The sequence below is a fragment of the Chenopodium quinoa genome, unplaced genomic scaffold (genome assembly GCF_001683475.1).
Source record: "Chenopodium quinoa cultivar QQ74 unplaced genomic scaffold, ASM168347v1, whole genome shotgun sequence".
NCBI classification, from domain to species: domain Eukaryota; kingdom Viridiplantae; phylum Streptophyta; class Magnoliopsida; order Caryophyllales; family Amaranthaceae; genus Chenopodium; species Chenopodium quinoa.
The window spans coordinates 830614-902702 of NW_018743204.1; the positions used below are offsets into that span (position 1 = coordinate 830614).

General features: G+C 36.4%; 5 protein-coding genes and 1 pseudogene across 5 annotated transcripts; 4 read left to right on the forward strand and 2 right to left on the reverse strand.

Annotated features, from left to right (window-relative positions):
- The first annotated feature begins 5360 nt into the window (after nucleotides 1-5360).
- Nucleotides 5361-11215, forward strand: LOC110733829 (syntaxin-121-like). Its single transcript, XM_021913899.1, has 2 exons — nucleotides 5361-6306; nucleotides 10506-11215. The coding sequence occupies exons 1-2, from the start codon at nucleotides 5728-5730 to the stop codon at nucleotides 10821-10823; spliced, it is 897 nt and encodes a 298-aa protein (XP_021769591.1). The 5' UTR covers nucleotides 5361-5727; the 3' UTR covers nucleotides 10824-11215.
- Nucleotides 11216-16144: 4929 nt separating this feature from the next.
- LOC110733830 (syntaxin-121-like) lies at nucleotides 16145-18186 on the forward strand. Its single transcript, XM_021913900.1, has 2 exons — nucleotides 16145-17011; nucleotides 17632-18186. Exons 1-2 carry the CDS (start codon nucleotides 16445-16447, stop codon nucleotides 17947-17949), a joined length of 885 nt encoding a protein of 294 aa, XP_021769592.1. The 5' UTR covers nucleotides 16145-16444; the 3' UTR covers nucleotides 17950-18186.
- Nucleotides 18187-18365: 179 nt separating this feature from the next.
- On the reverse strand, nucleotides 18366-19609 carry LOC110733831 (multifunctional methyltransferase subunit TRM112-like protein At1g22270). The gene is made up of 2 exons (XM_021913902.1): nucleotides 19395-19609; nucleotides 18366-18943 (listed from the first exon to the last, which is right to left on the reverse strand). Exon 2 carries the CDS (start codon nucleotides 18899-18901, stop codon nucleotides 18533-18535), a length of 369 nt encoding a protein of 122 aa, XP_021769594.1. The 5' UTR covers nucleotides 18902-18943; nucleotides 19395-19609; the 3' UTR covers nucleotides 18366-18532.
- A 1179-nt stretch (nucleotides 19610-20788) lies between these two features.
- On the forward strand, nucleotides 20789-34505 carry LOC110733832 (annotated as a pseudogene).
- A 28393-nt stretch (nucleotides 34506-62898) lies between these two features.
- LOC110733953 lies at nucleotides 62899-63594 on the reverse strand. Its single transcript, XM_021914020.1, has one exon. It carries the CDS (start codon nucleotides 63592-63594, stop codon nucleotides 62899-62901), a length of 696 nt encoding a protein of 231 aa, XP_021769712.1.
- A 2155-nt stretch (nucleotides 63595-65749) lies between these two features.
- LOC110733833 lies at nucleotides 65750-71317 on the forward strand. Its single transcript, XM_021913903.1, has 3 exons — nucleotides 65750-66076; nucleotides 67308-71007; nucleotides 71085-71317. The coding sequence occupies exons 2-3, from the start codon at nucleotides 70515-70517 to the stop codon at nucleotides 71087-71089; spliced, it is 498 nt and encodes a 165-aa protein (XP_021769595.1). The 5' UTR covers nucleotides 65750-66076; nucleotides 67308-70514; the 3' UTR covers nucleotides 71090-71317.
- Nucleotides 71318-72089: the final 772 nt, after the last annotated feature.

Here is a 72089-nt window from a genome sequence, read left to right on the forward strand (position 1 = left end):
AATAACCACCCCTACTTGGGGGAGGTATCATATACTTCTTTTTTTTTTTGGGTAGGAATCATATACTCCATATTCATATGAGATTAATGTTTGTTTCCATCATTTATTTTTGTAACATTCTCTATATACGGGTAAGTAACTAGATAATTCCTTTTTTTTTTAATTAAAACACTTTCTAGTATATTTTCTTTTTTAATTGATACGTTTATTCCCAAACTATACTGAATAGCTTTTACAATAATATATAGTCATGTAAGGGTCTTGTTTGAATCGTCTTAATGTATATTTTATTAATATTCAATTTTTATTATTTTACTTATCAATTATTCGAGATATTAATCATTAAATTTGTGTGTTGACAATCGTTATAAAATAAATGTGTTAACTTTACTTATATTCTGAGATATTAATTATCAAGTTTGTGCGTTGACAAACATGATAAAAGAAGCGTGTTAACTAAAAAAAGATCGGAGGAAGTATCCTTTTCTCATATCTCTTCTTATTAAATAACTTATTAGCCCACACAATCAACTGTTTTTTTTAAAAAAAAAAATCTATTCTTTAACGAACCCTACTTGCATACTTCCTTTGCTCCAAATTTATGAGTAACGTTTTTCATAACGTTTGGTAATGCAAAATTTCAATCGAAAATATCTTCTATGAAGTATTACATCATTGTAAAAAAATACTAAAAATTGAATTTTAATTAAATACACATGAGAACAAATCTATATGATTATATTTTTTCATATCTATATCACAAACGCTGTTGAAAAAAAAAATCACTAACGTTAGTCAAAGTAAAGTTTATGAATCCCGACCTTATAAAAAGTTTAAGAAAACTCTTATGAATGTGACATTTATATCCCTAAAAATGTTCTTTTATATACTTACCTCCATTTGATTTCAAAAGCATTAAAATTGCCTCTTGAATTCCCTAAATTGATTTAAAAAGTTATGTTTATTTAAAAACCTAGTTTTATCTTTTAATATCTCCAATAAATTATTATTATTAGATATTTATATTTCTAGATTGAACTCAATATCCTTTTACCGTTCAGTCACTAAATCAAAGTAGCACAACTAAAGTTTTGAACATTGTACAACTACACAACATCGATCCAACACATTTATCGTCTACATGCAAATAGTTTTAATAAAATATTATGCAAATAGGTATAGGGCATAGAGGATATCGGTAATAATTCTTCTTAAAGAGTTAGCCATATCGCGAGCACCTCGCGCGTTAGAATCCCTAGTAATATCAAAAGTAAAAAAGTGTCAACTAATTTGAAACGACGTAAGTAATAATATTTTAACAAATTCAACACAATCACATAATATTCCATGTTGGGAAAAATGTTATTCCCCCTATTCCTTTTTTATTTGACTTTTCACGGTTTCCAAGACGTGTCTTATATCGTATATAACTCCATTTCTATATGCGAAACAATTATAAAAACTTGATATTGAATAAATAAACAATGAGCCAAATCCAACAAGACCTCACTTGACAATATTATCTCTTATAAATTAATGAGAATTTAGGGTCAAAATTTTAAAAGTTTGAGTCAAATTTGCAATGGGGCAAAAAAACAGGGACAGAGGGAGTACATATAAAGAAGAGAGTGTCATATGTCAATGTAAAAACCTTGTCTAGTTCAACTTATTTAAGTTGATTACAAATTATTTCAAAATTAATCAGATCAGATCTTATCTTTTGATTTGCATTTATATCTTTGAATTTCTTCATTTTCATAATTTAAAAAAATTATGTAAAAATTTCGTATTTGGAAATTTTATATTAATATGAATTTAATTACTCCCTCCGTTTTTTAATTTTTTTGCTCCATTTCTCCTAGATATGTATGCCAATGCTAATATTTGATCAATAATATTTTGAATTATTAATAAGTATAAATTCTAACAATTGAAAATTAATAATCTATTCATTGAGACGATTCCAACAAGTACCCACAAGACTATATTTTTTTTCTTATGTATAAATCACAAACATTATTCAAAGTAGGTTAAATAGATAGTGCAAAAAGTAAAAATGGAGCAAGTATTTAAAAACGGAGGGAGTACATCTCATTTAAAATTTTGTAAAATTGAAAAACTTAAATATTAAGTCGAAGTTTGGTCAAATTAAAAATCAAAGTACTATGGAGTATTAAAGTAAGATCAGATTAACTGAACATACATGGTATGTACTCGCTCCGTGTTTAAATAAATGAAACGTTTTTCTATTGCGCCTGTATTTAAATAATGAAATGTTTCCTTTTTAGTAACATGTCTCTATTTTTTAATAATATATTCTCTTTATTTATAATAATATTCTATTAACTGATAGTCCCTGCAAAATCCCTTACTTCCTTTTATCTCCTCAAACTTATACCCCACTATCTTAATAAATTCAAGGGAAATTCCTAACCGTAAACCCCAATTTATTTATTTTTTTAGTTTCTTAATGGTGACTCCTAATTTTTCAAATTAACAAAAATAACCCCTAATTTCTAATTAATAATAACATAATACTAAAATAGACATTAGGAATGACACGTGTCACTTCCTGGTGCTATTTTTTCTCTCCAAAACTTCCCTCTCTCTTTTTAGAAAAAATCTCTTATTTTTGGAATATTTGGATAATATAACTATAATAATATATTATTCCTAATATTATATATTAACTTTATAATAATTGTATTCCTTTTTATTTTGTATTCTATTTACTTAAAATAGTTACACAATATTTTGAGACCTTTTAATTAAAAAAGAATAAGCTATAATTTAGAAGGTTGAAATATGATGGAGATTGTAAAATAATGGGGCCAAAAATACAATATTAACATTTAAATTATCATTACATAACCCTACAATAGTAGGGTTCAATGGAAAAAAAAAACATTTGTATTCATGGTGTTGATTTGAAATCTTATGAAATAATAATAATTGAGTGAGTTTTCTGTTAAATATTTCTGTTATAATTTTACCAACTTATAACATTTTTTTCCCTTCAAAAAATCTATTAACTATTACTAAAACAGGTCATGCTTACATCGATCATTTTGGACATATGTCAAGCTACCATTAAAATTTTCTCACCAATAAAATGATGTCAGCTTTAAGTTTTTTTAACAAAATTATTCTACTTAGTTTATTTTTTAGAAGTACATTGTATAGTTTTTTTTTGGACTAATTTAATTCATTTATAAAAATCCATACAACATCTACATTGTATAGTTTTATTGAGAATACCATGTATCATTAATATAATATAATGTACACTATTTTAAAATATTTTCAGCACAACTAATCAAAAATAATTTTTTTTTTCTCAAGTGTAGGTTTAATAATTTTTGCCTTATTATTTCATCCTTCTTATATGCATTGCAATTGTTTATTCCACATGAGTTGCCTCATTTTTATATTATATCACAATTAATTATGGGAAAAAAAATTATTACGATGCACGGGCGCTAGTCAATCATGAAACATGATATTACTAAGTAAAAAAGCAATTGGTGGTTCGTATACCCGGGTGTTCCATGCGCATGGTACACCCGGATTAAAGCGGAAAGAACAAAGTATATAATTATAAAGAACATCATGAATTTATAAAAGAACATATCACTCAAATATAAAGAACACAATATTTTACGAGAAACAGTTTTTTAAAAAGGTAAATGATAATTATTACTTCGTAATTGAATTTTACCAATAATTTAATGTCAAATCATTTCAAAATATTCAGACATCAAAAATTTCTATATCTAAAATTATTTTCACACAAATATAATTCAAAATTTCATTCTCAAAATTCAAAAATTCAAAATTCAAAATATAAGAACATATTATATAAGTAAAAAAAACATAAATTGTATTATATACCCAAAAAACATGATTAATTTATATACTTTAAAGAACATTGTTTGTGATATAAAAAACATATAGTTTAGGCTCAAAGAACATATTGATCAGACTCACAAAAACATATTTCATTGCAATTATAAAATGATAAAAGATCATTCATCAGAATATGAAAAACATCATCTTCAACCTTAGAATATAACACCAAAAAAGAAAAAATAGATAATTAAAAAAAAATTAAAAATAACTTTTCTCTCAACAACAAATTTGTCAATTACATCTTTCAATTAAATGATTTATCGAAACGATAAAATCAACTCCGCAATAACATTAAATCACTTCAAAATTTAAAATTTACCATGATTTCTCTCTCTCTATAAACTTAATTCCTCTCTCTTAACAAAATCAAATAAAATTTTGTTTATCAAAAGTAATATAGAATGTAAATAATAAATCAATTCCATAAATAAAGGAGTACAAATAACAAATCAATCCCTAACTCAAGGAGAGAATCGTTTTGATTTTTTTTGCTCGTGTACTCTGTATTTGTACACAATGTTCTTTCCGCATTTTTATAACTCTTGTATTTTGACCGGGTGTATGATGAAATTTTCAGTAAAAAAAAAAAGAGGTTAGATGCAAGTCAAATGGGTATTTCAGTTAAAAGCTCCTAACCTAAATTAACTAGCTGAGTGCAATTAAGCTAATTCTCTGTAAAAGATAATTCTTCTATTTCAGGGGGAAAAAAGGAAGTTTACCTGCATAGTAAAATTTAGGACTTTTTGTGAAGAACTATCTTATACATTTCAGTTTTTGTGAAAAACTACCTTATAAACACTAGATGTTGTAAGAAACTACCTTATAAAACACTTGATGTTGTAAGAAGTTACCTTTTATCGGATTATTGCATTGAATAAGGGACGTTTAATGACCCATTTTCAATCATTTTTTCTCCTTTTCCCTCACAATTTCTCCATAGCCCCCTTATAAGTTATAACCACTAATTCCCCTCCTCTTTCATTGTTAAATCAAGCACATGGTAACAACTTACAACATTTAGTTTTTATAAAGTAGTTTCTTACTACAATTTTTTTATAAGGTAGTTTTTCACAAAATTTGATGTATATAAGGTAGTTTTTCACAAAAAAAAATCCTAAAATTTACAAGAGGATTATAAGTAAATTCTCTTGTATTTTAGAGGAAATACAAAGATATATAAAAGAATTGTGTATAGGTAGTTTCTTTTACTTAGTAATGTCATGGTTAATAACTGAGTAGAAATTAGGGATTATTTTTGATAATATGAAAACATTAGGAGTTATCAAAAACTTAAAAAATTGGGGTTTATCATTGGAAATCTCCCTAAATTCAACTAACCTTTCTAAAACTCCTTAAAACTTAAAAACATTTCAGAATATTGGTTCAATATCGCACGGCTGCACGTTATGTACCAAATTAGTAAATTACCAATACTCAACGGTGGCCTACGATATTACCCACCCCAACCTTTACGGCTAGACGTCACTTTCCTAGATACTTCATGGGTTCTTCCCTTTTCGATGTTTTAGTACTAAAACTAGCAAATAACTCCAATTCACAGCCAAAATCATAATTCAATCATCTCAGCTTGTATTACTATAATCCAAACTCTCCATTTTAGTCAAAGTCTTCTCCTTTCCATTGACTTCATCCTCTTGAATTAGTACGAGTATTACATACTCTTTCATCGATCTTTTTTTCTGTACCTCCAACTTTGACAATTCAACTACTCAACCAAATCCAACTCCACTTTTACATTTAAAATCCTCTCCATTTACAAAACAAACTCCACAAAAAACCCAAAACCATCAAACAAAAATGAACAATCTCATTACAAGCTCATTCTCCCGGTTCAGAGAAAACCCGGGTGATTTAGAGATGGGTTCTCCCACCCCTAACCCAGGCGTAAACCTCGACAAGTTTTTTGACGACGTCGAGACAATCAAAGATGACTTAAAGGAGATTGAAGAAGTCCATAAAAAACTAAGAACATCCCATGAAGAAACCAAAACGGCCCACACTGCCGGTTCAGTTAAAGATCTCCGGTCTAGAATGGACCGCGATGTCGGCGTTGCACTAAAAAAGGCTAAGATGATCAAAGTACGGTTGGAAGCGTTAGACCGGTCTAATGCTGCGAACCGGAATTTGACCGGGTGTGGACCGGGAAGTTCAGCGGACCGGACGAGAACTTCGGTTGTTAATGGGTTAAGGAAGAAGTTGAAGGAGAAAATGGATGAATTTCAAGAGTTAAGGGAAAAGATTAGTTGTGAATATAGGGAGACTGTTGAAAGAAGGTTTTTTACTGTTACTGGTGAAAATCCTGATGAAAAGACTGTTGATTTGTTGATTAGTACTGGTGAAAGTGAGAACTTTCTGCAAAAGGCTATTCAACAACAGGTTTGTGTTTCTGATTTTTAATTTTGTTTTTTGTTTATATTTTGTTATTTAAATTAATTTAGTGGTCAAATTTTGTGATTGAGGGAGCCCCACTTCCTCATTATGAGAAATACTTTTGTTTTTCATAATAACATTTTGAAAAATAATGTAACGTTTTTCACTGGTGGGGACCGTGTATGTGTCATGAGTGGAAGTCCCAAATCTTGACATATTGACATATACCCCATAAGAAACAGAGAATTATCCTTTGTGATTGATGAAAAATATGAATGGGGAGATTTGATAATTGGGATGAATGATTGATCATGTGGTAGATATGAATATTTAATGTAGAATAATGTATTACTGGATCAATGTGGATGGACATGTGAATTACTTTGACTAGTAGTTGTAGTTGTTAATCACTTTCTCTAATTATTAAATTATTAAGGTATCTCTATGTGATTTATTTTGTTTGAAAATTGTGTAATTATTGATATTTGAATTTATATAAACTTATTTTTATTGTGGGTGTGAGAAAAGTAAGTCGAGTAGGGCTGCTTGAGTGTGTGTTAGGATTGAAAATGAATGAGTTAATATAGAGAACGTAGTATTCTTTCGTTACTTATTAATTGTCCTTTAAGATTATGCACAAGCTTTCAAAAGAAACTTGATAAAAGAAAGTATAATGTTTGGTTAAATGACTAGATATTATGGAATGGAGAGAGTGGTATAGTTAACCAATTGATCATAATATTAAATGGCGCCTATTAGTTTGTTAATGAATGCTATATACAAGTGGAATGGATTTTTTCTCATCTATACTGATATATTAAAAGGCGTTTCAAAGAACGTCTATGCGCCACGTCTCCTCATTTTGCCACGTCACTTACTCAACTCCTCAATATGCCACGTTATCCACACAACCAACAATACTCCATGTTGTCTCAACTTTATTGAAAAAAATATATGGATGAGAAGGTTTGATCGAACACTTGACCTCTTAGAAAAAAAAGTTATTGTATAACCATCTAGACTAATTGTTAATTATGCTTTAACATTGCACAATAAATAATATTTTACTACAAAATATTGAAGACACATACTACATACAAACTATTAGACGCTCTCATAAATTAGCAGTTGCACAACTATAAAAGTAGTAACCCGGGGCAACGCCCAGGCTACTCACTAGTTAGATAATAATATCCAAACTTTCATCCACCTATCGTCTTAATTGTAAGTGTTTTATAATCTACCATCCTCCCTCAAATTATTGAGCTCTTAGGTTTTGGCACACATATTAAGTGTAAACTAGTCTTTTGGCCCGTTTGATGTACGAGTTGTTACTTGCGTTATTTTTTCTTGAAATGTGTTGCATGTTTGTGTTATATGCGTCGGCGTTGTTTTGGAATTTAATTAGGTATATATACATGGGTACTGTGGGGGTATGAAATGACATATTAGTTTAAGTTATATTTCAAGTTTAGGAGATGAAAAGACTAGTTTATTGTTTATGTAATGTGTACTAATTAGTTTAACTTTAATTTATTATGTTGGATGAAACACTTAATTTTCTTAATCAATAATAACTACATATTAAAAGACACACCAACAATGACACTTGTCATCTTATGGTGTTTCCTTAATATATATATATATATATATATATATATTAAAAAATTGATAAAGAATAAGCGCAAAATACTTTATTCCAAAATTTAGAAAAAAAAATTCGTAAAATAATATATTTACCAACTTAGATATCTAATTATATCTTTATATAAATTCTTATATATAAGTAATTACTATTTTATATATAAGTAATTACTATTTAATGTATAAATTATTTATAGTAAAAAATCATGAATATATATCTTTCAACCTAACGTAATTGGTGAATGATAAATTATCAAATGTGAAATAAAAAAATTCAAAAATAAATATGCCATCAGGGTTCAAAATTGAAGAAAACTTGAATAAAAATATAATATGTAATTAAAAAATAAATAAATAAAAATAAAATTAAGTTGCACAATTTGGGATAAAATAAGAAATAGATTTTAGACCAATTATAGTTTTAAATTGAACTTTGTAACAAAGAGTGGAAAACCGTGCATAGCACGGGATCTACTCTACTTACTTTGCAAGTTTCGGAATGCATAAAGTTAAATATTATTTATTTATTTTATTTTTTTTTATATTAAAAATGTGGAATATCAAAAGGAAAAGTTAAGGGAGGTTACATGTAACATACGAGTGATTATGGTAACATGTGACTTAGTATAGATTTGTAATTTGTGTTTTTAAATACTAGGTATAAATATAGATAGTTAGATAGTATATCTTCTTTGTAAACTTTTGGAAGATTAAGAATACACGGAGTAAAATCTAATTAATGGGGGAAGAGATTAGTAAAGGACTCCACATCACATAAAATATGAAGAAAGAGAATGATGACTGAGAGTGGGATAGTTAGTAGTGGGGCCGTCATCATATGGGTTGGATTGGTTGGGTAAGTGAAATATTCTGTTTAAAGTGATTGGGCAATTATTTGAGGATGGAGGACAGAGGAGTATGTTTATTACGAGTTTGGTAATGAAACACTTGTATTTGGTTGATGTTCATTACTCTGTACAAAGTTTAGTTCAAGTTCTGTTTGCTCAATGTAGCATCCGTTCGATTCACTCTCATGGAGTCATGGGGCCATTTACCCTCAAGCATTTATTTTACTTTTTGATGTTTTGCAGACTTAGTTATAATCCTTTTCTCTTGAATTTTCCGTATTGAACATATTGACCTTTATCTGAATTTGTGTTTATCTGTGACATGAACTTGGTAGCACTTATCTGAAAGTCTGAAACCATAGAGGTTTATTATTACAGGGTCTTTTTGGCATTATCTTTTAAAGTTTTAAGGTAGCTGAAGTTAGACATGGTTACGTCATTGGTTGTGACACTTCGCAGTTTTGGTAAGGTTAGTGGTTAGAAGTCCGTAAAAGACAAAACCTTAGAATTTTGAATGTTTCAAATATGCCTATTGGTTTGGAAGGATTCTCAGAGCCAGAAGTTAAAAAGCAGAATAGAATCTCCCTTTTGATGTAGGCAGTGGAAACTCAGGAAGAAACCTTCTAACATAATTTCATTGAGTGGAAGAACTGTACTAAAATTGAGACATTCTAACGATCCTTGCTACTCATCATTATAGATGTAACTGGCCGAGAGTTATCATACAGTAACTGTAATTAATAGGGTTAAACAGTAATCAATACGATTGAGTTGTGTTGTAGCAGATGCTACGGATAACACTCAGACTCCCCGAAAAAGTTTAAGAGCTAATACAATAACTCAAAGTTTGTTTAATATCTACTAGTTTACACTAATCTAAAAGCCAATTTTCTTTCCAATGAAAGTTAAAGGCTCTTGTTTACATATTTGAATCTTCCAAGAAAATGTAAATTTCTATAAAATATTCAAATGAAAGTTTAGACCTTTGATAACTTTGATTGGATTTCTAACTAGAGAACTGAATGGAAGTCATTCAGATTTTACTGTGCAGATTTGCACAAATGTTAAATGTCAACTATTTTCCAATGGGTAGCTAAGAGTGTAGAATTTTCCATTCGAATCAGGGTCTCTATTTCTATGAAATTAATATTTCCATATTCATTAAGGTTATATAATGTGATTTAGGTGAAACAAGATATTCCCCTCATCTCATAATTAATTTCGTATTTACTATTCTGAAAAGTCCCAAAACAGATCTCACATTTTCTTCTGATATCAAGATAAAAAGCGTATTATTGCCTTTTCCTATGCACAATCACTACTCCTAATCTCATCTGACCAAAAATATGAAGCTCATTATGGAACGGATAGAGTAATTGGTTTAAATGTGGCCGATTTCTATGCTAATCAAGTGAACCTGTACAGTAGAAATAATACATAATCTGCTCCTACTCGTTTGCTCACTGGCCTTTGCTTTGGAAGTGAAAATTTATATCTTTGTTAAATGCTTGAACGTTATTAACTGGCATAATGCATATAGCAATGCCCATGTTCCCATACAAATGTTGTCATCACAGGCATTATATATTACTGAATGTGTAATTTATATGGTTTGAGAAACAATCCGAACTGTAATGTGAATTTGCTTGTGGCAATTGTATCTTATACTGATTGAGTGAACTGTTGTGTGAAATCGTTCTTGTGCAACTGCAGGGCAGGGGACAAATTCTAGATACGATTGCTGAGATCCAAGAGAGGCATGATGCTGTCAAAGATATCGAAAGAAACTTAATGGAACTACACCAGACATTTCTGGATATGGCAGTGTTGGTTCAGTATCAAGGTGAGCAATTAGATGACATCCAGGCTAATGTTGGTAGAGCTTCTTCCTTTGTTAGGGGAGGAACTGAGCAACTGCATACTGCTAGGAAACACCAGAAGAATACTCGAAAATGGACTTGCTTTGCCATCATTATACTTCTCATCATCATATTAATTATTGTTCTCTCTGTAAAGCCATGGAAAAAATAACTCACTAGTCATTCCGCGACATTGGTTTTTGGATGGAGGATTACAAGATCTTGGAATGCCATCTCGTACACTTTGTAGCTATGTCATATTTTCGCTTCATTATATATATATATATATATATATATATATTTACTGTCTTTTGTCACTGTAATTAAGAATTGTGGGAGCTCAATTTTGATCAGGCATGAAGTCAATTTTGTTTCCAAGATGAAGAGAAACAAAGCTTGTTTTTTAAAACTAGATTTTGGAGTAGTTCCTCTGTTTGGCTCAATTGGGATGTTTTTGTATTTGATCCTCATCTCATCATCTGTAAATACCCTTATTGTTTGCTCGGAATGTTGGTTGTAACATTCTGTTGCCCAGGTGATAAAGAAAATATTCTTCTATCTTTGACGTTAGGGTTCAATCTAGGGTGAAGGATCCCCTTACCACTCCTTATAAAATTTGAAAAGAATAGTATAATAGAGATAGCTAAAAAGCTAAATATTCAATAAGCTAATTTTAAAAACTCATTTATTTTATTTTTTTTTTAGATTTTTCAAAAATAGCATTTTGAGTTTAAAAAGCTCTTATATTAAGCTATTTATCAAACACTTAAATTAGATTTTTCATCTGGTCAAACATCTAATAGACCTAAATAAGGTAAAAACTCTCTAAAATGCTCTTTACTTAATAAGGCCTTAATAAGATCCCTTCAAAATCCCAAATCTCAACCCACATATTTTGGCTCAAAACGCTGATAACCAAACACGGTCCAAAACTATTTCGCCAAATATTACCATGTACTAAATTTTCTTTAAACCCATTGTGTACTCACTCCGTAGACCGTAGTTATAAAAACTACTAAAAGAAGGGAAGGAAGGAAAAAAAAAATGTACGAAGTATTTTAAAAAATATCTATCAAGACAACAACAACCCCCCAACTTAACTATTAGTATCAATCATGTATAATTATCAAATGATGATCAGGGTGAACTAATGAAGGAAGTAACGGGTGTTAGCACGGTTATAACCTTATATTTATTAGTAAAGTATTTCGAAGTAAGTAGAGCTGTTAGTTTCTGATCCGAACCGTTGAAGCCGACTGTTTTAAACCGATCCGAAAAGGAATCGAACCGTTAAAAACCCATTTTTTGAAAATCGAAAACCAAGCCGACCCAATTTTTCCAACCCGAAACTGAACTGAACCGAAGTTCTGCAAATCGTTAATGACCCGACCCGTTATCAAGTCAAACCATTACAACCGAAAACCGAAAGCAACCCAAACCGATTATGTCCGTACCCGATAGTAAACCAATCCATTTTAAACCGAAAACTGTTTAAACCCGGCAAAAATCCAATTAATCTGAACCGTTCCAACCCGTAACCCGCTGTGACCGAACCTTTATAACCTGTAACTCGTTAGTACCGAACCGTTTACAGCCCATAACCCATTGAGACCGAACTGTTTACAAACTATAATCCATTATGACTGAGCCGTTTACAACTCGTAACCTAATATGTTTATGATCTGATTTGTTTCAACCCACTACTCGATAAACCCAACTTATTTAAGACTTAACTCGATTATAACCTAACTTGTTCCTATCCATTATCTAATTAACCAGACTCGATAATGATTAGACTCAATTTTAACCTGATATGATTTGAACTGAAACACGCTTCATATTGGTTAAAACTGTTTCCAAACAGACCTAATTCAATCCAAACCGATTATGACCTTAACCAATAATGACCCAACTCGGTTTCACCCGATCTGTTTTGAGGCGAAACCCGTTTTCAAACCGACCCAGTTTAACCAAACTGATTATGACCCAAACCGATTACAACCCGACCCGATTAGGACCCGAACTATTTTGAACCAAAACCCGCTTAAAACTGGCTAAACCCATTTTCTAACCGACTCGGTTTAACCCAAACTGATTATGACCCAAACCGATTACAACCTGATCCGATTAGGACCCGACCCGAAATAGAAACCGCAATTAAAAAAACCAAACCGAACTGACCCGCTCATTTTCAAAATCGACCCAAATCAACCCACTAATCATTTCAACCCGTTATAAACTGATCCGTTATAACCCGAGACCGATAAACCCAATCCGAAACTGAACCGTTTACCAATTGACACCCCTAGAAGTAACACATTCACATTTCGAAAATGAAACTGAAAGACTTATATATATATATATATATATATATATATATATATATATATATATATATATATATATATATATATATATATATATATATATATATATATATATATATATATATATATATACGGGGAGGTTCCGCTAAAAACAGAGCTTATGGTGAAAACTAAAAACAAGCAATCTTAGCCATTCATTACTAGCACAAAAGATCAGACGGTTCTAAAGCCCTAAGATCATTCCAACCTTACATATAATCAATTCAACCGTTTAAAAGGTCTTTTTTTTTTTTTTTTTTTTTTTTTTTTTATGACAAACGCAACGTTTTAAAGGTCACTACATGCTAAAATAAAGTAACTTTATCTAAATTGACGATATTTACATAGAGTCACTATATATAAAAATAACGTAACTATATACAAAAATAGGGTAGCTATTTCAATTTTTACAATATTTACATTAAGGTCACTATATACAAAAATAGGGTAACTATTTCAATTTTGACCATATTTACATAGAGGTCACTATATACAAAAATAGGGTAACTATAACAATTTTTACAACATTTACATTAAGGTCACTATATACAAAAATAAAGTAACTATATCGTCTGAGTTTTTGACACCATTTACATAAAGGTCACTATATACAAAAATAAAGGTCACTATATATTATAAAAATAAGGTGACTGAAACAAAATTTACAACATTTCCATAATTCTAAGGTCATTATATCGAAAATAAGGTAACTATATATTAACTTCGGGTAATTATATCAATTTGACACCATTTACCTAGAGGTCGATAAATATAAAAATAAGTATTAAAAAAGTCTATGTAGGATTCGAACCTACATCCCGTGATTACACGGTGCTCGACCAATTGAGCTAATAGGCTTTCAACATGCCAAAACAGCCAATAAAAGCATACCAACATCACAGACCAACATCATACAGACTGAAGCAAAACAAGCTTGACAAGATCAACGTTTCAAGAACAGAAGCAGAGGCAAATAAAAGCATACCAGGATATCATGATACGAGCAAGCCACCTGTATATGAGGAATCCCAACTAAATGTAGATATTGAACAGGCAGGCACCAAAAATCATACAATCAGAGATAAATCTTCACAAAGGCTGAAGAAGGTTACTATACTAACTCCAGCTGACAAGGTAAGATTAGGCATGATAGAGCTCGAAATAACGCAAACTAGCATACTCGAATTTTAGAAATAAATTTCTAAGGACACACTTCTACCATTTAACAGATATAAGCCTATGAGGCTATGATTCACAAAACAATACATATCTAGCTCCGTATCAGAGTGCACTTAGATTCTGGTACCATTACTTCAAAAGAAAGTCTATAGTAGGATAACAATACAATTGACCACTTGGTATTAACATTCAACTCTCTTACTCTTTGAGTGGAATAATAACAATAACTCAAATGTCTAGACTGTCATGGATGATCTGCACTACTGTTCGAATAAAATCTTAAATGAAAATGTACAAATCTACTGCAGTATTAAACAAAATATCGTTCACAATCACAATCACAAGCAGAACTTATTTAATCACATTCTTTCTTATACACAACATATAACAACCCATTAATAGGCAAAATCACATATCTACACATCACAGCACACAGGAGTGAAATCAACACGCTCACAATCACAAGCAGAACTTTCACCCAATCACACACCTATACACAAACGAGCAGCTTACAGTCCATTCACAAACGAGCAGCTTACTGTCCAATTATAGGTTGTATATATAAACAATTTCTACGGCAACACAAAAGCAAGGAAATCACATTTCTGACAATCAGACTAAATACATCAATAAAATGCAGCAACATTAGAAAAATATCATCAAAATAATCAAATAAAACACAAAGTTCAGAAAATTTGATGATGAAATTGAAAATCGAACACAAAGTGATAAACTAAGCCGAAAAAATCGAGCACAAACTGATAAACTTAAAATGAAAAAATCGAACACAATTGAGAAAAAATAAAACCGAAAAAATCGAAATCAAATTCAAAAAATTAAGCCGAAAAATCAAACACAAATTGAAAATAGAGAAATTGGTCAATATACAATGAAATGATCGATTAACGTAGAAAAATTTGATGACGAAATTGATGTGCTCAGAATGCCAAACGAAGAAATTAAGCTGAATTATAACATAATTAAACTTAAACTCGATTAAGAATGAACTACCTCAAATAAAGTTAAATTACTCCTACGAAACTTACAAAATTTGCCAAAAATTACAAAATTAATAAAAAACAGAAGCAAAGTACTCAAAAAAATTGCACAAATCGGAAACGAAAAACTCAAGAAATTACTCAAAAAACAACGATATGAAGAAATTATGAAAAACGCAAAATAATAACTCAAAAAACAATTAAAAAATCAGAAAATAACAAAAAACAGAAACGAAAAACTCAAAAATTACACAAATAAGAAACGAAAAACTCAAAAAAAAAAAAAAAAAAAAACTCAAAAAACATTGATTAAAAGCTAAAATAAAGCAAAATTATAAACGATTTCCTTACTTGATAGATCGTAGACAATAATAGGAATCAATTTGATGAAGAATCGAATCAATCACAACTATGCTTTGGAGAAGTAGTATGAAGTTTGAGGAAGAATGTAGAAATCAGGAAAGAGAAAAGAGAGGAGAGAGAATGTTATGCATGAAAATGCAGGAGAGAGAAACCAAAAGGCTGGAAAAAACCCCTACCGTAGGATAAGATGAGTTTGAATCTACGGTCAAGATTTTGTGTTTTCAGTTTTTAACTTAAGGTTGGTTTTCACATGATCCAACTCCTATATATATATATATATATATATTTTGAATAAACTGAAAGACTTATACTCGTATAAGTTACTGGTATATAGCTTCCTTCAACACGTTGTTGCAACTTTTATTTATTTTATTTACATTCAAATTATCAAACAGGGGAAGCCTACCAAATTGGTCATTCAATAAAATGATGTCTATAAAGACTTGTTCCAAACAACTATTTAAGCACTTTGAGAGAAAAATAATCCCAAGTATTTTTATATATTACGGTCAAAGACGTGTAAAAGCCAAAATAAGAATAAGAAAATTACATACAAAGTAGGAAATTCTTCATTGCAAAGCAAAATCAAGATTGCATTCCTGCGTTACTTCCTCCCACTTTCTTATACTCGGTTGATTACATGTCTAAGATATTCAGCATAAATAATAATCGAAATGGTATAATTTCCTAACAAAATTTTCATATATTGACTTTATATATGTTTCTGGAAGTTCTAGTAGTTGAATATTCTATCAGTAAACCCAATTTTGACGACAATATATCTTCTAAATGCATCAAACTCCTCCCTTTATCTAAATCAAACAAAGGGAGGAGAGAAAAAAAAAATTGTGATTTCTTAGGCACAAAGAGTTTTGTTAAGAACGACAATGAACGACTTATTATCAAGTTTCTCCCAGCACCGGAAGAATGGTTCTGGTGACATAGAGATGGGGGATGTAGGTGCAAACCTCGAGAAGTTCTTTGAAGACGTGGCGAAGATTGAGGATGATTTGAAGGAGATAGAGGAGCTCCACCACAAGCTGAGGGCGGCTCATGAGGAGAGCAAGACAGCACACAAATCTGGTGTAGTGAAGGCAATCCGGTCTAGGATGGACCAGGATGTGAACCAGACAATGAAGAAGGCTAAACACATCAAGGAGTGCCTTCAGGCCCTAGATAAGTCCAATGTTGCAAGTCGAAGCCTGCCAGATTGCGGTCCAGGAAGCACGACAGACCGGACTAGGACCTCGGTTGTTGGGGGTCTAGGGAAGAAACTTAAAGACAAGATGGATGAGTTTCAAGAGCTGAGAGCGAAGATTAATGAAGAGTATAAAGAGACAGTTGGGAGGAGGTATTATACTGTGACAGGGGAGAATCCAGATGAGAAGACAGTTGATTTGCTGATTAGCAGCGGAGAGAGCGAGACCTTCCTGCAGAAGGCCATTCAACAGCAGGTTCGTTCTGTCATAACCACTTTTTAACAATACTCTGTGCTGCATATAAATATATGAATGTCCACAAATCAAATGCATGGAATCAGAAAAATAAACTAGTCGCAGACCTCACAGTAATGTGTATCAGATCATTACTTTTTCTGATTATTAAGATTAATGAATGTTCACAGCTGAAGTCGATAATTCATGCTCTAAACAATGCCTATATCACGAAAATGGAACATAGGCTCCACAAATATGTGTTCTGAAGATGGGGAGCAATGTTAACGGGACTTAAAAATTGCATAGGATAAATACATCTCATTTAAGACGTATGGGGAATCAAGAAATCTAATTTGAATACCTATCATTTTAAGAAATGTATTGTGAAAGAGTAAATGTTTACAAAAATAGAAAGTTGAAGCTTGTACAGAAATCTTATAAAAAGAACTCAGAGCGCCTTAGTTCAAAGTCATGAACCATTAAAAGAACTGAGCAAGTCATCAGGAAACAAAAATAATAGAGTGAAAACCTGTTCAATGCCATACTCATCATTTCCAAAATAAAATGCTATAACTTGTATTTTTTAGAAGATATGTATGACTAAATGAGTGAACAAAATCATTGTGATGCGAATGCAGGGCAGAGGACAGATACTAGATACAATTGCTGAGATTCAAGAGAGGCACGATGCTGTTAAGGACATAGAAAGAAGCTTGATGGAACTACATCAGATATTTCTCGACATAGCAGTTTTGGTTCAGCATCAAGGGGAGCAAATTGACGACATTGAGGCCAATGTTGATAGGGCTAATTCCTTTGTGCAGAGGGGAACAACCCAACTGCAGCAAGCTAGAAAACACCAGAAGAATACCCGAAAATGGACTTGCTTTGCCATAATTTTGCTGCTCATCATCATAATGGTTATTGTCCTCTCTTTACGTCCATGGTCCAAGTAGTTCCTATGCAGGTCGTGAGCTTCTAGATGTAGAGATTGAAGCCTTATTTTCTATAGTTTCCTTCATCTGTTACAAATCCCCTTATTTTTTCACCATTATATGTTTAATTTGCCAATATTATTGTAGATAAGTTATGTATTTTATAGAGAGCATCAGGATTGAATTTTGATCAGATATATGTATACTATACTGCTACATGTTCCTTTAAATAAGAGTAAAAAGGTTATGAATTTGAAACCGGAATGTAAAGCAAGTTCTGTGGTGCCATGTACTAGCCACACCATCCCGCTAAAATCAACAAGATCATGTTCAATCAAACAATACAAAAATGGGAGCAGAGTTAACAAGATAGAAATTAGATGTGGCCATCTTGAAGTATAGAAAAGAAAACAATGCACAAGCTTCACAGTAGAAAATAGACCAAAAAACTTGCATAAGATTTCCAGTAAAATCTAAAACTTCATTATGACAATTCATCTCAATAAATAAAAACAGAACAAGTTCTGAGCTTATCATTCTCTTCTACAAACCATTCAAGTATCAGCAAACGACTAACAAACAAGTCAATAAAATCCTAAAAAAATCAGACTTCATCCTCATGAAGAAGCATGTTAGGGATACCTTTACTAACAGGGAACTTGCGGCCAGTTTCAGGGCAAACCAGAGCGCCTTCTTCAAGGTGAATCTCAAGGAGCGCATGGTGGAACTTGGTGAGAAAATCTTGAGAGTCAAGTAGAGAAGGGTCAACATCTTCAGGCAGTTCAGAATATCCCAATGTCTTGGCAGCTTCAACAAAGGGCTTCCACTCGATCTTGGTGAAGATGTTCTTGAGGAAATCCGTATTCATATCGACCTCTTTCTCCACCACCTTCCCCGCCTCTATCTTTAAAGGGAACCCGTCTGTTACCCCTTTAATATTTGAGGATAGCATGTTGTGTGTCAATAGCCTCATCTCAAATCCTTGGGGAATTATGCCAGCAGCAATGTCCTAATTCTTCCAGCACCAAAATGCAACCAAAAGCTATATCAGCAAACATCTTAACTTATCTTAGATAACCACAGAAAAAATTAATCATTCGAGTAATCGAATTCATCGAGAAATCAAGTTATTCGAGTAATCATATCAAGGCCATCCCTGAGACAAGGAAAGAGGGGCAGCCGCCAAGGGCCTAAAGAGGAAAGGTTCATTTTCATAGTTCTGTCCTACGATAAAGGGTTATAAACAAACAGTTTACAACAAATTAGCAACCGAATTTGACTCATTTATCAAATTAGGTTCCAAAATTCACTTCGAATTCTAGCAACAAAATCAATATAAATTCAGTAATTGTAATCAATAGTTCACTCAACCCTAATCAGACTGTACTGACAGTTAAATTAACGATAAACCCTAGACAGTGATATTGATATTCGATGATTAAAAAAAGAAAAAATATATTTCTTACCTCAGGAGCCGCTTCAATGGAGGAGAGAGTGCTCAGAAGCCGCTTCAATGGAGAAATTAGAGTATGCGCTTCAATGGAGAGGAGAGAGGGGGAGGATGTACCGTGTAAGTGAAAAGCTCCGAGGAAAAAAAATAAAACAAAAAAAAGGGAATTGTAGGAGGAAGAGTTAAGAGAAAACTCTCGAGGAGAGGATAAAGATAATTGATTGATAGGTGGAATATGTCAAGTATGTATGGGAAATAAATTAAGGATAAGTAATAAATTTATAAAATTACCCTTATTAATTTTTACCTTTTCTTCTTACCCTTTTAATTTCATTAAGGGTAATTTAGTCTTTTGAAACTCATTTCTTATCCCTCCCCCTTATACCACTCCCCTAGTTAGAAATAGAGGGATAAGTGGGTGTTTTTATCCCTATCTCTATTCCTAACCCCTTTCTAATCTCCATCCCTTTAAACAAACACTACATTTCTTTTATCCCTATTTTTTATCCTTGTCCCACCCCATTTATCCCCGTAAACAAACACCCTCTCTAAGTAAAGGTACATTCTACATACTTCCTCTGTTCATTTTTACTTGACCTATTTCATTTATCACGCTTGCCAATGTAGAATTTTAATGATCAATAATTTTAATTCCCCATAAGTAAAAATTATAAAAAGTTATATATTATGATGGTATTTATTGAGACGAATCTAACAAGATTTCAAATGAATGTGTTTTTACTTACATATAATTCACTAAAGACGGCCAAAGAAGAGGTGTTGAATAATGTAAAAGTCAAAGCAGACCAAGTAAAAAAGAATGGAGAAAATAGTACATACCCATGCGGTATAAACCCATGCATATCATGACAGTTTTTGTAAATAATATTCTACTTCATATGAACCTTTTTTGTAGTATGAGATAGAGTAGTAAATATTTTGTTCATTAGATAGTGTAATGGTGTTATTATATAATTTGATGGCATAAATATATTTTTTTAGTTGTATAAATAGAGTATTTTGAACTAAGTAAATTTCAATGATACTAATGGTGTACAAAATGTACCACTAAGACTCCAATTTATATACAAAGTATGTTTCTAATGATACATAAAAATACTATTGAAACTTAATACTTCACAGCAAATGACCAAAATACCTAGTGTTGTCTGATGCTCATACAGCACGGGTATGTACCCAATCCGACTTGAAATGGTTGGACTTTTATAGATCCAACAATTTTAAATTTGAATCTAAATCTAAATCTACTTCCAAAGATACGATTTTTGTATCCGAATCTTGTTAGTTCTGATCAAAATCCGACCCATTGTCATCCATTGTGGTAACAACCAAATCAACAATTGAAAAGTTTAATTACGTCTAATATTTAAGTCATGGACACAGTGGTGGCAGTGTGAGTGATGATGGCTTGGGTGTTAGTAGATGTCGGTGTCTTTGGTGATGGAAGTAGTCTGGGTGGTGATTGTTTTAGTGGTGGTGATGGCTCAAGTAAATAAGAGTGGAAGGGAAAAGTAAGTGAAATGAGTTTATAATAATCTAAAGACATTTTAATCATAACTTAAAACTTTTTTTTTTTATTTTTTTTGTTGAATTACTTAAATAGCATTACGTATGACCTTAGGTGTAATATTTTAACTGCGAGTGTTGTTAGTATCACATGTTGATTGTTGCCTGATCGATAGGAGTGTGAACTACTACGCATATACTAGTGTCAAACAGACAAACAAACCGTATGGTGTGGGGTTTACGAATTTTTGCCTACTAGCCGATTTCCACATCTATGATATTTGATTAAGTCTAGAATTAATTACTCTAGTTAGTTGACGGTCCAACAACAATGTCCACTAGTCAACATTCAAACAAAAGGATCATCCTGCCTTCATTATTTTACCCACTTTGCCAAATTAGAAACAAATTCATCACTCAATAATTCTCAATTTCTATCTCAAAATTTTAGGGTATCTTTTTTATTCTAGTAGTCTTAGATGTTGTCTCTTCAAATCAAATTATTACCACTTTGGTTTCTTCTTTTATGGATTTCTTCATCAACTTTCATGGTAGAATCAAAATGCAAAAAAGGGTGTCCAGCTTTAGCTTCATACTATGTATGGACAGGGGCAAGTATCACATTCATAGCCCAAATTCTGGGAGCTTCTACAGATGATATACTCAGTTACAACCCAAGTGTTCCTGACAAAGATAGGGATAGATCTGGTAGCAGGATCAACGTTCTGTTCTCATGTAGTTGCCTTAATGATGGGCAATTATTGGGTCAGTTTGAGTATAAAGTTCAAAAGGGTGATACTTATGCTAAAATTGCACAGGAATACTATTCAAATCTTACTACTGCAAATTTGATTTCAGAACTTCAATAGTTTTCCCACAAATAATGTACCTGAACATTCCATTCTTAAGGTTCCTGTTAATTGCTCCTGTGGGAATAGTGATGTTGATAAGAACTATGGTTTATTTTTTACTTACCCACTTCGTCCCGAGGATAGTTTGAGCTCTATTGCTCAGTTTTCGAATTCGACACCAAGTTTACTGCAGAGGTATAACCCAAATGCGAAATTTAGTGCTGGGACTGGGATTGTGTTCATTCCTGCTAAAGGTATAAATATCTTCAGAGTACTATTTGTGCAGTGATTTGATTTGATTTACTTTTATGATGGTAGTTTAATTACTCAATTAAATGTAGAAGTAATTAATTATCTGGTTATGTGTTGCTTTGGGAATTGCTGTTTTCAATGAATTTTAATGTTCAAGAGCAACAGTGATTGTGTTGTTTTTGTTTTGAGGGTGTGCATTTCTTCACAAAAAACAAGAGCTTGGGTGTGAATATGTGATCATCTATCTGATTTTCCCTCTATTTTTTTGGTTGGTTTTTTAAGTTTTCATTTTATTAATCTGAAATATGAATGCTCCAGACAAACCAAATGGAGTGCTTGATGCACAAAATCTCAGAATTGGGTGTGGGGCTAACCAAGACCTGAGATTATATTCATTCTGGATCACAGCCGTTGAATCTCTGTTAGGCCAAATTTAAATAAATAAATAAATAAACGTAGTGCATGTTTTGTAAGAGACTCAGATGATTAAGATTAAAATAAGTTGGCTAACTTGTATGGTTGTACCTCATTCACCCCCTCTAATGTCAGGAGTTAAGTTTTCGTTAATGTCAACTTTGATGCTTGAGAAGGGAAGACAGGAGCTAATAATTCTAAGAGGGAAAAAGATCACTAGGGTAATTGAAACGACCAATAGGGTGAGGCTGGGGCATTATGAATCTTAGTCTTTTAAGCTTCAAAGGCAACGGTTGTTAGGTTTCTATCTTTCTCAAATAAGTAAAAGAAGTGTATTGATGAGATGGACTTTCTCAGGCTCTACTATTTTTAAGGAGCTGCCGTGATATCTCGATATTTCGAGAAATTAATGATGTCAAACTAATTGTGAGAAGTAGTCATGACTTTAATATGTTGTAACAATGTTTTAAGAGAATGTATGCTTAACATGATGTAACTAATATATATTTGGGGAAGATGAGAGGTAGCTGGCTTAACAGAAATATTAAGTCCTGTAATTCCTTAGTGTTTTAAATATTTTTTTCTATGAGAAGGAATTTGCTGATGGCAAAAGAGAAGCTAGAACTGATTGACAAATCCAAGAAGCAATGTGCCTTCGGTATCGATGTCAGTTGTCATGGTTTTGGTAAACTCTTGATATGCAGTTAAAATATCAAAAAGAGTTTTCTAATTAAGAAAGAACTGACTAGCGTAAAACAAGATTTGGCCTAGGCAACTTTATAACAGAAGACAAAGTGAAGATCAAATAATGAACTTATGAACCCATTCAGTCAGCTGGAAAACCAATGTCTCCAAATGGGAAAAATTAGTGTGATCTTATTGCTGTTCTATATAAATTTGGTTGAACTTATGTTCCAAGGGATAGGCTAAGAAGTAATATCATTGTATGTTCTTCTCTTCCATGATGATTAACAGTTTTAACACTTTTACCGTCAAGAAATATCAATAATGAGGAGGATTAAAGCTTTTATGGTATTTCACCTGCTTCGTATCCTGCCTTTGATTTTTTTTTTTTTTTTTTTTTTTTTTTTTTTTTTTAATCTTCACTGGAGAAAATAAAACCTGGGCAAATTGTAAATTTGTAATAAAGTAAGAAAAACCAAGTGTATGCTTTTTGTTTATGGAACATGCTTATGATTATTTTCCTTGTATATGCTCTTGAAAGTTGAAATTGTTTCACTAAGTTTTTTTTTTTTTTTTTTTTTTTTTTTTTTTTTTTTTTTTTCCCATGATTTGATTACAGATAAAACTGGACAATATCCTCCTCTGCCTCCAAGGTACTATTCGATGGTAATACTGGGCATATATATAGGGAAAATTCCATCATGATAACTCTGGTTAAGTTTTTTAGTTTATATGACAGTCAAACAATGTTTTGTCATATTTTTTTCCTTGCTTTCTTCAGATTTTAGATGAATATTTCTGTGTTAGTGTTCCCTTAGTTTACATATCTATGTGCATAGTCGTCACTAATTGTTCGCACCACTTTTCTATTACCATGTGGAGATATGTATGTAAATTAACAATGTAAACCCTTAACTTCAGTTTTGTTCCCTCTTATAGAAGATTGCCCTCTGGACTTTTCCCAAAGCTTTAAAAAGAATAGTTGACTTACTTTAATTATGATGTGTAATACAAGCAATTGCTAATGTTGGAACCATAATTTTATAATATTCATATTAATGTACTACCTCTATTGTTGTTGTGTGTTTTTTTTTTTTTAAATTTTTTTTTTTATATTTTATTTTATTATAATTATTATTTTTTATTCCACTCACTTTTTGTTTAAGTCCGATTTTTTGTTCTACACATTTCAATTTTGTTCTATTTGGCAAACCTCCCTTATTATCTTACCCCACAATATTTATACCTTTTTAACATTCTCTATCATACTTTATCCACTTTCTCCTTGTACCTACTAAGGTAGCACCGTAGTACAAGTAATCCTATACTACCTTCATTTTATAATATAGTTCCTCCATTTCCTTTTAATTTACTCACTTTCCTTTATAGAATGTTTCTTTTTAATTTACTCTCTTACAACCTACGATTTTTAGAAATGAGACTCACCACTTTTACCGTCACAAATAATACTTTTATATGTTATTTTTCTCTCTTAAATTAAAATGCATTTCTTGGTTTCCGTGAAAAAGTAAGTGAAATTAAAAAGAAACAAAGGGTGTATATTAATAAGCAATATATGACTTTAATGGATTAAACCAAATATCATTGCTAGAAATCTCTTAGAAGGTAGTTTTATAAGAGTATCATTTTGTAGCTTTTACAATTATATAGTGTATAAGAAGAATACCACTTGACAAGGTTTGAATGCCAAAGTGAAATACTGAAATGTAGGCTATTATTTCGGTATAAAGGAAGTATGTGTCCTATATATATTTCTATTCATATTTTGTTACGGATATACCCTTATTTGACATGAGGTTTCCAGTAATGGATCTGGTTGTCTTCTTCATGGCCTTATTCATGTAGATGTCAAAGGGTTTATTGGCCTGCTTCTTAGCCGCAATCTAAACTGTGTTAGAATGGAAAAGAATGAAACATGATAATTTTATATAGGGCCAAGTGAAGAGGTTTAGGGAGGGGTCATGATAAAAATATATATATTTTTTGGAAATATTGACTGATTTGTGTCATCTGATCCGGATCTATGATAGGCATTTGTAGCAAACATAAAAGGAAGAATTAAAATTGATCAAGAGAAGATTGAGTAACTTCTTTAAATCTAAAATTTCGAAAACTTATGCATGATAGGAGGTTTGAAAAATGTAAGTTGGAAGGTGTGATGTAAATATACAGCCAACAAAGATTCATAGAAAATATGTAGATGACATTTGTATCTAAATATATATGAGACTTTGTGTACCTAAAGATGACTGTGGGTCGTGCCTTGTGCTTAACCCCCATGCCTCATAGCAACTACCAAGCCCCTATGCCTTGAGCATGGCTAGACCTATTCCACGGTTGAGTCTACTCACTATGTGTCATGATGTGCCATGCCAAAAAATTTCAAACCCAGGCACGGCCCAAGCCCACGTGCCACCATGCCTGTTTGTGTGCCTAAGCTTGATTTGTGTGCTTTGTCGTATTGGGGTGTGCTGTGCCGTGCCTTGTTGTGCCTTTTCAAACAAAGGTATGGCCCAGCACGCATAGTGGTGTGTCATGCCATGGGCTGGCGTGGCCTGATGCCATCTTTACGTGTATCCAAGATTAGATATTCCAAACCTTAAAGCTTTGGTGTGGAATGAATATCATAAAGATGAACTGGATAAATTTTATGCCATGTTAGTTAGAAATCTTAAAATTATGTATATTAACTTTCTTTTTATTTTTTGTTTCCTTTTTGTCTTTTGCAGCTCAGGTGCTGTGGTCCCTTTCATCATTGACTTATTTGGGATAGATCTTTTTGCTGTTATGAATGGAACATCAATGAGCTCATAAAATCCAGTTTTAATGCTATGTGAAGTAATAGTCTGCTTTTGTGCAAGCAGGACTTTCAGGTGCAGTCATTGCTGTTATATCTGTGGCAGTCGTAGCTGTGGTGATTTTGCTGGCTGTTTTATTTTTGCATATGAGAAGAAAGAAAAAGAAGAAAGCTTCACTATTCCTTGACAACTCTGGAGAATGGCTAGCACGGTCTGGTAAGATTTGATCAATTAAATGATTAATTGCATCCTTCAACAGCTATTCCTCAGCATGAATTTGGGGGGGGGGGGGTAGGAGAAGGATAGAGAGGGAGAGAAGAAATGGAAAGAGGAATAATTAAAACATATGTGTTGTTGGTCTATGATTGGAAGTAAAATTACAGTGAAGATGGGTGATGATTTTAGTAATTATAGTGTTATTGTCAGATTATGTACTCTTTTTAAACCGGATAGTTCACAGTTAATTATATGCTCACTTATTCTTTGTTCTATAGCTAAGGTTACTAATTTAATAGGAAGTAAAAAATTAATTGCATTTATCTTGAAAATAATATTAAAGGTACAAATTATGCTCAGTTCACTTATGATGACAGTTCAGGGAAGTTCACATAAAACTGCAAGTTCATTGGATGCTGGAAACAGGGGTGTGACTGTTGACAAATCAGTTACATTTTCATATGAAGAGCTTGCGCTAGCGACAGATAACTTCAGCATGGCTAACAAGATTGGTTCAGGTGGTTTTGGGGATGTTTACTATGCAGAGCTGAGAGGAGAGGTTTGTATGGCACTTATACTGATAGTGGCTTGGAATCAGTTGATACTTGATATTTAATGTCTTGACTTGATTAAAGATTCATGCATGAAATTCACTTTTTCACTGTACGTATTTTTCATGTGAAGTATTAACAAACCTTCTCTTGTGTTAATTTTGAATTATTAAGTGAGATATTGCTCAATATTGGACTTCTTAATACTTGCAAAATTTTAGCTGAGTAGCATAGGGTACATCTTAAATAGTTAAGTATAAAAGTATCCCAATTTGGATTCCAATGTTGTCAATTCCTTCTACATGGGGGAAAAATGAGGTGGACATAGCGGAGTACTGTCAGCACTCCTTGTGCATGTACAAAAACGTTATATATTTATCTGTTTCTTATTACCCCTGATGAGTAACTTTTAGTCTGGCCAAAAATAGTATAAACTCCTTTGCTGCATTTTTATAATTCCTGATGTCTTTTTTCTTAATTGCATGCCTGAAATCTTCACAGAAAGCAGCTGTCAAGAAGATGGACATGCAAGCATCTAAAGAATTTCTTGCTGAGTTACAGGTTTTGACTCGCGTTCATCACTTGAATCTGGTATGCTTCATGAACTTTCTTTATATTTATGAATTATGATGCATTTGCTAACTGAGATTAAGCTGTGCCTCTGTGGCTCTTGCAAATTTTTAGCCTTTTGCCATAGTAGACCAGTATGTATCCTCTTTATTGCACGATTTTTGCTTGTATGTCCAACATGTACACAGCTTTGGTGTGCTTAACCTCTAGAAAAGACTTTCGTTTTGATAAACAGTGATTTCCAAAGGTGTAGAGCTGTAGACTATATATAGTCATGTTATAATTTAGGGAAAATTTCATTTTACTATCTTTCTACGAGGCTTTTAGTGGTATCCTCTGTTAAGCAGAGGTTTAAGCCTGTCTGCAAATACATTAATTGATTTTTTAGTTTAGTATACTTTGTCTTGCCCTGGTCCAGTAGCTAGTTGGCAGGACTATGACTACTTTAGGCTTTCTAAATTCTGAAAGAGCGCTAAAATGATATAATTGGATTTATTTGCTGTGTAAGGAGTCCACCAAGAAGTTACAAGTGTCTTGAGTGCTTAGCGTTTGAAGGTGTCATAGGGTGAGGACCTCCAATCTTGACTTGTAAAATATGTGGAGATAAATTCTCTACATGAAATTGATTTGGTTACATCAAGTCAGCGAGTGAATTGAATTGAAGCTATCATATTGTTTACTCTTACGACCTTTCCTAAATAATAGGCTACATTCAATAACTTTATCACATTGTCAAAAACATACTACCTCTGTTCTTGAAAGTTCTTTACACTCACTATTTGCACGGTCTCTAATGCAATATTAAACCATTAATATATCCAATTTTGTATGCTAAAAAATTATGAAAATTTGATGTTTGGAAAACATAAATTGAGACAAATATAACAAGATCTCACATTACTATGTTTTGAAGTGAGCAATAGTGAGAATTTATGGCCAATGTTTAGTTGTTTACTAACTTCAGACGCATATTACAAAGTGTCAAGAACTTTTTCTATATAGGAAAATCTGCCATATATTAACTTTTACTCAGGCTACCACCATCTTTTAAATTGTAACTGATTCCAATCCAAATCTCTGTAATAGAAAAAAAAAAAAAAAAAAAAAAAAGGCCCTCAGTGCATCCTTTCTCTATCAAATTCTTCTCAATAACTGAATTTGAACCTCCTCCATTATCAGTACTTAGTGGTTGTAGTGTGCAAATTGAAGCCAGATGAGATATGGTAAATCTGTATTCTGAGGATGAGATGAGACTATGAAAGTAGGGCATAGATTTTTTTGACAGATCATATAAAAAGAGGAAAGTTAAGTAATCAGATTGAATGGAGGGAGTTGAGAGTGTACTTTTTCTCCGCGAGCTCTGCTACTCTGAAAATTAACTTGTCATCCATAATTAATATCCCCTTATGCATTTAGCTAGTCAGGCCTTCTTCTGGAATCTCACAAATTTTCTTAAAAGCTAAGTATGCATTTGGCATCATTGCTGATTTTGGTTGGCAGCTGAAGCTTTATATTGTATATTTGGAAAGACTATCGATAACAAAAGAAAATCCTGCTATGGTTCTTGCCAGATATGCCGTCTAATTGCATTTTTGTTTTATCACTGCCTCTTCTTTTTTTGGGGGAAAGTCTTCTTCCAACTACTTAGGACATTTTTTAGAGGAGATTATCTTATTGAGTACTAAGTTAGAGGATAAAATTTGCTTACCTTATTGGTTAATTCCCATATTGGCTTTATAGATGCCGTTATCGATTTATACTATTGCTTGCAGGTTCGCTTGATTGGATATTGTGTTGAGGAGTGTCTTTTCCTGGTGTATGAGTTTATAGAGAGAATGGCAATTTAAGCCAACATTTGCGTGGCACTGGTGAATTTCTGTTATTAGAAATCTTCTTGGTGATGTATCTTGGCATGATGCCAATAATAAATTTTTTTACGTGTTTAGGAAAAGAACCACTACCCTGGTCTACCCGAGTGCAAATTGCCCTCGATTCAGCGAGAGGTCTTGAGTACATTCATGAGCACACAGTCCCTGTTTATATCCATCGTGACATTAAATCTGCCAATATACTGATAGACAAGAGCTGCCATGCAAAGGTGTGATTGCTTACTTTCTTTCCGAAATGTAAGCTATTCAATGTTTTTTTTCCTAAATTTTTTCAACATTGCAGGTTGCAGATTTTGGATTAACCAAGCTGACTGAAGTTGGAAATTATTCAGCTCCCACACGTCTTGTGGGTACATTTGGATATATGCCTCCAGAGTAAGAAAAAAACTTCCCTGTTACATTTTCTGAGCATGTAGTTTTCCAATCAGAAATTACTAAAAAACTCCATGACATTAGCTGGGCGGAGCTGTTTGTAATGATAGAATTTGAACATCTTTCCCAAATTAATTGGCATGTGTACTAGGTCCAACTTGGTTATAGTTGTTAGCCTGCCAAATCAACCTTGCATACAGTCAGATTAATCCCACTCTAGTATGTAAATTGTTGTCACAAAGTTCCTCTCTCTTTTCATCTCTTTCTCTCCTTCTCTTAGTCTATTTCAAAATGATCTTTCTGATAGGTTTCATGCTGGCACTTCTGATTGCTGTCGGCGTTAATTTTTCCATAATTTTCTCTATTGACTCATTGCTTCTCAATTTTCATAGCCAGAAACCCTTAGTTCCTCAATAATAGAGACCATAACTTCAACATAATTCACAATTTAAGATATCTAATTGTTACATGTTTTTGCAATCCAATCTGCAATTGTAAAATCCTAATACTTTAAAGCATTGATAAAAGTATATGGAGAAAAATCAATGGACCAACAGAATCGTCCTCGTTATAAGTGATCCATAATTTTGGCGTATTATCCTTGACAACAGGCATCACTATATGGCCTCTCCCCTAGTTCTCATTCATATAGCTGTAGATTTCTTTGCTACGAGCAATACAAACAGCGTGGTGATTTAGTCTATTATACACCTGGGTGTACCTTCACATGGTAGTCTATTATGGCCATGATATATGTTTCATGGACTCGGGTACCCGTGTCCTACTTGGGTACGTGTCCCCTACATGGGTACGTGTCCAAGCGTCCGACTGGACTAGTGAAAATTTTCCATAATTTTGAGCTAAAAATGAAGTGTTAGAGTGTCATACCACTCATACCCATGTCTGAGTGTCGAGATCCGACATGGGTACTTGAGGTGAAATGAAAAGTTCATGGTAACATAGGCCATGATCATGTAACTTCATTTGGATAGCAAAAAAGGATGGAAAAGAGAGGAGGAGAGGAGGAAGTGGAGGGAAGAGAAAGGGAGGGGAAAGGTGAGCTCTAGTTTCCCTTTAGAATCCAAATCTCTTCAATTTCGGTGGGATTATGCTTGTTAAAGAGAGAGGGAAAATGGATTCCTCCCTCTCCTTCCCCAATTCTTTACCCAAACAAGAGAAATTGTCCTCCTCCCTCTGTCTTCTCTTCTTTTCCTTCCTTTTCCTTCTATTTAAACTAAGTGTTAATGCTCATATGCAAAAAATAAAAATAAAAAATGCACATAACATATGCATACTTGCAAAAGATAGGGCGCATATCTATCTGAGAAAAAGGTGAGTGGGACATGCATTGCACCTGTAGTTTGTACCTGGATTGTTGTGTGTATCGAAAAATGTGCAATATTTATAAGGATTGTTAATCTTTTGGAGAGTTTTCTCATGTAAATAAATAGCAGTCATTGTACCCAAAAGAGTCATAACCTTTCTTTTTATTTTTTTACAGGTATGCCCAATATGGCGAGGTCTCTCCAAAGGTTGATGTTTATGCATTTGGAGTTGTTCTCTATGAGCTCATATCAGCTAAGGCGGCTGTAGTGAAGCAAAATGCCTCTGGTCCTGACTCGAAGGGCCTTGTCGGCATGGTAAGCATTTGGTACACCCTCTAAAGTGGGCTTTATTGCTGAAGTTAAACAACTGCAATTTTGTCGGAAACGCTTATTGTGAACCAAATAAACCACACCCCGCCTGTAACTTTATTTCTTCAGTTACTTAAAATTTCTCCGTTGATGCTGCTTTCATGCAATAAATTGACCAAGCCCCACCTGTCAATTTCTGTGTCCCTTTTTTTTTATTTTTGGGGGGGAGGGGGGGGGGGTATTGGATTAATGATTCAAAGTTGTTCCTGTTGTTTAGGATACGAACATGTGTTTGTTAGGTTGCTAAGTATTTTGCTGAATATGTGGAGAGGTGAAGTAGTGGGTTACTTAGTTTGTGCATTAAGTTAGACTTGGGAATATGGGGTTATGCATCCTTGGCTATACCTTTGTTTGTTATGCCTATATAAGGCTTTTTATTGTAGTTAGATTTAATTGGATTGAATACAAGTTCTATTCAATATAAACTACAAGTTTATTGTAGTTTGATTTAATTGGATTGAATATAAGGCTTTCCCCTCTCTCTCTATTATAACTTCAACATGGTGGAGTTTCAGGTTAGATCTTGGGAAAATCCAAAAAGAAAAGGGAAAGAGATGAAGAAAAAAAAAAAGAGTGAAAGAAACAAGCAACAACAACTTGATTTCATTGTTTGTGAGCAATATTTTTTTTTTTGAGTGAAATTTTTTGTGAGTGTTTTTTTGTGTTTAACCATGGAAGTAATGGTTGGGTGTGATGTGTTGATGACTTCCCTTTTAGCCCTTGAAAATGGATTTTAATTCTGTGAAAAAGAGGGCAAAAAAATATAATTATTTGAGGTAAGACCGAGTAATCTTTACGTGTGTGGAAGTTAGATAAATAGCAATCAATCAACTTGATAGTGTGGAAGTCATAGTCAATGCAGAGACGGTTTCCAAATTAATACTAATGGTTTTATGGTAAAAGTTGACATTGTCGATTGGAGGACAATGTCAAAAAGAGTTGATGGAGATATGTGCTCCATTGAACGTAAGTTGGTGATATTGTTCATCAACAAGATTGAGTTATTGATGAGGATTGCTTCAACAAAACAAAATGTCATATTTGGTTATGCGGAGAGAGGTGCTCCGACAATATCATGTTGGTGATGATGTGCATCAACAATATTGTGTAGGTAATGAGAATTAAAGTGTTAGCAGGATGTAAAATTTGACGAGAAATAAGTCAAAAGAAAGGAGTAATGGAGATCATGGTTATCAGGTTATGCAATAGCTAATTTCCATAGGAAAAACCAACATTTCTTTCAAATGGGGAAATGGAGAGCAAGCTTTTCAAGGTGTTAAAGAATTGAGTCGGGGTCGTCGAACGGAATGTCGAATCAAGGGAGCATATTGGGTTATTGATTCAAAGTAGCTCCTATAGTTTAGGACAGTAACATGTATTTGTTCGGTTGCTAAGTATTTTGCAGAATATATGGAGACGTAGAGTTAAATGGAGTTAGTGGGTTACTATAGACCTGACAATTCTAACCCAGATTTGATGACCCGACCCATAACCCGAAATTGACCCAAAAACATCGATTCGAAAATGACTTGAAACCCAAAATTGACCCGATCCGGACCCGACGCGAAATAGAGTTAACCCGTTCTTGACTTGACAACGGTACTGACCCGACCCGAAGGTGACCCGAACCCAAAATGACCCGAACCCGAAATTGACCCGAAGAGACCCGATACCCAAAATGATCCGAACTAAAATTACCTTATAATTGAACTAACAATGTTTGGTGCCAAAATAACTCAAATTGTTCATCTTCAACCATAGGCAAGCTCATAAACCAATTGATAGTTCTTATTATAGCAATAACAAAATATAAAATTATTGATTTGAGCTTGATACACAAATGGAACAACCCGTACATGACTCGATCTGATTTTAACCCGACCTGAAAATAACCCGAGCATATTCTACTTGAAAATGACCCGACCCGGAATCGACCTGATAGTTGACCTGAGCCATACCCGAAACCCGAAACCCGAATTGACCTGACCCGAGCCGAATGTTAATTGACCCGACCTGAAATTTGACTCGATCCATACCCGACTCGAACGACCCATTTGCCAGGTCTAGGTTACTTAGTAGAGTACTACATGTAGAAGGGAGAATGGTTATTTGATTGGTAACATAAATGATAAGATAAACTTTATGGAGTTATGGTTGTCGAAGGAGATGTGTTAACTAGACTAGTAGACGCTAAGATTATTGTGTGTGAAACATTACTATTAGGCTAATAGCTGACTCACTGGACTTGGGAGAACAAGCCATCAGTGCCTTAACCATAATCACTAGGCTAAGGACTTGCTGGAAAAAATTTATTTAGGAGATGCTATAACCGGCATGTATATTTACTGAAAGATGTAAATGATTTAAAAGCTGAAGATTACAGAGTTCAAGGCTATGTACTGAAAGATGTATATGTTTCTTGATAATTTTACAGTTTGAGGCTGTTCTCAAACAGCAGAATGACCAAAATGAGATTCGGAAACTGGTGGATCCTAGGCTGGGGGACGACTACCCTCTTGACTCAGTTTTTAAGGTAAAAATTTTCTACTCTATTAATGGCGGAAATCACAAATAATTTTCTTCATCAGCTAGAAACTGCATTTGTCTGATGATTTTTTATTTGCTGCAGGTGGCACAACTTGCATATAAGTGCACTCAAGAGGATCCTCATCTAAGGCCAAGCATGAGATCTGTTGTGGTGAACTTAATGACTTTGTCATCCACAACAGGTGATTGGGACACAGGTTCCTTCTATGAAAGTCGTCAAGCAAGTCTAGTGTCTGCACGTTAAGAGTCTTGTGACGGATGAAAATCCGAAAATGTAGAGATCACATTGAAATGTTCGCTGTATAGCCTTTTGCCATTACAACTCTGTAAAGGCGTCAAGCAAGTGAAATGTCTGCATGTTAAGAGTTTTGCGACCCAAAAATGTAGAGGTTGTGTCGGAATATCATATAACCTTTGCCATTACAACTCTGTAAATATGCAATGTACTCGCTGTATGGTCTCATAGTTATCTTGCCCAAACACGTGATTTTGTAATATGCAGTTGTTGATCAGATCAGTAACTGTAAGAATATAGTAATATGCAGTTGTTGATCAGATCAGTAACTGTAAGAATATACAGTTGAGGAGCTAAAAACAGCCATTCTTTTCTGGTGTGTAATTATTTGAAAATATTTAATAACATATGATTATGAGAAAATCCAAGTTTGTCACCTTGGTAAAACAATTGGTGTATATCAAATGGCCAAATTGTAAATAAATGTGTAGTATTTGCACTGTTCATAGGTGAAGGGCTAAAACTGCTACTTATGATAGTAAGATTTTACCTACGATATTATGATTTTGCCCAATAAACGAAATATGTTTATAAGGACATAAACTGGGCTCCCTCTAGGGTTATTGTTTGAATAAAGTAAATAGTACGGAGTAGAATGATTTATACAGTTTGCTTTGTCAAAAATAGCACATTCTCCAAGGGAAAGCACATACTCCCTCCGTCGTATGATATAATGCTTGTTGTATTTTGCACGGTCTTTGCGTCTTTAACTATTGATAAAATTAATTACCTGTTGAAAATTTTTTTTTTAAAAAAATTGATATTTTAAAACTGCATACTTAGGCGAATCAAATGATATCTCATGTGATTAAGAGAACCTTTGGTCAATGATTAATCTTTTATCAGAAATTAAAAATTATCAGCATTTGTGGAGTATGGTCATGGACCCTCCCCCACCATCTTCATTTTACATATTCTACATTAACAAGATTAAGCCCAACTTAGATTATTGATTTTTTTTTTTTAAAAAAAAATTTGATAATATTAACACTAATTATAATTCATGTTTTAGTAATTACCACTAGTAAATTTTTTTTTTATTTTACCACCAATAATTGTTCAAAACCTTAAAATTTACCACCAGTTTGCCCAAACACCCTTGCATGACGTCATTCCCTTCAATTTTCCTCTCCCCCCCCCCCTCTTGATTTGCCCTTCTTTGTTCTTTCATTTCCATTTTCTTTCTTCTTTAATTCCCTTTAGTGATGCTAACCCATCAAATTTTTTCATCGCAATTTAAGTTCCCACTACTTCTCTCTCTCTCCTTTTTCCTTTTAATTTTTTTTTTCCGGGCAATTTTTTCAAAAATTATCATTCAATATGTAATTTTACTGTAAAAGAACAAAGAAGCAAGGACCAAAAAATGAACAACAAAGACAACAATGGAGGGGTACCAAACTTTGAAAACCTATCGCTTTAAATTCACGCATATTAGACAAAGAGTTAGCTAAAAAATAGGGGTTTTTTTAATTGATTGTGGTGAATTAAACATCAATGACAACCATGGTTTTGTTAATCTTAACGTGCAATTCATGAAATTTCAAAACCCTCCAAATTAAGTTTCTGAAAGCATAAAACAACAATCAATAAATTTTGTATGCCCTGGATGTACAGTAATTTTACTGTACATCCGAGTTTCCCGCACATGTAAACATTTTTTTTTTCCAAAATGACGAATTTTGGTTTATTAGAAGCTCAAACTATCGAACAACAATGGAGGAGAGAGAAAACATGATCGAGGAGAGAGAAAGTGCAAGCACGAATGAGGAGAGAGAAATAGGGGAACCTCTTACCTCCAATTTTTGATCATCAATGGAGAAATCATTCAATTTAAATAATTGCGAAAACCTAATTCAAGATTTTATACAATCACAAAGGCAAATTCAAGGGCCATTAATGGAAAATCTAGAAAACTCGAAAAATCCTATAGATTTCGACCTAAATCACGCAATCATAGAAGATGAAACAGAGAATTTTGAAGATGAAATTTCTCGAATTGAGGATGACAACATCATGTTTGGGGAAAAACAAATAATTGGTAATTAATCTCTGAATTTCATTTTTTTTTTTGGCATAATTGTTTGCTTAAATTTCAAATAATATGTTCCAAACTATTGATGCAGACATTGAAAATCAAGTTGTTCAACATTAGAATGTGGCACCTCACAATCATCCAATTCAACTAAAGGTAACCTTATACTTAATTGAGGACAAAAGTGACCCTAATTGGAGATAAAAATGACTCTAACCGAGGGCAGAAGTGACACTAATTGGGACAACAGTGACCCTGAGCAAGGGAAAAAGTGACCTTAATTGGGGACAAAAGTGATTCTAACCGAGGGAAAAAGTGACCCTAACCGAGGGCAAAAGTGACCCTAATTTGGGACAAAAGTGACTCTAACCGAGGGCAAAAGTGACCCTAAGCAAGGATAAAAGTGATCCTAACCAGGGCAAAAATAACCTTAACCGAGACAAAAGTAAAGTGACTCTCACCGAGGATAAAAATGAATTAAATGACCCTAATCGAGACAAAAGTGACCTTACTCAAGTGAAAAAGTACCCCTAAGCATGAACAAAAGTAATTAAGAGTGAAAGTGACCATAACCAAGGCAAAAGTAACCATAATCGAAAACACTTAATTAATTAAATGATCCTAAGTTATATATAAAAATGGCCAAGGTTACACGGTTACACCAACAATAGGAATACACCAATACGAAAGTGTTATGTATAGGCTATGTGGGGCTTGAACCACACCATGTACACTATAGTACATTGCTCTACCATTTGAGCTAATAGCCTCGATATTAAACACTTCAATTTTCATTTCTACTACAATAATTATTGCAACACAATCACACAATTAAAAAAAATAGCTAGTATGCTCACTAAAAGAAGGATAGAGAGAAACTTCATCAACAACTCTGGCATCATCAAAAGTACATTGTGCCAATCCAAATCATCATCTGTAAATGACTCAAGCACTTATCGTAGTTGCTATTGACTATAATAACAATATCAATTTACTTGCTCTAAAAGTTCTTGGGGCCTCGAGATCCCTAAATCCATTGAATAAGTGTTAAAAAAAAGAAGGATGAACTTTGAAAGTTTTTTTTTTTTTTTTTTTTTTTTTGACAAAAACAGTAGTAAAATTTATTAAGGGATGCTAGCAGAATCAAGCATCACAGCAGCCATTACACAAGGTGGAGCCTCCTCAACCCATACTCTCATCTCCACATACTCTCTACTAGCTTGGGCAAGTTTATGAGTAGCAACATTACCACATCTACGTACATGAGAGAAAGAGATATAATTACTAAGACAAGCAAGCTTAAGAATATAATTGATGATAAATTCTCGTTTTCCCCTGCTTCAAATAAGAAAAAAGTTAGATGTTATTAGTCTCAAGAATAGCGTTGCTAAGGCCAGCATCCATAGCAATTATTCAGGCATGTTTTGCAGCACAAAGGTCTTCATTGATCTTCTCTCGAAGTGTCCAGCATTTCTCTTCAATCAAATGCCCCACAAAAGACACCAAAATAAATCCCACCAAGATTTATCCTTTGAAAGTTTATCCCTCTCAATTCTCAAGTAACAAGGCAGTGATATCTAGTTCAAAAGACATGAAGCAAGACCTAACAAATATTTACTGTACTCAACTCTATTGTCTTCTGCTTTTGTAAGTAGGATAATTTCCCTTTGCAAAAATATTTCCATAGAAGTAAGGCCTAAAAAATTTCAATACTCCCCTGCACTTTTTAACACTCTTGTATCTATTGTATAATGACTTATTTGGTCCAAAATTGTAGCTTTGGATTGCCTTGGAAGAAAACATCATCTGGAATTCGGAAAGCTACTCAATACATTAAGAATTCGGAAAGCTACTCAATACATTAATTTCAATAACTTCCATAAAGTATAATTTCGTATTGCGGGATAACAAAAATCAAATTACATAATCTAAAGACAAAGCAAAGTAAAATCCACAACATAGAACCCTATAATTTGATTTGGAAGATAAAAATAAGTAAAATTTGCACAAATTACAAAATCAATCATATAGCCTAGTAAAATTCATCATATAAAAGTATAAAACCCTAGAATTCAAATAAAAACACGAATTACCTTTATTTCAATTGATCCTCAATGATTATTTCTAATGTGTGTAAAGAAAAGTGCAAAACAGAATAATAAAATAAAAATTGAAGAAAAAATTCACCTGGAGTTAGTAGCTTCATTTGCAAGACAAATTTCATAGAAAAAAAAATAGTAAATTGAGAAAAGCGAAAAAAATGAGTAAACAAACCTAGGAATCAATGGAAGAAAGCTGAAACAAGCTTGTAACAATGGCGGAAACGAGAGCAAAAACTATGGCGGAAGAGAGAATGAGCAGAGGAGAGATAAGTAAAATTAGGAAGAAAGAGGAAAGAAAATACTGTAAACGGTTTCATTTGAGTATTAAAACAAGATATTTGAAACCTTAATACATACCTTTTTTCTCAATTTCATTTGAGTATTAAAACAAGATATTTGAAACCTTAATTTTAGTTTTCACTCTTCAATTTTAGGTTTTTTCCCTATAAGATTATAACATCTTTCTCTCTCTAAGACTTGAGAGCATCTCTCACTATAAAGTGAGTTCTTCCTAGTTCACTAGGGTTTGTTAGGTTTCTTCAATATCTTCAAGGCTTGTCTATCTGAATGCTTTAGATCTTCTTCTTTCCTCTACATCTTTAGGTGGGTAGGATTCATGCATAGCTCCTTCTAGTCCCCAGTAAAAGTTAATACCCTTTTATTAGCTTTTCCCTTCTTTCAATATTTCCTGAGAGCCACCTTGTTGGGTTTCTCACCCAATAAAACTCAAGCAGTTACTTCCCCTCTTCTACTGGTGCAGTGGGTGAATAGGTTAGATGGCTATTTATGTTTGAGCATTAAATTCCCCAGTTCTCGCTCCCCATGCTCGAATTGGTTCCAATTCTCAAAAACTTGAGTTTGGCTATAAATGTGTTAGAATTTCATATTTTAAACTCAACTTCTCACATTCCTTTCTTATGTCTTTTTCTCTTCTTTCCTTGTTCAATTTTCTGTCCTTTTCTCCTTTTCTATTCTCAGTCTGTCACATCTTATTTCCTCCTTCTCTTCGTAAACTCACGTCTTTCTCTATTCCTATTGTCGAAATTATGAACAACAATACAACTCAACAAATGCTCATAACGAGCAGCAGAATCTGGATCTAACAGGGGGCCTCTTATACCCCCTCCACCGGACTTTGATTTGGATAATAGCAGCTTAAACTTCAATGCTTGCGGTATAGGAATCTTTAATGGTCCCCACCCTCCATCCGAGCCATTCGTGCAACATATTGTTAACTCGAGATGGATTATGAGGGGGGAAATAAGGGTCCACAGATCTGGTCCTTATTTTTTATTTGAATACAGTAATGGGCATGATCAAGAAAATCTAATTCTTGTCAATACTGCTATCATTGACGGCAGAATCAACAACTTTCGAAGGTACCAAAGGGACTTTGTGCCCCACCACATGAACTTCACTCTCACAAGGGTATGGGTAAGGATCTATGGCCTCCCACTAGCCTACCTCACTTCAGGTTGGGCTAGACAGATTCTTCATCATGTGGGGTATATCGAAGAACTCGACCATGAAGGAAACAACTTGCCGCTACAAGCAGAATTGAGAGTTCGTATGCTTGTAGATCTATCGATACCCTTAATTCCAGGATGTTTTATTCCATTGGAAGGTAATCGAGTAGTCTGGATATACTTGAGGTATGAAGGGGTTTATAGGTTCTGTAAATCATGTGGGTGTGTAGGGCATGCAATGTCTTGATGCCCTCTCCACGCCACGGTTGCCATGAGAAGGGTGAGGCGCCAGCTTGATGAAGTAGAGGCAGATGGAGTAAGGGTATTATATGGCTCGGCGAAATACCCTTTTTACTCCAACTATATCCGTGGATTGCCGGACTGGTATCGATTTAGGAATACCGGGGTTAATTTGAGGCTTCATGATGCGCCGGAAGACCCACCTTTTTATAGGCGAATGCCAAGGGAAGACTTGGTGTGTGAGGATGGGCACCCATATGAGTAGTCCCTGTCTTCACAGGAAAGTGAGGATAGTGAAAGGTTTCACACGGGGGAAGAAGAGTTTTCGAATGATGATTCGGAGTTAGTAGACATGGATGAAGAACCGGTGGTGCCGGATCTTGCGCTCTCACCTGGAAGAAGGTTAGGGTTAGGTGGGGATCCCTATGCAGAATTTTGCTGAGGTGGGTGGATAAGCCCTAATCTTGGTGAACCATCAAATGCTGCTAGGGAGCAGAATGTTACTACTGTTCATGAGGCTACATCAAGAAGAAGCACGGGCCTTATCCCTACCAGACCCATAGCGGAAAAGGGTCGTCGCTTCACCATTGCCAAATAGCTTACCTCTCCCCCCACGACATTTCTTCACGGGCTCGACCTATGAAGTAGGTGAATCTTCTTCAGCTTGGCAAACCAGCAAAGGGGAGGCCCAGGTACTATATTTCACACGTTGGGAATCTCACAGTGGGCCACTGCTCTAGCCGAGTTCGAGAGAAATAATGTGAACTTGCTAGGAACGGGGCTTGGGCATAATAGAATTGCGGTTACTCCACCTGTTGTGATGTCGTAACATGAGTTAGAAAACTCATCTATTATGGTTCCGATGAGAATGGATGAGGAATAGATGGATGACGAGGAATATGCATGCATTATAGAGGCAAGCACTATTCTTACTTTGGGGATTCGTAATGCTAGGAGATCGAAGATTCAGGGAATCCATCAATCCGCAAGGCCTTCCACTCCACCATTTTTGAGGCTCTCTTCGGCGGATTTGGCAAGGTCTCCAAACCTTCCTCTAATGGAGTTTGATCTGCCTAACACCCCAGTATCACATTTTAGCTCTTTCAATTTTCAGTGACTTGTTTAATTATGATGATAGTGCAAACACAAATAAGAGGATAAGGGAAGCGGTTGGGCACATGTCACTTTCTTGTGATGGGGGATTCGGTTAACTATAGTGAGACGGATTATGAGTGGGTTGAACGCAAAAGGCTCAAAAGGTTACATAGGTGGTCCGAGAAGGGTGGGTTTAGCATTTGGCTCAAGGATAAAAATGGGGCTAGCAAGTTTACTTCAAAGGCAATTTCGGACCCTGACATGGCTCGTGAGTTCGGGGTCGAGATTGATGAGGATATTCGACAAAGGGGTAGAAACAAGAGGCCTCAAGAAATATCTTCTTCTTCGTCTGGTTCATATAAGAGGCAAAAAAGTGAGGAGGTGACTTCGGCTTTTAGAAAGATCAGGGATGACATGGATAATTGACTTGCAACTGTCTATTCTTGAGTCGGTGAGGATTTCTTCGAGGGGTGAGGCAGTTGAACTAGATCAGCCCCCAAATGCAATATTGTGGCGTGGAATTGTCAGGGTCTAAATGATCCACACTCTCTTGCAGTTCCCTACTTAGTGTGGCTCTACCGTTCGAAGTTACCTATGTTTATGTTTATTTTGGAAACTAAAATGAATTTTGTTAATGCGGCAACTATCTTAGATGTTTTAGGCCCTACTTCCACTTTTGGGTGGGATTCAGATGGAAGTAGTGGGGGTTTGCTAGTCCTAGGTTAGTCTAATGATGTAGTAGAATGTTTGTACTCTTCAAAAAATGTTTGTACTCTTCAAAAAACTTTATCCTTTGTAAGATCTATGAATCTAATGGAAGTTTTAAGTACGTGTTGTTTCTTTATGGCGAGCCTCAAGTAGAAAATAGGAGGATAGTATGGGAACAACTACAATGGTTCTTGAATGAGTTCAAGAATGTGTTAGTCATAGGAGATTTCAACCAAGTGGAAAGTGGTAGTGATAAGCTAGGGGGTTCGGTTCTAATCAGAGGAATCGATGCTTTCCTAGATTGGAGATTTAGTAGTAATGCTACGGAGGTTCCTTTTTCGGGGCCAAGATTTACTTGGAGTAACAAAAGGGAAGGAAATGGCCTTATCCTTGAAAGGCTAGATCGAGCTTACATTACGGAAGAATGGTTCCAACACTCTCCGGATGGGAGGTTAACTCATGAGCCTATCATATGCTCCAACCATGCCGCAATCACTTATAGCTCCCATCCTAGGGTGGCTACTCCAAATAGGTCATATCAAATTGAAAACTGGTGTCTCAAATTTCCAGAAGTTAAGGAGATTGTGGAAAACTCTTGGAAAGAGGATATTCAAGGTTTACATATGTTCCAACTCTCAAGGAAACTTAACAAGTTAAGGTTGAAATTCCAATTTTGGTGTTTGGAAAATAAGAAGCTTTGGGGGATTAATTGGAGGAAACTGACAGAAGATCTACAAGGTGCGGCTACTAATATTAATTTGATTCAAGAAGGGGAAAACTACATTCAACAGATAAATCTTATTATCTCGGAGAGCCAGCTTTGCTTCGATTTTCGGAAGTAACGAATGAAGTCTAACTGGGTTAGATTTGGGGATTGCCCTACTCCAACAATGTACAGGAAGGTGAAGCAACGACAGTTGCACAATGAGATTTTAACACTACAGGATGAAAATGACACCTGGGTGGAAAGGCAAAAGGAGGTAGAGGAGGTGATCCTTGCCTCTATTAACGGGATCTATAACCCGGCCACTCTGGATAATCATGGGGAGGATATCGATCTCTTACTTCGACAACTGGATATCCCCCATCTCTCATTGGATGAAAGGATGGGGCTTAATCGACCTTTCCTAGATATGGAAATTAAGAAAGCATATGCATGGCTCTAAATCTCCAGGTCCGGATGGGTTCACAACTGACTTTTTTCAGACTTACTGGAAGGAGGTTGGAGGACTGGTGGTGGATAGTGTCCATTAATTCCTAGGAATAGGAAACATGCTCAAGGAATGGAACCAGTCATTGCTGGTCTTGATTCCAAAGGTGAAAGTCCCAGAACTTGCTAACCATTTTAGGCCGATTAGCTTGTGCAACACAGTCTATAAATGCATCTCCAAGTGCCTTATCAACAGGTTAAAGACAATCCTCTGGAAGCTTATTTTTGAAAATCAACATGCTTTCATCTCAGGTAGGTATATGGAGGATAATATCCTGTTGAGCCACGAACTCATGCATCTTATAAATTTGAGGAAAGGCTTGAATTTCACTGCAGTTAAGATTGATATGTCTAAGGCATATGACAGAGTGGACGGGCTCTTTCTACTGAAGGTCTTACAGGCCTTTGGCTTCTCTCGTCACTGGATCAGGATGATCTCGCAATGTATCTCAAAAGTTAGTTTCAAGGCTGTTGTCAACAGGAAAACCACATAACACTTCTCTCCTAAATGTAGGTTGAGACAAGCAGACCCTCTCTCCCCATATCTCTTTATCTTCTGTATGGATATCCTCTCGAGAATGTTGACACTGGCAGAGGATATTAACCAATTCAAGGGTTTGAAAGTCTCTCGAAGGTCTCCTTCCATCTCTCATCTGTTTTTTGTAGATGATGCAATGCTATTCTTCGAAGCTAATGAGGAGTTATGCCTGTGCATAACTGATATTCTTCATAGGTTTGGTAGAGCTTCAGGTCAATAATTGAACCTCCAAGAGTCTTTTGTGAAATTTTCTCTAGGATTTGACAACAACACAAGGTTAGCCATGAAACGAATCTTGTCTATGTCGGAAACGGAAAACATGGGAACTCATCTAGGAGCACCAATTGATATTCAGGGGAAGAAAAGTTCGACTTTCCAATATCTAGTCGATAAGGTCTCCGAGAAAATCGTCTTGGGCATCGCTGCGTCTCTCTCAAGTGGCAAAATTAATTCTTATCAACACAGTTTTGGTAAGCATCTCGGCACATGTCATGAAGTGCATCAAACTACCTCAAAGCATTGCCAACAAAATTGATTCACTTGTTACTCAGTTCTGGTGGTCTAAGGTATGCACTGGGTAAGTAGGGCTATTATTCAAACCTCCAAAAGTATGGGGGGTCTTGGGATTCGAGGGTCTTCAATTCTCAATGATGCCCTTCTTTTCAAGCAATCAACAAGGATGCACCTCAACCCTCAGCTTTTGGTTTCAAGGGTGCATAAAGGGTTCCAACCATGTGGTATTTGCAATATGGCTAGGCCTTATTTGAGGATGGGAAACCCATCATTTCGGAGAACAAGCCTTTAGAAAGTCACTTAGACCTTTAAGGAAGGATTTGCATGGAAAGTAGGTAATTGAAGGGATATCAAGGCTATTAGTATGCCTTGGGTCAAAGGGGAAGTCCCAATTGCAAATTCAAATCAGAATTTGGGATTGACCTTGAGGTGGAGAGTGAAGGATTTTATTAATGAAGACACAACCTCTTAGAATGCGGGAAAGGTTAGGGAGTGTTTTGATTGGAATAGTGCAAAGTCAATTATGTCAATGGAGTTACCACACTCGAAGGAGGGTGACTTCCTCTACTGGAAATATCACCCATCAGGGAGATATATGGTTAAAACAGGGTACTACTACTTTTCAAAGGAATTAGGGTTAAAGAGATCCTCCTTCTCTACAAGGGATCAAGAATTTGTGAAGCTGGTTTGGAGAATGAATATCCAACCAAAGTGGAAGCTTTTCTTATGGAGGATTTTTCACAACGATATTGCAGTTAAAGTCAATTTAGCTAGAAGAGGAGTACAAGTCAATGAGACTTGTGACTTTTGTGGGGTGGAAATGGAAGATAGCCAACACCTATTTAGATTCTGTAATCTGGCAAAGGAAGTCTGGGAGAATGGCTCCCTGACAATTTGCTCTTACTCTCTAGGATCCGACTCTTTGAGGGAATGGATCCAGAGCTATATCCTGCTCTATTATAGCGAGGATGGTAAGCATGGTTACCATAGTGTTCTGTTCATTGCAACTCTGTGGGGGTTGTGGAAGAAAAGGAATGCAAGATGTTTCAAGGGTGCTAGCGGGGCTACTAGTTTGAGTAGTGGAATTCACCAATTCAGCAATGAAAGATCATGAGGTTTTTACCCAATATAATAGTCAGTCCAATATCAATACGGACATGACCAGGGAAGACCCAATCATACCTCCAGGTTTCAATCACGTGCAACTAGGAAGAGAAAAGGTGGGATATGACAACGAACTTTATTATGGAAGTGGATGGATCATGGGATAAGGATACTACAAGGGCGGGGATTAGCTGGCAGTCACAGGAATGAACAAGGCAATTACAGGGATGAAGGTGGGAAACACGGAACAACATCTTTGGTAATTCAGTGTGAAGCTTGGGCATGCCTTGAAGCGATGAAATGGGCCCGAGCACAAGGTAAACAGGGGATCCTTCTCCTCTCGGCTCCATTTCCCTCCTAAGTAATCTACAGGATAATCTAGGTAAGGACATCTCAATCACTTGGATGCTTAAGGAAGTTAAGGAAGTGGGGGCTATGTTCCAAAGATGTACAATCTTTAAGGTCCCGAGAGATCAGGTTCACAGGGAAAACGACATAGCAAGAAGATGTTGGTTTACCTTTTCTAGCTATTTATAGTTTTTTGTGTTTTTGCATTTGCTATTGTAAAAAAAAAAAGAAAAAAAAAAGGTTTTTCCCAAATTTAAGATAGGTGAAGGAATAGAGAAACAAAAGTTGTGAGAAGAAGGAAAAAGAAAAGGGAAAAGTAAGGGGTGGGGTCCAAAGTGATATCATGCAAGAGAATTTGGGCAAAGAAGTGGTAACATTTGATGTTTTGAGAAAACTATTGGTAAAAAAAAAAAAAAAAAAAAAAAAAAAAAAAAAACCTTTTGGTAGTTAATATTAAAACGTGAACTAGTAATTATCAAATATAATTTTCCTAAAAATTAAAAAAATCTATAACAACCTTACCTACAACATATATTTTTGAAGCAAATATGAATTACTTCATAGCTTTTAATCCCTTTATCTTGGGCTATATTTTATCGTATTAAAATTAATCTATATATATGCTTTCTCTCTCATCTGGTTTTTTTTTTTCTTTTTTTTTCTTCTTCTTCTCTCTTTATATAACAAAAGGGATGAAACAAAATAATAGACCCCAAAAGAACGTAAGGTTTAAAGCAAATGAAAATTAACACAAAAAACCTATTTCGTATTATTCAAGTATATAAACATAAAGTTTAAATCAAATAACATATTTAATATCTACCTTTAAGAAAAATAAACATCCCTGTTCTCTCTTTTCTCTCCTCTAGGGTTTTAGTTTTTTGGTCATTTAGGCCAGAAATAGTCTAGTTTTTTTCGAAAATATGACTTTCGACTCTTTTCTTTAATTTAATTCTTTTTTTTTTGTTCTCTCCATTTGTGAGAGTCTGTCCCAAATTTTTTGGATTTTGATTTCATCAATGGATGAGAATTTTAGTTTTAGGATTCTAACAATAATTGGAAAGTTGATTTGAATTCATATAGGTTTAGGGTTTGTCATCAACTCTACGATAAAAAAAAACATTAAAGTCTTTACTTGGAAAGATGCGAAGACATTGAAAATCTCTGCTCGTGTTAAGTTTGAAGAGGTGGAGTGTGAGCTATAACATATATACAAAATAGTTATAATTTTGATTATAAGAATTATGTTATTTTCTCTAAATATGTGGTTTACAAATCTTTGGCTATTCATTAATGATATTATCTTCTTCCTGTTTAAAAAAAAAAGTGTAATTTGTAATGTAAAAACATAGAATTAATCCACATATTATTTAAAAAATAAAAAATAACAAAACATTTTAATCCACCTATCTTAAAAGCAAATAATGTGTATTCTATGTAATATAGAGAAACAATAATATAACTAATTCATACACAAAGAACATAGTATTCATCGGCTAATCAATTTAAATTACCTTCTCTATTGTGAGCACCTTTAGACCTTCAATAAAAAAATAAAAAGTTCCATCGAATTCATCATATAAATTAATTATAGAAGATATTGCCATGCATTAAAATAAAATAAGCGCATAATATAAATATTGTTAAATGTTTACCGATAGAAAGTCTTTAATCAGTGAAAGGAAAAAGTGAAGGAGAAGAAGTAAAGAGGATGAGTGAAATTGTAGTATGTTATTATTATTGCCTCATATGACACCCTATATATATAGCTAATACTTCTATACTAAGAGTACAATTCAATCATGCTCATATATTGCCATATAAGTTCACAAGGGTTGGACTTATATGTGCATTGCAACATCAAATCAATGATTGGCATTCACATTGTCTTCTAACACTCCCCCTTGAATGCCCATACTTATACATAAAAAAAATATTTGTTGCCTTATTAAAAACCTTGCTAGGTAAAACCCTTTTGGGATAAAAACCATAACTAGGGAAAAAGAGTACAACGATATAGTATTATATGCTTTGGTATACTGCCTCGTTAAAAACCTTGTCAGGAAAAACCCGGTGGGATAAAAACCTGATCGAAGGGAAAAAGAGTGCAGTACATATAATACTCCCCCTGATCTCAGCATAGTTCACGAAGATGTCACATTCCGATTTTGTGAACTAACTGTTCAAATTTCTTCGAAGGAAGTGATTTGGTGAAAAGGTCGGCAAGATTTTCACAAGACTGAATTTGCTGGATATTTATTTCCTCGTCCTTTTGCAGATCATGTGTGAAGAACAGTTTTGGGGCAATATGTTTCGTTTTATCTCCCTTAATATATCCTTCAGTTACTTGAGCGATACATGCCGTATTGTCTTCAAAGATGATGGTTGGGTCTTCTGTTATTGCGTTCATTCCACACTCCTTTTGGATATTACTGATCATCGACCTCAGCCACACACATTCCCATCCTTCTTCACAGAGGGCTATCAACTCTGCATGATTTGATGATGTCGCGGTCAATGTCTGCTTTGTTGATTTCCATGATATTGCAGTGCCGCCATAAGTGAATACATATCCATTTTGTGACTTGGCATTTTGAGGATCTGATAAGTATCCAGCGTCTGCATACCCAATGAGAGCAGCATCTTGTTTTGGTTGGTAATATAAACCAAGGTCTTGTGTCCCTCGTAGGTACCGGAGTAAGTGTCGAACTCCCTTCCAATGCCTATATGCTGGTGCATTGTTGTGCCTGGCTAACAAATTCACAGAGAAAGCTATGTCGGGTCTAGTATTGTTAGCTAAGTACATTAAGGCTCCAATTGCACTTAAGTATGGTACTTCTGGACCCAGAATCTCTTCATTTTCTTCTCGGGGCCTGAATGGATCATTTTTCATATTCAAAGAACGAACAACCATTGGGAAGTTGGTTGGGGTTGCTTTGTCCATGAAGAAACGTTTCAAAACTCTTTCTGTATAGTTTGATTGATGGACAAAAATGCCATGACTCAAGTGCTCAATTTGTAGTCCAAGGCAAAATTTAGTTTTCCCAAGGTCTTTCATCTCAAATTCTTTCATCAAGTATTTTGCAGTTTTCTCGAGTTCATTTGGGGTTCCGATGATATTTAAATCATCAACATAAACTGCAATGATAGCGAATCCTGATTGTGATCGCTTTATGAAAACACAGGGACTAACTTGGTTGTTTTTGAATCCTTCTCTCATAAGGTATTCACTCAGACGGTTGTACCACATCCTTCCAGATTGTTTCAATCCATAAAGTGACCTTTTTAGTTTTATGGAAAGCAGTTGTCTAGGCTTGTGGTTTTCAGGTAGTTTTAGTCCTTCGGGGACTTTCATGTAAATGTCCGTATCGAGTGACCCATACAAATACACAGTCACTACATCCATTAATCGCATTTGCAGTCCTTTTGTGACTGTCAAACTTACCAGAAATCTTAATGTAGTTGCATCAACCACTGGAGAATATGTTTCTTCATAATCAATCCCTGGAATTTGAGAAAATCCTTGGTGTTTCGGGGTTTTCTGATTAAAGGCGGGAGAGTTACAATTCCGAGACTGGAACCGGACGCCTGTACCTGCAAAACAACGGAGACTCCTGGTGGTGGGAGCTCCGCCTCCAACGGTCAAGTTAGTACTTGATTAAGGAGTAATTAATGCGGAAATTAAAGTGATTGGGTCTCTCTAGGTGAGAGTGTTTAATGTAGGTAATCTGCTTTTTTAGCGTGATCAGCCTGTTCCTCCCCTTAATGAGGATTAAGGGAGGTATTTATAACCTCGGGAAACGTGCCAATCTAGGTTTAGGTTAACCTTGGGCTGATTGGGCTTCCCTCGGAAGTTGGGCCTAGGTGACCGGTTATCCTAGGTGTTATGGGAAGGACACGTGTCGTGTCGTAATTGGTCCAAGGTGGACGGATCATTGCTTGACACGTGGCAGGCTCCTATTGGCCCATGTGACGGACACATGACGGAACCTAATTGGTCCACTTGTCAGATGGTGACTGGTGGGGAAAAATCCCCTAATCATTTGCCCCTCACAGGTGGCACGTGACTGGTCACATGTTACCTGTGACAGGTATCACCCTGTAACAGGCGACGGCCTGCTACAGGTGTCACTCGGCGAGAGGCCGAGAGATTCTCCCGCCAAAATTTTGAATTCTGGAAGTGACCCTTTGCCTTCTCACTTCGCCTATATAAAGGAGTGTTGACTTCAGTCATTTTCACACTTGAGAACTTTGTGAGAGAACATTCGGACCCCTGAACTTGCTCTGACATTTTGGACTCTTTTTGCCTACCGCCTGCTCTGACAAGCCGACTGCAAAGGATTTTCAGAACTTCATCAATCGTCACTCGTTCAGGTAACCGTCGGTTCTCTTACTCTTAATTTTCTCTTTATTCTTTTTTGAAATGGCACCACGGAAGCACACGACACGACCTAGGTTAGTGATCAGCCGGTCACCGGGGACGGCTGAATCTAGGACTAGGAGTGCCGCCTGCCCTTTTCTGGACCCATCTTTGCCCTTTATACAAAGTCCGACTGTATCTGTGTCTATGCAGAGCATGATGGCCAGAACAAAAAAGATTGTCAGGATCTCAAATTCAGACGGCTCCTCCCACAGGGTGCCGATTAGTGAAACATCTGACCAGGCGCCAGATGTGGAAGTGAAACAAAGCGGCTTGAAAGCCGGCAGTTCTGAGGGAGGAGTCAAAGTGACCCCTTCCCATTTTACAGTTGACAATTCTTCATTCTCTCCGGCTCCTTTTAAAGGAGAGGAGGCGGGCCCCTCCGGGGGAGGGGAGGAGTCGTCCTCTTCGGACTCGTCAGAGGACGATTCCGAGTCTAGCTCTTCTGGCCATGCTTCTCTGGACACAGAAGAGAAAAACAGTCGCCTGCAAGAGGCGAGGCTTTCTCACGCAGTTGAGAAGGGGGACGATTGGGCGGAGCCATCCGCCTCTTACCGAGAGAAAAATACCCCCTACTACTGCACGGTACCTCGGGGCCGGATCACAGCCATGCAAGAGAAAGTGGAGAGCTTTATCGCAAACCACACAATGGGCCCCGACTTTTTAGTGTTTGTGCCGAATCCAGAAGACACAGTCGTCTGGCCGGCTGGTACCAGTTATGATAGCGCCTTCTTTGGCTGCTACGAGGCGGCCATCAAGGCTGGGCTGCGCTTCCCACTACATCCGGTTGTTCAGCGGATCTTAGATGGGTATGAGTTGGGGTTATGGCAGTTAGCCCCGAACTCCTGGGTCAACGTACTCGGCTATGTGGCCGGGTGCGAACTGCACGGGGTGGAGCCGAGCTTCGAGGCTTTCGCCCACATGAACTACCTCAGCCGGACCCCTAAGGCAGGCGGTACCGGCTGGTATCAATTGACGAGCCACAGGGGCCACCTCATGACGAGAGGTAAAGCAAACAAATGGAAGGACTGGCGGAGCACCTTCCTCATCATTGAGAGTTCAGACACAGAGCTGAACAAGCGCTTCAACAGGTGGAACAGGAATCCGCCCCTTCTTGCAGGCGGCCGCAGCATGCCGCCTGTTCCCCCCAAGGCTAAGAAAGAGATCCTAGATAAAGGACTCTTCAAAGTAGAGTCGAAGGTGAACTCTACTTCAGGGGTACGAGAGCAAGTACCCCTGCACTGCGTCCCGAGCTTCAAATGGCTCTACGACGAGTACTTTTTGGCCGCTTGTGGCCTCAGCAGTCGGTGCTCAAGAGGTAGCCGGCCTGTCGAATACTCTGTTGTTCCATGCATTTCTTGTTATGACTTTTATTAACTTTGCTATTTGTTTTTGCAGCGGACGCCATGAGCAAAATTACCGCCTCCAAGACTGCGGCGGCCATGTTGCGGGCCTCCATCATGCAACAAGCTTCAACCGACTCCCCCAACAAGGGGGCACCCTTGGTGGGCTTCGAACCTTTCACCCTCTTTTTGGAGTTGTGTTTATGCATATACTGACTTCTTCTTTTTTTAGACGGGCGCTCCAAGAGCTTCTTCTTCCCAACAGCCGGACCCCAAGGCCCGGAGGACGACTGTTGCGAGCTCTCCTGGTTCTGCCAGGAAACATGCGGCGGCTGAGAAACAGCCGGCCACTTCTTCTAAAACTCTAGCTGGGCCGCCTAGAAGTATGAAGTTGTCCTTGTAAATTTTAGACTTGCTCCCTTTTTTACTAGGTCTAATCCGTTTGTTTATGCTTGATGCAGCCGGCCCTCAGGAGCCTGACTTGGTCGAGGTGGCCAAGTCTATGATCAAGGCCGTTCCTCCAGCTGAAAGGGAGGCGGTCAGGGGTGTCGGCACCCTTGACCTAGACGGGATTGCAGGGGTCCTTGCTGAGGTATACTTAGAATATTTTTGAGTATTTGAATTCCAGGACGCCTGTTTTCTTTTTGTTTGGAAACTAACGCCTGTTCCCCTTTTTACTTAGGCCCTGCTCCGAGTGAACGGCCTTCGCAAGCCGCTTGACCGGAAGAACAAAGAGGTAAAGGCTGCAAAAGCTATGGCCGCCTCTGACTGTGATAAGGCAATGTTTCAAATTGCCCAAAATGAAGTTCTGACCATTGATATTCTTTATTATCAGGCGCAGGCTACCGCCGCTATCCGGGCTCAGTTAGAGGCGGCCCAGAAGAGGAATATCGAGCTGGAGGCGACCATCAACAGCCTAAAGGCCGAGCTGAGACCTCTTCGCCAAGAGATGTCCTCATACGAAACCTTGGAGAAATCCTTGGCGAGCGTAAAGGTACGCCTGGTGACCCAAGAGAAGAGTCTTACTCAGGAGCTCTCGGAAAAGGCCGAGCAAGAAAAGAAAGAGCTGGTCCGGGAGATGATGGAAGACTTTGCTCAAATCCAGCGCATGACTTGGGGCCGCCTCTTTCCTAATGCCGACTTTGCCTCATGGGAAAAAACGTACCGCCAGTGTTCTGATACATATAATCAAGAGATCCTGGCGGCTGCTGAGGAAGAGGCGTTGGAGGAAGCGTTGGAGGAGGAGGAGCAGCCGGTAGTGGCGCTTGTGCCGCTTGGGGGTAATGCATCAAAGAAGGATGCAGCTGAAGCCGAGTCCAGCAAGAAGAGTGCTGACCAGGCGGCAGCTGCTAATATTGAAGATCTGCCCCCTTCTTAAGCTTTATGTCTTCTTGTCACGGCCTGCGTGCCGTTTGTTTTGTATTTACCCGGCCAGGGGGCCGGGGCTCTGAATATTTTGCCGGTCTTTGATGACCTGCTTCTTTTTAATGAATTTTTTTGTTTTGCTTCAAATTTGTTTAAGTATTGAATACTGATATCCAATTGTACACTATACCGACTGTTTTACATGGCCGATAGTTGCAGACAGGTACGGATAGTTAGTCACGCCGCCTATGCCCCTGGACGACTGGTTGTCTGTTTCCAGGCTAGACGATCAGTCGGCCATTTATCCAATCGGTATTCGAACCATTTTAAAGACTGGATCCCCTTTAGGCAGGCGGTCCTGTCATTTGTAAAATTAACCAAGTAGGAAAGTGGTTTGACCAAGTAAACATGATTGTTACCTAGTCGCCAAGTAACTGAGTAGTAGAGGTATCAAGCGGTTGGTACCGGTTGTTCCCCTTTATTCGCCAATGTTTGTTGGCTTTTAACTCATAGGTTGTTAACCTAGCAGGAGTAGTGGTTGAGAGCCCCTGTTTGCTAAAAACAGGCGGACGACTCATACCTTTTAGGCTCCATACTAAGTTTGAGAGGGTGACTATGAGTTAACTTTGGTGTTACTCAGTCGTCGTCACTCCTGCTTGAGTAGTAAAGGTACCAGGCGGCGGAGGCCGACTGAACCTTTTGATTCGCCAATGTTTGTTGGCTATTAACTCAAGAGGTACCCCCTGCAATCCCAAGTAATACAGGCGGTCATCTAACTCAGATGTCAACTGCTACCACTGGTTTGGTTAGTGATAGAGTTATCCTTGTCTCAAAAACGGCTACGTGGTTGCCCTTGGGGACAGTCGTATAGGTGCCGTGTAATTAGTTTATAGAACAATGTTCCACCCAAAAGGGAGCTGCTCTCTGCGACGAATTTCATCCGGAGGGATGCCGCCGGACGCCTGCTATGATGTTGGGACAGGTCGTATTAGTATTGAAGATTGGATCAGTTGGCTTGGCGCCTGGTCTGATCATTCAGCCTGTGGCCTTGGTTAGTTCTTGGTGAACGTAGGTGCTAAGTAAAAGGAGGGTAGCCGCCTGTTTAGGCACAGGGTCGGCCAGGCCCTAATCTTTTTAGCTAAGTATAAGGGGGGTGGCCGTGCGTTTGGAACCAGTCGGCCCTCTTTTATGGAGAGTAGCCGACTATATGTCCAGACGGCATGCCCCTATGGTGAGAGTAAAACTCAATGGAGAGTAGCCGACTGTAAAGGTACAGACGACATGCCCCTCTGAAGATAGAGTAAAATACACAATGGAGAGTAGCCGACTGTAAAGGTACAGACGGCATGCCCCTCTGAGTAAAATACTCAATGGAGAGTAGCCGACTGTAAAGGTTCAGGCGGCATGCCCCTCTGAAGATAGACTCATTAGCCCTACCAACTGCTTCCATTTTTCTAAGTACAAAGTCCCCCACTTTGAGTGGACGCCTGTGTACTTTTTTGTTGTATGATCTAGTCATTCTCAGGCGGTAAATTTCATGGCGCAAGACAGCATTGCCCCTCCTTTCAGGAAGTGAGTCTAATGCCAGGCGCATGGCTTCCCAGTTTGCCTCTTCGTCATATAGCATTACTCGAAGAGTCGGCTCGTAGTGTTCTATTGGAAGAACAGCTTCCGCACCATAAGTTAGGAGGAATGGAGTTTCTCCAGTCGCCCCTTTTTCAGTCGTCCTAATGGCCCAGAGAACATGTGGTAATTCATCCGCCCATAGGCCGCCTGCACGTTCAATCTTTTTCTTGAGACCGTCTGAGATGATTTTATTAAAGGCTTCTACCTGGCCGTTTGCTTGTGGACGGCCGACAGATGCAAAGTAGTGTGCAATTCCTTGGTCACCCAACCAGCTTTTGAGAACAGGCGTCTCAAATTGGGGACCATTATCAAAAACCATAGACATGGGAACCCCGAACCGAGTGATGACACTTTTCCAAATGAATGAAATTACATCCTTCGTCTTGATTCCCTTTACAGCCTCCGCCTCTACCCATTTAGTGAAGTAGTCGACGGCAACAAGTATGTACCTCCTACCGCCTGTAGCAGGCGCATATGGACCCAGAATATCCATGCCCCACTTAGCAAACGGTAGTGGGCTATGAATGGTAGTGAGGTCAGTAGCCGGACGGTGAATTAGCTTGCCAAACCTTTGGCACTTGTCACATTTTTTCACCATCTCCATTGCATCTGCTTCTAAAGTAGGCCAAAAGTAGCCCTGCCGCCTTGCTCGTTGAGCAAGCGTCCTACCGCCTATATGGGAAGCACAGTAACCAGAGTGAAGATCGTCTAGAATCTCTCGCCCCTTTTCTGGAGTAACACACTTTAAGAAGGGTTGAAGGTACCCCCTTTTGTGAAGTTCTCCTTTTATTATTTCAAAACTGGTTGCTCGTTTTTTCAGTGCTGCCGCCTGTTGATGATCATCCGGCAGGGTACCATTTGTCAGATATGCCCTGATTGGATCCATCCAGGTTGAGCTTCTGTCTAAGATTCCAATAGGTTCTTCCTCAATGCTTCTCCTCTCCATTACTTCCCAAAAAACAGTTCGAGGAGTATCACAGGAGGCGGATGATGCTAATTTTGAAAGTGCATCCGCCTGGTTGTTTTCTGATCTCGGCACTTGGGTCAGATGGAAATCCTCAAGGGAGCCGACTGCTTGTCGGACCGCCTGTAAGTACTTGATCATGGCCGGATGGGTTGCTTCGTATTCGCCATTGTACTGACTCACTATCAATTGTGAATCGGAACAGGCGTCTATTTTTCTTGCCCCTGCCGCCTTGCACATGCGGATTTCGGCTAGTAAAGCTTCATATTCTGCCTCATTGTTTGAGGCCTGAAAACTGAAGCGTAGAGCATACTCGTACCTGTCGCCCTCTGGCGACTGACATATGACGCCTGCTCCACAACCATTTGAAGTAGAGCTTCCATCCACATATACCTTCCAGACTTGGTCTGTAACTTGAGAGTCAGGAGGACGAGTCATCTCAACAATAAAGTCAGCAAAGGCTTGCCCCTTCACTGCTTTTCTAGGCTCGAAAGTAACTTCGAGGCTCTGAATTTCTATGGCCCATTTGATCATTCGGCCTGACGACTCCATGATGGTCAGTGGCCGCTTGATAGGTTGGTCTGTATACACGACGACTGCATGTGCCAAAAAGTAGGGCTTCAATTTTTTAACAGCCATGAAGAGTGCAAGACAAAATTTCTCCACTAAGGGATACCTCAACTCGGCATTTTTCAGTACATGACTGACAAAGTAGACCGGGAGCTGACAGCCGTCTCTTTCAGCAAGGAGAACAGCGCTTAACGCATGATCAGAGACGGCCAGGTACATGTAGAATACTTCTTTGGGCAAAGGGTTGACCAGCCTCGGCAAGGAATGCAAGTGAACTTTCAATTTCTGGAAGGGCGCCTCAGCATCCGGCCCCCATTCAAACCTTGCCTTTTTCTTAATTGCCTGGAAAAAGTATAGGCATTTGTCGCCTGATCGGCTTAGAAATATTCCCAAGGCCGCCAGACAACCTGTTAACTTCTGAACCTCTCGGATGGTACGAGGCGACTGCATGTCAATGACCGCCTGCACCTTCTCAGGGTTCGCCTCTATTCCTCTCTGATTGATAAGGAATCCGAGAAATTTCCCAGACTCAACTCCAAATACACATTTCTTGGGATTGAGCATGGCATGGTGCCGCCTGAGTGTGGCAAAAGTTTCTCGGAGGTCCGACAGATGATCTATCTGAAGCTTAGTCTTGACAATCATATCATCAATGTATGCCTCGACGTTTCTCCCAATCTGATCAAAGAACACAGTGTTTATCATTCGCTGGAAGGTAGCCGGGGCATTCTTAAGACCAAACGGCATGACCGTGTAACAGTATAACCCCTGATCAGTGACGAAGGTCGTCTTCTCCTGATCTTTCTTCCATAAAGGAATTTGATGGAAACCAGAGTAGGCGTCCATAAAGCTCATCAAAGCATGGCCGGCTGTTGAGTCGACCAGGTTATCAATTTTAGGCAGATGGTAACTGTCTTTGGGGCACGCCTTGTTTAAGTCTGTGTAGTCTACACACATTCGCCAGGTGCCATTCGGCTTTTTAACAAGCACCACATTTGCAACCCAGTCTGGGAAGTAACATTGCCGAATGAACCCTGCATCAAGTAATTTTTTAACTTCGGCGGCTGCCGCCTGACTTCTTTCTTCGCCATGGTTCCGCTTCTTCTGCCGTACCGGCTTCTTTTTCGGATCCACGGCCAGTTTATGTACCGCCAGATCAGGACTAATGCCTGGCATTTCATGGACTTCGAATGCAAAGATGTCCTTGTATTCTTTCAATAGTTTGTGAAAGTCGTCACCTAGGACTCTCAGAGCAGTCGTCCCAACTTTGATTGTTCGGTCAGGACGCGAGTCGTCTAGGATCAGATCCGTATGCTCACCAGCCAGCTGAGGGCGGAATTCATCCGACCGCTCCTCTGCCAATGATTGATATTTTCTGTCTTTTCGTGCGGCCCCTGTCTGGGATGCCTTTCTCTTCTTGCCGCCTGCTTTTTGAACAGGCGCACTCTCCTTGACATTGTCAAGATCTAGTTTTCCACCACTCGACCTAGTGGCCATAACAGTGGGCTTGACATCCGAGAGATAGCACTCTCGGGCCATCCTCTGATCTCCCCTTAGGGACCCGACTGTTCCATTATCCCTCTCAAACTTGAGCAACAGAAGAGATGGGATTATAACAGCCTTGGAATTATTCAGGGTTGGTCGTCCCAGAATCATGTTGTAGGCCGAGAGTTCTTTTACTACCAGGAACCGGACTGCCATGTGTCGTCCTTCCCCTTTTTCGCCCAGGCGGATGGGTAAATCCACTCGTCCCACTGGGTGGACGACTCCTCCTCCAAACCCTACTAAAGGGTGGGATGCCGGATGTATGCAATCAGTCTGATATTTTAGTTTCGACAGAAATTTGCTACTGATGAGATCTGAGGAGCTTCCGGTATCTATGAGGATTCGGCCAACTCTCTGGTTGGCCACTTTACATTCAATAACGATAGGGTCGTCATGCGGCCCTCTTACCCTCCTAGATCTTCTTCAGTGATGACAATCTCAGGAAATGAATATTTGGAGGGCCGTTCTTGGTGAACGGAATTTACATCTAACCGCCTGATATTGTCTTTGTTGCCCCTAATAGTGGGGCCGCCTCCTAAGAAGCCGCCTGCAATGGTGTAGACGACTGCATCATCTGTATCGGAGCTGTCGGCCTGTTGATTCTTTTTGGCCGACTGCTTTTTCGAGGAAGTGTTCCCCGTAGATTTCTTGACATAAGTGTCAAGATCACCTTGCTCAGCCAGGCGGTCCAGATACCGCATGAGACTGATGCAATCATTGGTGTGATGACCAACATCTTCATGATAATCACAGAATTTTTCTTGGTTCCGATAGTTTGCAGAACCCTTCATAGGGACCGGCTTCTCAATTGAGATTCGTCCCTTGATTTCCTTTAGGATAAATTGGTTATCCTTGTTAAACGCATACTTTGGGGAGTATGGTTTGAATTCTTTTTTCTTTTTCTGGGCCGGCTGTTTAGAGGAATCAGCCGCCCAGACCTCTTTTCTCTTCTCGTCTTTGTTTGACGACTGTTTCTGTTGTCCTTCTCTTTTGTCGAACCTTTTCCCGTCCGACTGTTTTCCCGTACTACAAAGATCAGTCGCCTGTATATAGGCTTCCGCTTCAATCAAGGCCTCTTGAAGAGTCGCCACCCTCTTTCGGACCAAATCAAATTTGAAGGTCGACCCGTCTTTGAGACCTCTGAAAAAGTCAGTATAGGCTACTTCATCCGACAACCCTTGAATCTGTATTCTCATCAGGTTAAACTGCCTGATGTAAGAACGAAGCCCCTCCTTCTCGCCCTGCTGAATTGTTCCTAAATCAAGGGTCGTCTTCTTCGCAGGGATGTTCATGGCGAAGTTGGAGGTGAATAAGTAAGCAAGCGTCCTGAAATTATTTACACAACCAGTCGGTAGGTTGCCGAACCATTGTTGTGCGATTCCTTTGAGAGTCGCTGGGAAACACTTGCACCAAGTGGGATCATCCAACCCTTGAAGGTACATCAGGTTGGTGAATGCCATCAGATGGTCTTCTGGGTTAGTAGTGTCGTCATAGGCGCCTACTAATACATTTTTCACTTTGGTCGGCTGAGCGGCTTCAGTAATTTCCTTGGAGAAGGCCGACGGCTGTTCACCAAGTCTAAGCAACCGTAGCTGCCAGTCCATAGGTTGGACATTTTTTGCTGCATGTCCACCAAACGGAGGTGGCTGTAAAAAATACTGTTGTTGCGGTACAAACGGTAAGTTTGGTACCGCCTGGTCGCTATGAAAGCCGGACTGACGGGAGGTGCCGCCTGACTGACTCTCATGATACGACTGAGTATGCCTCATCGAGGTATTTCGCAGACTGTCTTGGAAGTTTGAAGTAGAGGCCGACTCTGACAATCGGTCACTCTTCTTCTGCTCTAGCAGTAGCCGAGCGTCTGTGTATTATTTCCTCGACCCGTCCGCCTGAATATGACGAACAGGTTTCCTATTTCCTGGAGTAGGAAAACGGTATTTTGTGAAATCAAGGGCAGTCGGCTCCCGCTTCCTAGATTTAGGATGAGGAGTCGCCTCTCGCCTTTGAACTGGCTTCCTCTTCTGTGAAGTGGAGGTTTTCTTAGCCGACTGCTCCTTGTCCAGAGCAGGCGGCTTCTTGTTGATCAACTCTTGAATTTCTCCCTTGAAGTCCCTCATGAAGGTCATGAGTTCGTTCCTTGTGATGGGAGCAGACCCGTCAGTCGGCTGTTGCCGAACAGGCGGTGCGCCTGGTGGCTCGCTTCCTGTTTGAAGATGTTCCCGTTCCCTCCTTTCGGTATGACGGGTACGTCGGGCCCTTAGGGTCCCGTCTGAAGCTGTGTGAGCTTCAACTTCAAATTCATTCTCAGTATCGTGGTCCGACTGAACTTGAGGGTCGTCTAGGGGACGCCTCTCTTCAAGAGTCGGTACAGACTTGGATGCCATCTCAGAAGTACTCTCCCCACAGACGGCGCCAAATGTTTCGGGGTTTTCTGATGTCCTACGGGAGAGTTACAATTCCGAGACTGGAACCGGACGCCTGTACCTGCAAAACAACGGAGACTCTTGGTGGTGGGAGCTCCGCCTCCAACGGTCAAGTTAGTACTTGATTAAGGAGTAATTAATGCGGAAATTAAAGTGATTGGGTCTCTCTAGGTGAGAGTGTTTAATGTAGGTAATCTGCTTTTTTAGCGTGATCAGCCTGTTCCTCCCCTTAATGAGGATTAAGGGAGGTATTTATAACCTCGGGAAACGTGCCAATCTAGGTTTAGGTTAACCTTGGGCTGATTGGGCTTCCCTCGGAAGTTGGGCCTAGGTGACCGGTTATCCCAGGTGTTATGGGAAGGACACGTGTCGTGTCGTAATTGGTCCAAGGTGGACGGATCATTGCTTGACACGTGGCGGGCTCCTATTGGCCCATGTGACGGACACATGGCGGAACCTGATTGGTCCACTTGTCAGATGGTGACTGGTGGGGAAAAATCCCCTAATCACTTGGGCTACAAGTCTTGCCTTGTATCTAACTATTTCATTTTTCTCGTTACGTTTTCTTACAAATACCCATTTGTATCCAACGGGTTTTACACCTGCTGGTGTAAGAGTTATTTTTCCGAAAACTTCTCTTTTTTCAAGTGACTTTAACTCAGCCAGCATTGCCTCCTTCCACTTTGGCCAATCACTCCTACGTCGACATTCTTCTACAGTTCTTGGTTCAACATCATTTTCATCAGACACGATGTCGATTGCGATGGAATTTGCAAATGTTTCATTAACGATAACATCTTTCCTATTCCACTGAGTCTTTGTAGAGACGTAATTTATTGAAATTTCATTGTTATCGATGTTTTGAACATCTTGTTCATTCCCCGTAGGGTTGTCTTCTTGTTCGTCCCCTTTTGGATTATCATCATTTTCTTTACTTTCATCCACATTTGGTCTTTCTTGACCTTCTGACGGGGGAACATTATTAGTCTCATTTTCTATTCCATCCAATCTTTTTAGTTTCCTTGGCTTAGAATCTTTTGAACCAAGTGGTCTTCCACGCTTTTTGCGTGCCTGAGATTCATTTTCTATGGCCTTATTACCAGTTGGGATTTCAATATGTGCAGGGGCATTTTCTGCTGGTATATGTGATTTTGTCACCTTCTTTGTGTCTACAAATGCATCGGGCAATTGATTTGCAACACTTTGTAAATGAACAATTTTCTTAACTTCTTGTTTACACATATTTGTTCGTGGGTCTAACATCAACAGTTGTGTTGCATTCCAAATGAGTTCAATTTCTTTCTTATGTGGGTCCACTTTCTCTCCCCCTAAGGCTGAGAATACTGTTTCATTAAAGTGACAGTCCGCAAATCTAGCCGTAAATAAGTCACCAGTCAATGGTTCAAGGTATTTAATTATAGAGGGGGATTCAAACCCGACATAAATTCCCAGCCTTCTTTGTGGACCCATTTTTGTTCGTTGGGGTAGAGCAATGGGAACATATACAGCACAACCAAAGATTTTTAGATGTGAGATACTTGGTTCTCGACCACAAACAAGTTGTAGTGGTGAGAATTTATGATAAGCTGTAGGTCTCAATCTAATTAGCGTTGCTGCATGTATTATAGCATGTCCCCAAGCAGATGATGGCAATCTTGACCTCATTAATAATGGTCTTGCAATCAATTGTAATCTCTTAATTAGTGATTCAGCTAGACCATTTTGTGTATGAACATGAGCTACTGGGTGTTCAACATCAATTCCAATTGACATACAATAATCATTAAATGTTTGGGATGTAAATTCCCCAGCATTATCGAGCCTTATTTTCTTTATTGTATGATCTGGGAATTGTGCTCTTAATTTGATAATTTGGGCAAGTAATTTTGCAAAAGCAACATTTCTGCTTGAAAGCAGACTGACATGTGACCATCGTGTGGAAGCATCAATTAAAACCATGAAATATCGAAATGGTCCACATGCTGGATTAATTGGCCCACATATATCTCCATGAATTCTTTCCAAGAATTTTGGAGATTCAGTAGCAATTTTGTTCATAGATGGCCTTATTATTCATTTGCCAAGTGAACATGCAGAGCATGTTAATTCATCTGATCGGGGAATTTTGACATTTCTTATTGAATGTCCAACTGAATGTGCTATTATTCTTTACATCATCCCAGTTGTTGGATGTCCCAAACGATCATGCCATAAAATAATCAAATGTTTGTCATCTTACTTCTGGTTAGATATCATATTGATTTCCACGGGTCGTATGTTTATACGGTATAACCCCGAAGAGTATGCTGGAAATTTCTCATATATATGTTTCTTGCCATGTTTTTCTGCCGTGAGGCATATATACTCTTTTTGATCTGTCGTCATTGTTTCTAGATGATAGCCATTTTGGCGTACATCTTTAAAGCTTATGAGATTTCTTCGAGATTTACTCGAATATAAAGCATTATTGATTATTAATTTTGTTCCATTTGGAAGCATTATACAAGCATTTCCAGATCCTTCAATTAATTTAGCTGACACGGAAATGGTGTTTACATTTGCTTGAAACAACTTTAGTTGTGAAAAATATTTTCTATCTTTTAAGATAGTATGTGTTGTTCCACTGTCCAAAAGGCATTGATATTCAGAACTAACTTCAGGTAGATCCATATCTTCATAAAATAAATTTAAGATTAGTTTAGAATAATATCATACAAACTTTTATTGATGATAAAGATTTAAAGTACATGACTAGAAATTTAAAATACAGGGAACTAAGAAAATACATTAAAACATAGCATATGTTACATTAGTAGATGGGGAACCTAAGCATTGTTGTTTTCTCCAAGAATGAAATCATTCCCAGTTTCAGCATTGTCCATGAAGAAATCAGACACATCAAGGGTAGGACATGGAGCATTTTCTTCATTAACATAATTTGCTTCTGCATTTTTCTCTTTGCCTTTTACAGAAGCCTGGTAAAGGTCTACCAAATGTTTGGCCGTACGACAAGTACGTCCCCAATGTCCTGTCATGCCACATCTGTAACATGTGTTTTTTCCTTTTGAAAGAGTTTGTTTGTGGCTTCCAGATAACTGTCCCTTCTGTTTTTCAAAATTTTTGAAATTACTGTTTCTTTGAAAATTGTTTCTACCACGTCCTCGGCCTCGTCCGCGATAATTTCCACGGCCTTTTCCACGGCCATTGTAATTTCCACGTCCACCTCTTCATGCAGCATTTGCCTCGAGTGGATAAGAACTTGTTGCATTTGCCTCATGATGAGTGGCCAAAGACCCAGTTGGTCTGAGATTATGATTTTTCAACAAAAGATCGCTATTTTGTTCCGCAACAAGCAATACACTCATTAATTCATTAAACTTCTTAAAACCTCTTTCACGATATTGTTCTTGCAACAGTATGTTGCTTGCATGAAAGGTAGTGAGTGTTTTTTCAATCATTTGTTCATCGGTGACTGGATGATCACAGTATCTCAATATAGATACTATCTCATGTATGGTTGAATTGTAATCTATTACAGATTTGAAATCCTGGAACCGTAAATTTGTCCAGTCAAATAATGCCTTAGGAAGGAGCACCCTTTTGTGGTGTCCGAATCTTTCATTAAGGCAGTCCCATAATTCTTTGGGATCTTCAACCATCATGTACTCAGTTTTAAGGCCTTCATGTAAATGATGCCTTAACAACACTAAGGCTTTTGCCTTATCTTGTTCAGTGATAGGTTTTTCAACCGTCATTGCAGAAGAGGTAGCATCAGTTGTTTGACCAGAGGGACTTTTATTTTCTTTAACAGTGTGCTCCAAGCCTTGAGCTTTCAAATTCATCATTGCGTCCACTTTCCATTCCAGAAATTTCTTTCCAGATAAATCTAAGATGCTGAACTGTCTTTTCATAAGGTCTCCCATTTTAGCTACAACAAATTTCGTGATAATTAGTTTATAGTAACAATTTATATGTACAACTCACATGTTTAGTTCTTCCATATTTATAATTAAGTTAATAAGACACGTGATAATTAAATTTAATAATAATAAACCATAAATAATGTAGTCTTTTCTCCCCCTTGGTTTATTATTGTGAGTAATTATGTGATTAGGCAAAAATTAATCATGTTAGTTGCAAAAAAAACAGCAAAACGACAACAATGACAGTAGTAACAATAATTATAATGATAACGGTAATATTATACAATGATGATTAATAACAACAAACATACATAATAAAACAAAAACAAGCTTTTAATATACTAAAACGACAAAATAAGTGAGTTTTACTTATACATAATGACAAAAATTAATATTGCTACTAATAAAATTACAAGCGCCGTAATTAGAAGGAAATATTGTTTTATCTTCATTAAATCTTCCTCAAAAGTGAAGTTGTGGGTGTTTTGGGTGTTTTGGGTGCCGTCGTCGGGGAACATATCGGAGAAGAAGGGGGTGAATTTTTTTTTTTTTTTTTTTATTTAGGTGATTTTTGGATAAAAAGTGGGAAGGGATAAGGGATTTGTGGTGAAATTGGGGGAAAAATCCGTCTTTTATAGAGGTAGGTTTATCCGTTACTGTTCTGTACAACTGTAAAAATATCATATAATAGTCTAACGTACTGGCATAAAATTATGGTCCATATATATATATATATATTTATAATTGTAAAAGGTTATCACACTGGGAATGCAAGCCATAGTGGTCCGAGAGCCCTAATATCTATAAAAGATCATGGGTTCGAAAACGGAAAGAAACACAAAAAGTATGTAAAAGTAAGAAAAATAATAAGTATAAAAGGCTGCATCTTTTTGTTAATAATATGCATGCAAAGCTACTACTTAGCAATTATAATAACTAAGATAAAAATTTACGTAAAATGAGTATGTAATATCAACATGGATCAAACAAAGAAACATCAACATGAATAAACAAAAGATGATAGTAGTAAATTCACAAGTAAGAGAACTTTCACCGTTGTTTTTGAGGTATATATAGTAAATGTTTGAGTTTCTGTTATAGAGGATCCCAAATATAGGCAACTATAGAGCATACTCCTTGAAACATTTAGAAGTAGATAGTATTATTTGTTATAAATTTTTAGAAGTAGGTATAAATATACCTGACTGAAAACTGGTGCTGATAACGTGTTAAATGTTTACCGATAGAAAGTCTTTAATCAGTGAAAGGAGAAAGTGAAGGAGAAGAAGTAAAGAGGATGAGTGAAATTGTAGTATGTTATTATTATTGCCTCATATGGCACCCTATATATAGCTAATACTTCTATACTAAGAGTACAATTCAATCATGCTCATATATTGCCATATAAGTTCACAAGGGTTGGACTTATATGTGCATTGCAACATCAAATCAATGATTGGCATTCACATTGTCTTCTAACAAATATTGCCATTTAAACAAAATTTTGGCATTTTATTTTCCTTTTTTTTTTCTATGAAAGAATAATGCCTTTGAGTGAAATAAATTTAGTACGAGTAAGCAATTAATTTTTCTTTGATTAGTTTTCAAAAATTGTGGAATTTCAATTAGAAAATTTTTCTTTAAATAATTTGCTGATGCTGTTTTACTTTTATTCTGCAATTTTTTATTTTGATTTTTAGCCACTTTTTGATATTTAGGGTGTTATGGGGAGCTAATTTCCGCACACCCTTCCTTTACCATATTTCACTAGCTTACCATAGTTCACTTGCTTGTTCATGAGAAAACTGATTACAATTAATTTTATCTTAGCTTTATGAATTTTGTTTTAGTTAATTGATCTTTTATTATAACTATTGTTTTTTATTTTTTTTTTGGGGAGTAGCTTTTTTTTTTTTTTTTTTTTTTTTTTTGGGAAAACTTTTAAGCAAAGTTACTAAAGCTAATTTGGGCAGTAGCTTTAGTTTTTACCAGCTAAAATCCCGTGCCACGCACGGATTTTACAAAAATTTGTAATGAATTGTTAATTCAATCCTATAGAGCAATAATTTACCAAAAGAAAAATATATTTTAAATAAAAAAAACTTATAATTTGAAATTATATTTTAGTTCAATATTTATGGTAAATATATTATGGATAAATGGGAAGGAAATATTATTATAATATTTTAAGATCATGTGAGAATCTAGGTTTATAATAGGAACTAGGAACTCATCCTAACCGTTGATCACGTTTAATCTAACGGCCGAGATTCCACCCGTTTCATTAATAGCAAAATAGTAAATTCGATACTTTGAATGACTACCCAAACATTTCCCCTGTTCTTTTTTCGCTTTCTCTCTCTTCTACACCCTTTCTATCTCTTTCACCAAATTCTCTCTGATGCGATTTTTTCATTGTTCTTACCTCTTTGCGCATCAAATTCTTTGAATTTTATCTAATTTGCCTATTATTTATGAACAAGTAAGTTATTTGCTTCTTTTTTTTTGTTTAATTAGTTATTGCGTTCTTAAGTTTTGATTATTTGGAGTTTGAAATTAGGGTTTTCGCTTTTTTTGTTTGATTAATTTGTGTTGCGTTTTTTAATCAGATTATTGATTTTGTATTTTTGTGTTAGTAATTTGATGTTCTTTATGTTTAGTTATAACTCGTTTGATTTTGTATGATTCAAATTTTTTTTCATATTATTCGATTGAAGATTTCATTTTTCTTTCCTTGTATTATAGTTTGTTTTCATTTTGTTTCATTTTTTATTCAAATTTGTGCTCATTTTATCAATTTTAATATGATTGTTGAATAATTTATGTGTAATTGGATATATTATTGTTATCATTTTATGCATCAGACCTAGTGTTAGTGAGTTTTGCAAAATTTGGGGAAGTTTTTTTTTTTTTTTTTTGTTCAATGTATTATGAGTAACTAATTAAATATTTAATAAATAATATTGTTCTTAAATTAAGATATTGGACACATACTGATCCGAGAAATTAATTTGAGTTTTCCTTTTGTGTAAAACAACACTCTATAGCATAGGCTTGTTAATTTTTCTTTTTTTTAATCACTCTTGATCAATTGAGTTATAAATGTCCAAATTGTATTTCACAAATGACAACTTGGAAGCTGTGGCAGGTTGTGTGAGTTGCTGGCATAGTACCCTTCTCATTACCTTGTTGGTTTTTGTGGTTTAGGAAGAGAGGGTAGAGAAACAACCTGAGGGACCTGCAAATTTTGAAAAATTGTCATGGAAAAGTGATTTTTTTTTTATTTATTTTTTTTACTACCATCTTTGAAAACAACAACAATTACCAACTGCTCAGGTCCTCCTTCCAAAGGTGGGACACCAACAGCAGCCGTCTCAAGGATGCTGCTATCAACCTATTGGAGATATGCTCCAACTCTGCAATGTATCTCAATTTTTATTCCTTGGAATGAGTAGCATTGGGATTATACTATCCCAAAGATTTAAAACTGCTAATATAATAAAATTTACAAGCTAGACTAGCGAATAGGTTTACTTTAAAGTCTATTTTATTCAGTTTAGATTCTCTTCTATTTACTTTAGAGACCACTTAGGATTATGATTATTCTACGAAATCATTTGTTAATTGATTACTGAGAATTGGGTTATAGTTTTGTTGTAGTGATTATGGGTTAGGTTGTCATATTGATGGCTTCATTGTTGTTGTTCTACAAGCTCATGTCACTCAAGAAGGCCTAGTAAATGGCAAAATAACTGATGTTCTTGCAGCAATTGAGCAACTATTGTTGCTGGAGTAACTTTGAGGTTTGTGATGCCTGTGAAGAAGGTATGATCTTTTTGCTCATTTTATTATTGTCAACTTCAATAAAACAATCAAGTATTGCTAATGACTTTATTTTGCCATTGCCTTAAGTCTTTAATTTATGTTGGTTTTATGAGAGGAAGTTAGTTTAGGTAGCACATGCTTAGATGCTTTTGGTAACATTAGTATTGATGCATCTGAATGCATATTAGTATATGACAAAACTAAGTATATTATGTGACTAAGGCTAATCAATATCTATCATCACTTTCTAGTTTACTGCAAGAAATTTTATTATGATTGATTGTGTTAACTAACTATTTATGTGGCTAAGTATATTATGTGACTAAGGCAAATCAATTTCTGTTTTTAAGCTTTTCTTATTTACTTTTGTGTATTTTTTTTATTTACTTTTGTGATTTTAATGTATAAAGAAACTTAAAATGATTGATTGTGTTAACTAACTATTCTTACTCTATAATAGCCTACTAGATCAATAGGTAGAGCATTGTGCCATTGCACAAATGATGTGGGTTCGAATCCCACGTAGGTTCTTTTAACGCTTCAAACCATTTAATTGTAAATATTATTTTTATATCTACTTTTAAGTTTTTCTAATGTACTTTTGGGTAACTATTATTTACTTTAAAATTAATATTATTTATGTACTTTAATGATATTTTGATTTACTTTTGAGTTGATATTTTTTATTTACTTTTGAGTAATAATGATTTACCTTTAAAATATTTTGAATAACATTTGATTGTTTTATAATTACTTTAGCAGTGACTTAAGTTTAAGTAAGAATTGAACCTACACCTTAATAAACCCACATTGTGCTCTTCCATCCACTTGAATTAATATGTTTTAGCTTACCTTGTTTTGAAGAATTCATTTAAAACAAAATCTTCCGTTGATATACTCACTTTTTGTTTTTTATGTTTAAGTTATTATGATTTACTTTAGAGATGTTTTTGTTTACTTTTTGTGTTTTTTTAGTTAATTCTAAAGACAACCTATGTAGGAATCGAACCTACACCTCCTATATATGCATATGTATAGTGTTCTACCATTTGAACTAATAAGTTTTAGCATACCTAGTAATACCTTACCTTTTTTTAGGAGGAAATGGGAAAGGGAGCATATTATTAATCATCAAACCAAATCAAGAGCCACCAAGGATTGAACACCTTAGCTTGGGGAAAGGAGTTTACATAAACATGCTCCACCCCATTCGAAGGAACCAACCTAGCAATTAAATGTGCTACCGCATTCCCATTACGTTTAACATGATAAACAATAGAAACATTAAAACATCTTCCTGCATATTTTATATCCTCAATCACCAGGTCTAGGGGAGCTCTTCCCAAGCTATCCTTCTTAATTGCCTTGATCACATCCAAAATATCACTTTCGAGCTCGATGTCGTGATACCCAAGCTGTCTTGCCAGTAGCACTTCATATCTAGTTACCAATGTTTCCATCATCTTGACAGAATAATCACCCACCAACCTTCGCACACCCACTACGAGAAGGCAACCCTTAGCATCGCACAACACAGCACCAAGCCCCACACCACCCCCTGGCAACATAGCAGCATCAATGTTCACTCTAACATTGCCCAAACCCCGCCACACCCAACAATTATGAGCAGGTAATCTCTACCCACCATCCCTACTCCCCGCTTTCCCCTTATACATCTTATAATCCCCCCCCCAACCGTACAAAACCCATAGCACCAACGACTTTACACTTCCATGGTCTCATTCTCCTTATGACACAACACAACTCGCACAAACCACATTTTATTTACTACATTTACTTTTAAAGACAATTAGTTTACTTTAAGAGAAATTTAGTATACTTTTTCAAGACTAATTTAAATTTACTCATTAATTTATTCAAACAATTGTGTAATGAAAAAACTGGAAAAGTAGTGGAATATCAAGCATCATAAATACCTAAGCATCACTGTATCGCCTCATATCTCTCAAACTTTGCAAAATTCTCCAAAAACTCAATCAAATTCGTACACAAAATTAATAGTACTTTGCTGACTATAAAGAAAAAAAAAAAATTCACCCAAAATCATTCCAAAAATCACACATACTCAATAATAAGAAATTTGTACAAGGATGAACTCAAAGTCAATTCGTTCAAAACTCATCAAATTTAACAAATATATTAGAAAAAAAGTTCACTGTTAGGAATTTAGAGTGTGGTAGAAGAGAGCTCTCTCCTTGGAGTGGAGAGGCCACGGCTGGGAAGCCACGGAAAGCCGCGCCCGCGGCATGGGCGCGGTTGGGCATCTCCAGAAAGTTGGGTGAAATATGCGATTTCCCTGTCCGCGCCCGCAAGCTGAAGTGTCGCGCCCGCGGGGTCATAAGGAGCGCCCACTCCTAAAAGAGGAGCGCCCGCTCCTACTGGATGCCGCGCCCGCGGCCCTGGTAGTTGCGGTTTCGATTGTTCTTTTAATTACGAAATTAAAAGAATAACTTAACAGATTCTTTTGTTCTCTCTGATTTTTCCTCTCCAAGTATTCTTCTTCTTCACACTTTTCTCTAAGAAACTTGCAATCTCTTATAGAAAACTCTATCAATTATGTTAACCTTTGAGAATTTGATCATCTTACTACACATCTTAGTGCAAAGATTGTTGTGTTGTCTATTGTATCTCAAAGTGATTTTTCAGTTTCAACCCAAGTACCGTGGTGGGGGAAATAAACACTTTAGGAAAGTGTTTACACACCTTAGACAAGAATCCGGTATTGAAGACTCACGTGGTCCTTGGTATTCTCATGTTCTTGGTGGTTTCTTTAGCTTGGAGTGAGGCAAGTGTATAATCTTTCACATTAGTGTTTTCTTTGTAATTTCTGAATTACTTTGACATTGGTGTTTGGTTTGTAATACTTTGATTAGTATTGATTGTTGTATAATTAAACATTATTTATACACTGCTTAGGTTTTGTTCCACCATCTTTAAGTAATTCTTATTGTGTAGCAATAATTGCTGAAAACCTAACAATCTAAAGTGATTATAGAATCATGTCTAGTGTGAAAGAACTTACCACTAATTTTGTCAAACTTAAAGTTTGATGGAGTGGAATTTCGACGTTGAAGATGTATTTTCTTCTTACTTCTTTGAAGGTTGTCTATGTCATTTGTACTCCTAGGCCAGTAGAACATGAGAATGAGACCATGGAAGATGTTTGTGAGAAATCAAAGTGGGATAATGATAACTTTATTTGTCGGGGTCATATTCTCAATGGGATGGAGGATGATTTGTTTGATGTGTATCAACATGTTGAGTCTGCTAAAGAACTATGGGAGTCTTTAGAGAGCAAATATATGGCGGAGGATGCTTCTAGCAAGAAGTTCCTTGTAAGTAAATTTAATAATTTCAAATTTGTTGATAGTAGGTCCATCATGGATCAATTTCATGAGATACAACGTATATATGGTAATTTGAAACAACATGGAATTAGTGTTAATGAACTATTTGTTGTTTCAAGTATCATTGATAAGCTACCTACTAGTTGGAAAGATGTGAAAGGTAATCCTTTTAAGAAGAAAATGGACCATGCTTCTAGTAGCAAGGACCCAACTGTCAAAGGTAATCCTTTACATGAGGTTGAATTTAATTCCGGTATGGATTTAAATGCAACGGATCCTAACATTTTTATGGTACAGGATGATGACTCATGGTGGATGGATTCGGGGGCTTCAAGGCATGTATGCAAGGTGAAGCATTGGTTCAAAATCTTTCACAAGGTTGTTGATGGTGAAGAGCTCTATATGGGGAACAACTCTTCCATCATGGTCCAAGGAAGAGGACAAGTTGAGCTAATGTTCAGTTCGGGCAATGGTATCATTCTTAGGGATGTATTATATGCTCCGGATATCTCTAGAAATCTTGTATATATATATATATATATATATATATATATATATATATATATATGTATATATATGTATATGTATATGTATGTGTGTGTGTGTGTATATATATATATATATATATATATATATATATATATATATATATATATATGGAATCATATAAGACCACACCCCTTATGTGAGAACCTGGTATATGTGAGGACATATTACAACCGTTGGATCAATTGCATCCAATGGCTACTATTTATCCCGGTTAAACATAATTTCAAAAAAAATAAATAAATAAATCAGCATTTTCTCTCTCCTCCTTCATGTTGCAAGTTATTTTCTCTCTCCTCCCTCATCACCATTGCTGAAGAAACCCATGAATTTTCCTCACTTGCAGCTATTCTCTCTCACCCTCCCTCTAGATTTCTAGCAAAACCTACAAACCTACGATTCTCCCCCTCTTATTATTCAAATTTCTTTTATTGTTCAAATCCCTCACATTCTCTCTCTGAAATTTCGACTTAGGGGCTTCACTTAGATAATTATTCATCATCATATTGTTGTAAGTTTTGCAATTTAATCACTTAATTCCTGTATTATTCGAATTTTTTTTCATAATGTTGTTCAATTTTGCTTTTTTCTTTCAATATTTTGTATGTTTTCCAGCTTAATTTTTTTTAATCATTTGTATACTTTTTCATGTTGAATTACGGTTTTGATTGTTCCAATTGGATGACATTTCAATACATTCTTTGTGTGTGTTCAATTGTTTTGAGTTTTGTTTATTTTCCGAATTTTGTGTTTGCG

Coding starts and splice junctions, on each gene's coding strand:
- LOC110733833 (XM_021913903.1), top strand. CDS start 70,515: ATGTATTTTCTTCTTACTTCTTTGAAGGTTGTCTATGTCATTTGTACT.
- LOC110733830 (XM_021913900.1), top strand. CDS start 16,445: ATGAACGACTTATTATCAAGTTTCTCCCAGCACCGGAAGAATGGTTCT. Junction 17,012..17,631: donor AGAAGGCCATTCAACAGCAG/GTTCGTTCTGTC, acceptor ATGCGAATGCAG/GGCAGAGGACAGATACTAGA.
- LOC110733831 (XM_021913902.1), bottom strand. CDS start 18,901: ATGAGGCTATTGACACACAACATGCTATCCTCAAATATTAAAGGGGTA.
- LOC110733953 (XM_021914020.1), bottom strand. CDS start 63,594: ATGGGAGACCTTATGAAAAGACAGTTCAGCATCTTAGATTTATCTGGA.
- LOC110733829 (XM_021913899.1), top strand. CDS start 5,728: ATGAACAATCTCATTACAAGCTCATTCTCCCGGTTCAGAGAAAACCCG. Junction 6,307..10,505: donor AAAAGGCTATTCAACAACAG/GTTTGTGTTTCT, acceptor GTGCAACTGCAG/GGCAGGGGACAAATTCTAGA.